General features: G+C 37.2%; 1 protein-coding gene and 1 non-coding gene across 2 annotated transcripts; both read left to right on the forward strand.

Annotated features, from left to right (window-relative positions):
- Positions 1 to 4039: 4039 nt before the first annotated feature.
- DNAAF6 (dynein axonemal assembly factor 6) lies at positions 4040 to 41521 on the forward strand. Its single transcript, XM_065901335.1, has 6 exons — positions 4040 to 4183; positions 8448 to 8511; positions 15868 to 15973; positions 18849 to 18945; positions 36560 to 36645; positions 41392 to 41521. The coding sequence occupies exons 1-6, from the start codon at positions 4049 to 4051 to the stop codon at positions 41519 to 41521; spliced, it is 618 nt and encodes a 205-aa protein (XP_065757407.1). The 5' UTR covers positions 4040 to 4048.
- On the forward strand, positions 40207 to 40279 carry TRNAK-UUU (transfer RNA lysine (anticodon UUU)). The gene has a single exon. It is a non-coding gene; the product is annotated as a tRNA-Lys (tRNA).
- Positions 41522 to 72089: the final 30568 nt, after the last annotated feature.

Raw genomic sequence — 72089 nt, forward strand, 5'->3', positions numbered from 1 at the left:
TAATTCAGAATTTTCACTAATTTAACCTAGACTTCTCTCCAATTAGTTCAGGTCGAAGAGCCATTCCTGCTGAGACCCCAGCCCTCTTAACTAGAGTCTGACTTAATCTCGGGTTATTGATATTATTGTTATGGTGCCGTGAGTCTGGAGTCATCCTGGTTGAGCTTGTTTAGTCCCTAAATGGCTCCAATGTTTTGGTAAAGAGCTGGTTCTGAAGCATCTGTCTCTTTAGCTCATTGTGGCTAGTACCGAAAGAGATACCCCAATCACCTATGAAGGCCCTAAGGATTCAAGTTGATGTGGAAAAAATTAAAAGCACTGTCTAGAAAACTCTGCCACTGGAATTGGCCTAGCAAAAGAAAGTGAGAGAAAAAAGAAAGGTCTAGAAAATTTACTTTCTAAATAACCAAATCTCAAATAAAAGATTTAGCAATATATTTTTTAAATGAAGTTCCTGCTTAAATTTGCCTTAAATTTATTCTTGGCCTATTTAAGTGGCAATGACAGATTCAAACAGGCAGTGTGGCTCCAGAATTTTTTTTTTTTAATCACTACACTATACTATCTGGGTAGTCTAAGCAAAAGGAAGAATACATTCCAAAGTACAAAGGCAGGAGAGTATAGGGTATGTTTAATTAGCAGTTCGGTTTTTAACAGAATGCAGATTACAGGTAGGAGAATAATAGGAGGGAAGGGCAGAAAATTAGGTTGGGGTTAAATCCTGAAGGACCTTGACTGTCAGGCTCAAGATGAACTTTATATCAAATTTACAAATAAAAGATAGTCCTACAAATAACACTGCATAGTTCATAAAAAGGCATCTTGCTTTAATTTTTCCGATGTTATGTATTTGTCAAATGAACTTTAATATGTTTTTAATAGTTTAACAAATTATTCTTAATTTGTTAGACTTCTAAAAAAGCTAGTAGAATCTTCATTTCCATTGAATTTAGAATATAATTTTCTAAAAATTCAGATCGTTGTTTTTCTCTTTTGATACTTTGAGTTCTTTGATTAGTTACTTACAAAGTATTGCTGATTCTTTTGTTTGTCAAAATACAATATCAACAAACTTGTCGTGATTTATTATTTTGTGTTTATAGATGATTATTATGGTTGATATGGCAAAAATTATTTTTGCTGGAGTGCCAATTTTATTATGATATTTCTACTCCAATTTAGCTAAGTATGAACCTATGCCATTGTATGCCAGCATAATTTGGAATTTAAAAAGTCTGATTCCTAATATACTTCAGATATAAAGAGCATACTTTTGAACATCCTCAAAGTATTAAATCTTCATATTTTGAAAGTAGATGTGATATCTAGATAGATCTAGAAATCACTTGGAGACAAATCTGATGTGTAATCACACTAAGTGATACCACAGTGATACCTGTTTTCTTGGTGATACATATGAAGGCAGTTCCAAAATATTTTGAGCATTGATAGCATAATTTACATCAATGTATAACCTTCCAAGGTGACTATTTTCAAATCAACATTCGTATGAATTTAGTCATGCTTCATTCAGTATTCACCAACTGCTGACTACCTGCCAGCTCCGGTTACTGAAGACGCTCAGCCTCTAGGTGTAGCTTCCCACCGCCCACACTGCCCTGCCTCTTACCAAATGAGAACCAGGCGAGAGCTACTTCCCAACTGATGGGGATTTAGAATTAATCTGCTTTTCCTAAATACAGTATCCAGTGTACTTACTGAACCACAGCCTTCCTTCGTAACCTCCACTGGGACATTAGAAAGCCTCTGATGGAGTGCCTGTTTCCTTTTCTCTTTTATAGCTGTGATGTTGAGCCCAGCCTTATTCTGAACCTTCCTCTAGCTGCCGACTCCCCCATAATACTCAAGAACCCCTGCCTCCTATACCCCCACCTATGGACCAGGATCCTACTTTACCTAAATAGGCCTCCCTGTAACCATGGCTATTCAACCTTTCTGCCGAAACACTGCTCACGTCCTGAAACTCTCGCTGCCATGTCACTGCCAAGCCCATGAGCACGCGTGAATAGCAGCTCTGATTGCTAACTCAGATGCTATATTTGGCACTTCTGAATACCCTTCTTCTGGGTTAGTTCTACTGGTTCCAGTTTCTTCCCTTCTCACCAGCCCACCATTAAGCTCTAGCAAGCCTCATCATCGTGTACCTGTGGGTGCTGTCACTATGTGCCAAATAATAATGATATGTTTATAAAGCTTTTCATATTTCAGCAAACTCTTTTACCTATGGTGCATAATACGGCCATCACAACAATATTGTAAGGTAGGTAATGCTGGAATAGTAAAACAATTTGGGCTATATTTGTTTTTTAAAAGTCTCATTGTACAATTTCAATTCAAAATACCATTTATATCATTGCATCTGATATCTGGATCCATTTTTCCCTTTCACTGTCAAAGGTAAAAAATGTTTCAATAAACTTTTTGCTTTTAATGTTAAGTAAATATTTAATGAACACATAATCATCTAGGACTTTAAAAATATAAACAGAAGCCTCTTTGTTTAATTTAATGTGTCAATTATTCATTTCCATAGCAGACTACCAGACCATACTGTGAGAGAAGACTGTTTTAATCGGCTCTTATTTCACCTTTTCCAATTTAATGAGTTTTCAATGTAATGAGTTTTATCGTTAAGTTATTCGACATCATTATTAGTTTACATGATGTAGCCCAGAGTCACAGAGCTAGGAAGTAAACAATAGATACAAATCTAAGCAACATCACTCCAGAGCCCTTACTCTTAACCACTATGATATACTTGCCTCTGTGCTAGATCTATAGGGCAATTTAACATTTGTTTCATACCCTTGACATCTCCGATAAGCATTCAGATCAGTTTTACTTTTAAAAAGGAAAGTCTAGATAATGGTGAAATATAATAGTAAAACAAAAGGTTTGTAAAACGCCATTTACATGCAGATTGATTTTGAGAGGTGATTGTACCAGCACACTTTTGAGAATTCCTTTGTAGTACTGTTCTAGGCACAACACAAAAATTTTAGTGGATCATTTAATAAAAGTACTAAAGAAAAGCTTCCTGTGAATTAATTTTCTAAAATAATATTCAAAAAATATCAGCAGAAGTGTAGAAAAGATTCCTATTATATTTATGCCCAAATCACTAACAATAGGCCTAATTCTACAGTCTTTATTCAGGTTATTCATTAAAGTGTGACACTCCCAAGATTTTTAAAGATCCTGAATTCCTACTCCAAATATAACGGTAGAGATTATTTAAAAGACGGATGTCTGGTTGGTAGGATTACAAGTAGTTGTGATTCTCTTATTTCTACTTTTAATGTATTATTTCCTAAAATTTCCACAATAGACATATATAGTATCACTATTATAATCAGAAAAAAGCAATTTATTTTGTGTGAACTTTCACTAAAGTTAATGAACCAACCCACTGGAGGTCTCAAACAGCGATATAATGCAAGGCATCATCAAGGGTTGATTAAAATTTTAAATAAAGCAGAAGATACCGGCCTGCCTGAGGCAAAAGTGTGAAATGAGTAAAGTTCCTTGAGATATTCCCCCCAACAAACATCCTTTTCAGTTCACTAAATAGGAATATACAAGCTAGACAGCATATATTAGACAGATAAAAAGGTAGTCTACAAAAGTATGTTTCCAAATAATAATGTACATTCTACATGACACTGACAAACCCTTTCTCTTGGAGTAGAGTTTAAGGATGTACATTTTTAACTAACTCCCCAAGTGACCTTTAAACACACTAAAATCTGAGAACCACTATGTAGGTGCTCAAGAAATGCTTGTTAGATTGAGCACGAAGTTTTAATAAAGCAAGCTGTATACTTGCGTTTACTTGCTGCCCCAGGTCTGTGAGCCAGCAAAATGCATATATTTGAAGGAGTTTACAAGGATTTTCAAGGAGGAATGAGAAAGAGATAATGGAGTGACCCAGGGAAAGGAGGGAGATATGACAATTTAGAAAAATCTTCATGTCTTAAATAAAATAGAAGACTAAAATACCTCTTTCTATTATCTTCTTCCTCAGAATATGGAATCTGAAAATATGGAATCCGAAAATATGGAATCCAAATATATGGAAATGGAAACCATTTCCTCAGCTTCAGCTCTTCAGGCTCTCTCTAAGCTGCTTTATCCGGAAGAGGATGACTTTGAGTCCGGACAGGTGGTTGTATACTTACAGATGAATTAGTTCTGATCACACTAAGTTGTGAAACTGTATTTGAACAACTTGTTCCAACCTTGCTGTGGGAGCAGGGCTCTGTCATCTAATACATTCACAGGAGGTTGCAGGACTGATTATGCATGAGAGTATAACCTCTAGTACATTTCTAGCAAACATAATTATATTTTTTCTAAACTACCTGAACACTGAATAGGAAAATAGTTCTGTAACTATGGTAGCAATAGCCACATTTCAAAATGTTTGTCATTTATATTTATGGCCAAAGAATGCTTGACAACCATTACAAAGAGTGATAGCTAGGATTTTTAAGCCTAGACAATATTTCTATAAAACAAATAATTTTAATTAGACAATATTAATTAGGCCCCCAAAACCCTTAATTTTAAAAAATTTGTCTACACATGAAAGCAGAACAGAAAATATTTTGAGCCAAATAAGGGGACAAACTAGCTTCAGCCTATTAAAATTGACTTCCGGTTCAGATAGAGCTGTGGAATCTAATTAGTTGAATAGCATTTGGGGTCAGGACAGGGAACCTCAGGGAGGCTTGTAGCAGCAAGATGGGCTTCATTTTGGGTAGGAGAGTTGCATGAATTGACCTTTGGCCATTCCACAGTCACTGCCAGTATGCTCAGAATACTCAAAATACTTCCATGTAACCCCCTGCTCTCCATTCTCCTCCTCCTTAGATATTAGCAAACCTTGGCTATCAGACTGCCTATGTGAAGGCAAACAAAATTTGCGGCAGAAGTTTCATACTATAGGTGCTTCCCTGGTGGCGCAGTGGTTAGGAATCTGCCTGTCAATGCAGGGGACCGGGGTTTGAGCCCTGGTCCAGGACGATCCCATATGCCGCAGAGCAACTAAGCCCGCGTGCCACAACTACTGAGCCTGCGCTCTAGAGCCTGTGCTCTGCAACAAGAGAAGCCACCGCAGTGAGAAGCCCGCTCACCGCAACAAAGAGTAGCCCCCACTCCCTGCAGCTAGAGAAAGCCCTCGCACAGCAATGAAAACCCAAGGCAGCCAAAAATAAATAAATAAAATAAATAAAATAAATAAATTTATTTTAAAAAGTCTCGTACTATAGCAGAATATATCAATTTGCTTTAAACTATTTTAATGTTCTTTGTTATCATGACCAGTTTACCATGAATAAACCATCTCCCATGAACATACATATCAATTTTCTCCTCCCCAAATTCTTTTTTGCCATAGTGTGGAAAAACAAGTAGTATAATCTAAATAGGCAGCCAATCCAGCGTCAACTAGATTGACACTGGATTGAGCTTCCACCTTCCAGGAAGAAGTTATGTGGAACAGGGCAGAATCAAGTAAGACATGCAATGGAAATAAAATTTGTAGAGGAGGGGAACTGAGTCAGCTTGGAGCCAGGATTAGGAACCAAGAAGTTTTAGTCAGGGAAAATTCTTAGTAGAGGCCAAAGAAGGAAAGAAAAAGCAGGCCATTAGTAACAGCATTGAATATATACAACAAATAGGACACAGAAGAAAAAGTTAAGTGCAATATATCAATAAGTTTGGGAAGGCAAACTCGTTTTTGCTACCTTAGCTGAAATAGAATGATAAATCCTGGGAAAGGTAAAGTTATGTCATATAGAAAAAGTATAGAAAAGGTAAAGTTATGTCATATAGATAAAAGTATGTCATATAGAGAAACAGCGATGTGGAATAAAGGGAAGTGGAACTTGTAACTAGAACAGATTCGGAGATAAGAATTTCCCCTGGTTACAAAGCCTCTTTCCTTTGGCATTTATGTATGGAGATGTTTATTTGCATCTAGAGGTGTTTCCAGGGGAAAGATGAGTGCTTATGAGAATAGAGAGACTAGAATCATTTTACCAAATTGTACAATATATAGAGGAAAATTACTATAATAATGTATGATTCTGTATACCTGGGTTATAAGCAATTTCGAGATAATTTGTCATTCAGCCACCACAGTACAGATATCATTAGAGGATATAGAATTGGGGTATCAGAACAGTGTGAGAAAAATTAATGTTTCTAATGAACTATTAAATTTTCCAGGAGAGAAACGGCTTTTCATTTTTTAACATGTATTAATCTTGGGAACTGTAGAACGATTACAAGAGCGATGTGTTTTTGAAAATACACTCACTGAAAACAGCATTTAGAACTGTTGCATACACATTGGTTTATTTACACTATCCCCACCAAGAATTGTTAAGAATATAGGAGATTGGGACGAGAGTATGTCTGTTGTCTCACGAGGGGATCTTAAGACCTTGGGAAATAAGGTTTACCACTCTGCACAGACAACGTAACAAGGATGTTCTAACTCTCTTACATATTGCAAAGTGGCATGAATTGCAATGATAAATTGCTCAGATAATTGGATGTAGATTCATGGTAGAGGTTGAAATGATATTCTTATAGAAACAATTGCCAGATGGTTTTTAATGTTTTTATTATCCTGATCCATCTTTTCACTTGAAAATTTTATTTTTAATCATTTATTTTCATTAAGTTAATAAACTGAAACTCCTCCTCTGTTCTGATATACTGATCCAATCATCACTGTCCATGGAGAGCATACCAATTTTTGTCAGGAATGTTCAAGTTTTTATTTCTATGGATTTTAATTTGCTGAGGAAGGAAGCACTCAACAAAACAAGAGGCCCTCAGGTTCCAAAAAATGCTTTATCCTGATTGACTATTAGTAGTATTAATATTCTGGTGATTAATAACTTAAGAAAAGCACTGCAAGTTTACATGACTTTAGTGATTTAAAAGAAAAAAATGTACAGAATATTGTCTTGGGATTTTCACATAAAAATGCCGGTAACACCTTACCAGCAGACATAGCACTTTTGAAGCACCTTTTGGAAAGCAATAGTTACTGTCTCAGAAATCTTTGAGATGTTACAGATTAATTTATAATTTATAGCTGTTGGAATAATTTAGCATAAAAAAGACACAGATGAGCTTTTCCACCAGCTTTCAAGGACAGACCCTATTCCTCTTGCCCAAACAGGACATTATAACTTGTGTACCTGTCTGAAGTCTTGGGAGATAAGGGCAGGGGCCTGGAAAAGGATACTTGGAGGTGCTAGTTTGCCAGGACCACGCAATAAGAAGTTTTGATTGCCAGCAATGGAGTGAATTGGAGCTGCAGAGTCTGACATCAGCAAGAACAATTAGTAAAAAAAAAAAATTGGGATTTTCTTGAAGTAACAAAGAACTCCTGACAGGGACCAATAAGGTGGTAGCCGCTATACTGATGGTGTAATGTGTGTTATGCTTAGCTGAAAAAAGAAAACTGTTCTTCTACTGGTGAGACAGGGGCAGTATGTCTGCTGTCCCTGTCCCATACAGGGGCTGGGTATGTCTGCTCGTACAGAAGATGGCAAAATAAACCTGAACTTGCATGAAGACTGAAGTGGTTCAGCATGTATTTGACACTATTAATCTGGCGTTGCTGTTTAAATCCACTAGTTCAGTGTCATGAGGTGATGGGACGAAGAAGTATTTCATATCCACAGTGGAAAGAAGTAAAAGCTATTATCAAGACTTTTTGCAGTACGTGGGCCTCTCACTGTTGTGGCCTCTCCCATTGTGGAGTACAGGCTCCGGACGTGCAGGCTCAGTGGCCATGGCTCACGGGCCTAGCTGCTATGCGGCATGTGGGATCTTACCAGACCGGGACACAAACCCGTGTCCCCTGCATCAGCAGGCGGACTCTCAACCACTGGGCCACCAGGGAAGCCCTATTATCAAGACTTTTGAATGAGTTGTTTGATGTCTAAATACTTAGACTCTATTTAGTGGTTTGTTTTTATTTCTATAAAACTTTCCCATACTTCTGTCCCCCATCTAACTATGACCAGACAACTGCCAAAACCCAAAGGGGTTGATGCTCTTATTCTAACACTTGGTTCTAACCTTCAAAGAGTTGAATGTGGCTCATTCCCCTAGCCCCAAGAATACATGATTCACTGGGCTAGAACTGGGGATTTAGTCTGATCAAAGATCAATTCTGCCTTGGGGTCTATTAAACCAAATACTTTTTGAAAGGACGAGGAAAACACATTCAAAATAATACTTGACATCTGTCTCTTGGTTATATAATAGCAATGGATAATGAAACTGGGAAGCTTAATGAAACTGTAGACAGAAAGCTTATCAAATTTAAAGTATCACTGGTCGTGCAAGTTATACAAGTAGTAATTACAGAATGTTGGACTTTTTTTCCTCTCCTCCAGTCAAATAGTTCATCTGAAATGGGTCCTGGGGATATTGGACCACCAAAAACAGAAGCGCTTAAAGGTAAGTTATTTAATAAAGCATATAGATCAATATAATCAGTATAATCTTCTCTTTGGGAGCAAAATGATAGGGAGAGTAATACTAACTAACACTAGCACTTATCAAAGCTGAACTCAAATAATTGTGGGAACGATGAACAACTATTTACATATAAAGATATTGTTTTTACTCTAGTGTTGCAGGTAAGTTGTTTTTCTAGTAATGGAAATTAATTTGCCTTGAGTTATTCACATTTTTTGGCATATTTCCTGAGATGGAAAACCAGGAAATTCACATGTGGTTAGATAACTTTTTTAGTATTTAGGGTCTAGGTACCATGACATTTAACTTCTTCACGTTCTGTGCTGCTATATTCTGGCAATTTCACAGAATTCATTAATTCATTCAATAAATATTTGTTGAGAGCTAATTATGTACCAGGTAGTATGATCATCTCTGAGACTACAATGGAGATCAAAATAGAAAGGTTCCCTGCCCCCGTTGAGCTAATAGTCCTTTGGAGAACACAATGAAACAAATAACTACACAATTTTATCTTAAGTTGAAAAGCTTATAGATTAAAGCCCATGGGGTGACTTATAAAGTCACGGGTCCAGTAAACTAGAATAAATATTTTTTGGGTGTTTTCCCAGTATTTTGGCCTATACATTTTCACAGAGTTGAATATTTTGCACATCTTTAAAAATGTAGAAATCTGTAATTCCGTTGGTCGTGATCACAGTTACCAAAGGGTGGACAGGGAGAGGAAATGAAGTACTCTCATCAATTTAGGTAATTGTAAAAGATTCTGTCTGGAAAAATGTTTAATAATGACTAAAATGAGGTCTGAGTGGACAATTTTAAAATTTCAGTTATTCTACATACTCAAGAGTCTATTTGCCTTATTCAAGAGATATTCACTTCACAGAAGACTAGTTCAAATTTGGATGTATTTCTGTGCTGCCTGTATTTCTGATAATGTAGGTCTAATAATCTCTAAATTCTAAGAACAATGAGTCATATGTAAAACATTATATATAAATCTGTAATTATGCTTTACAAAGCCCATGCTAGATGGAAGCAGATCATTTCAAATGAACTGGCAGAATTGAAAACCTGACAATCAGGTGCATTTCTGGGAATGCTTAACAGTAATCAAAATAATGTTCTGCACCTAATGTGGGTCTCCATTTACTGCCGCAACAGTTGGAACAAATGCAAGCTGGGATTAAGCATGCCTATTTACTTTCTCTTTTTTTTTTTAACATCTTTATTAGAGTATAATTGCTTTACAATGTTGTGTCAGTTTCTGCTGTATAACAAAGTGAATCAGCTATACCTATACATATATCCCCATATCTCCTCCCTCTTGCGTCTCCCTCCCTCCCACCCTCCCTATCCCACCCCTCTAGGTGGTCACAAAGCACCGAGCTGATCTCCCTGTGCTATGCGGCTGCTTCCCATTAGCTATCTATCTTACATTTGGTAGTGTATATATGTCCATGCCACTCTCTCACTTCGTCCCAGCTTACCCTTCCCTCTCCCTGTGTCCTCAAGTCCATTCTCTATGTTTGCGTCTTTATTCCTGTCCTGTCCCTAGGTTCTTCAGAACCCTTTTTTTTTTTTTAGATTCCATATATATGTGTGAGTATACGGTATTTGTTTTTCTCTTTCTGACTTACTTCACTCTGTAGGACAGACTCTAGGTCCATCCACCTCACTACAAATAACTCTAATTTCTTTCCTTTTTATGGCTGAGTAATATTCCATTGTATATATGGGCCACATCTTCTTTATCCATTCATCTGTCGATGGACTCTTAGGTTGCTTCCATGTCCTGGCTATTGTAAACAGAGCTGCAACGAACATTGTGGCACATGATTCTTTCTGAATTCTGGTTTTCCCAGGGTATATGCCCAGTAGTGGGATTGCTGGGCCATATGGCAGTTCTATTTTTAGTTTTTTAAGGAACCTCCGTACCCTTCTCCATAGTGGCTGTATCAATTTACATTCCCACAAAGAGTGCAAGAGGGTTCCCTTTTCTCCACACCCTCTCCAGCATTTATTGTTTGTAGATTTTTTGATGATTGCCATTCTGACTGGTGTGAGGTGATACCTCACTGTAGTTTAGATTTGCATTTTTCTAATGATTAGTGATGTTTAGCATCCTTTCATGTGTTCATTGGAAATCTGTACATCTTCTTTGGAGAAATGTCTATTTAGGTCTTCTGCCCATTTTTGGATTGGGCTGTTTGTTTTTTTTTTGATGTTGAGCTGCATGAGCTGCTTGCAAATTTTGGAGATTAGTCCTTTCTCAGTTGCTTCATTTGCAAATATTTTCTCCCATTCTGAGGGTTGTCTTTTCGTCTTGTTTATGGTTTCCTTTGCTGTGCAAAAGCTTTGAAGTTTCATTAGGTCCCATTTGTTTCTTTTTGTTTTTATTTCCATTTCTCTAGGAGGTGGGTCAAAAAGGATCTTGCTGTGATTTATGTCATAGAGTGTTCTGCCTATGTTTTCCTCTAAGTTTTATAGTGTCTGGCCTTACGTTTAGGTCTTTAATCCATTTTGAGTTTATTTTTGTGTATGGTGTTAGAGAGTGTTCTAATTTCATTCTTTTACATGTGGCTGTCCAGTTTTCCCAGCACCACTTATTGAAAGGCTGTCTTTTCTTCATTGTTTATTCTTGCCTCCTTTCTCAAGATAAAGTGCCCATATGTGCATGGGTTTATCTCTGGGCTTTCTATGTTGTTCCATTGATCTATATTTCTTTGTGCCAGTACCATACTGGTTTTGTGCTTTGTTTTTGTGCCAGTACCATACTGTCTTGATTACTGTAGCTTAGTAGTGTAGTCTAAAGTCAGGGAGCCTGATTCCTCCAACCCCATTTTTCTTTTTCAAGATTGCTTTGGCTATTCGCGGTCTTTTGTGTTTCCATACAAATTGTGAAATTTTTTGTTCTAGTACTGTGAAAAAGGCCTTTGGTAGTTTGACAGGGATTGCACTGAATCTGTAGATTGCTTTGGGTAGTATAGTCATTTTCACAATGTTGATTCTTCCAATCCAAGAACATGGTATATCTCTCCATCTGTTTCTATCATCTCTAATTTCTTTCATCAGTGTCTTATAGTTTTCTGCATACAGGAGTTTTGTGTCCTTAAGTAGGTTTATTCCTAGGTATTTTATTCTTTTGTTACAATGGTAAATGGGAGTGTTTCCTTAATTTCTCTTTCAGATTTTTCATCATTAGTGTATAGGAATGCAAGGGATTTCTGTGCATTAATTTTGTATCCTGCTACTTTACCAAATTCATTGATTAGCTCTAGTAGTTTTCTGGTAGCAGCTTTAGGATTCTCTATGTGTAGTATCATGTCATCTGCAAGCAGTGACAGCTTTACTTCTTCTTTTCTGATTTGGATTCCTTTTATTTCTTTTTCTTCTCTGATTGCTGTGGCTAAAACTTCCAAAACTCTGTTGAATAAGAGTGGTGAGAGTGGGCAATCTTGTCTTATTCCTGATCTTAGTGGAAATGGTTTCAGTTTTTCACCATTGAGGATGATGTTGGCTGTGGGTTTGTCATATATGGCCTTTATTATGTTGAGGTAAGTTCCTCCATGCCTACTTTCTGGAGAGGTTTTATCACGAATGGGTGTTGAATTTTGTCAAAAGCTTTTTCTGTATCTATTGAGATTATCATATGGTTTTTATCATTCAATTTGTTAATATGGTGTATCACATTGATTGATTTGCATATATTGAAGAATCCTTGCATTCCTGGGATAAACCCCACTTGATCATGGTGTATGATCCTTTTAATGTGCTGCTGGATTCTGTTTGCTAGTATTTTGTTGAGGATTTTGCATCTATGTTCATCAGTGATATTGGCCTGTAGTTTTCTTTCTTTGTGACATATTTGTCTGGTTTTGGTATCAGGGTGATGGTGACCTCGTAGAATGAGTTTGGGACTGTTCCTCCCTCTGCTATATTTTTGGAAGAGTTTGAGAAGGATAGGTGTTAGCTCTCTCTAAATGTTTGATAGAATTCACCCATGAAGCAATCTGGTCCTGGGCTTTTGTTGGTTGGAAGATTTTTAATCACAGTTTCAAGTCCAGTGCTTGTGATTGGTCTGTTTATATTTTCTATTTCTTCCTGGTTCAGTCTCGGAAGGTTGTGCATTTCTAAGAATTTATCCATTTCTTCCAGATTGTCCATTTTATTGGCATAGAGCTGCTTGCATTAATCACTTATGATCCTTTGAATTTCTGCCAGGTCAGTTGTTACTTCCCCTTTTTCATTTCTAATTCTGTTGATTTGAGTCTTCTCCCTTTTTTTTTTTTTTTTTTTTGGTACGCGGGCCTCTCACTGTTGTGGCCTCTCCCATTTCGGGGCACAGGCTCCGGACGCGCAGGCTCAGTGGCCATGGCTCACGGGCCCAGCCGCTCCGCGGCATGTGGGATCTTCCCGGACCGGGGCACGAACCTGTGTCCCCTGCATCGGCAGGCGGACTCTCAACCACTGTGCCACCAGGGAAGCCCCTCTCCCTTTTTTTCTTGATGAGTCTGGATAGTGGTTTATCAATTTTGTTTATCTTCTCAAAGAACCAGTTTCTAGTTTTATTGATCTTTGCTATTGTTTCCTTCATTTCTTTTTCATTTATTTCTCATCTGATCTTTATGATTTCTTTCCTTCTGCTAACTTTGGGGTTTTTTGTTCTTCTTTCTCTAATTGCTTTAGGTGTAAGGTTAGGTTGTTTATTTGAGATGTTTCTTATTTCTTAAGTTAGGATTGTATAGCTATAAACTTCCCTCTTAGAACTGCTTTTGCTGCATCCCATAGGTTTTGGGCCGTTGTGTTTTCATTGTTGTTTGTTTCTAGGTATTCTTTGATTTCCTTTTTGATTTCTTCAGTGATCTCTTAGTTATTTAGTAGTGTATTGTTTAGCCTTCATGTGTTTGTATTTTTTACAGATTTTTCCTGTAATGGATATCTAGTCTCATAGCGTTGTGGTCGGAAAAGATACCTGATACAATTTCAGTTTTCTTAAATATACCAAGGCTTGATTTGTGACCCATGATATGGTGTATCCTGGAGAATGTTCTATGAGCACTTGAGAAGAAAGTGTATTCTGTTGTTTTTGGATGGAATGTCCTATAAATATCAATTAAGTCTATCTGGTCTAATGTGTCTTTTAATGTTTGTGTTTCCTTATTTATTTTCATTTTGGTTGATCTGTCCATTGGTGACAGTGGGGTGTTAAAGTTCCCTACTATTATTGTGTTACTGTCGATTTCCCCTTTTATGGCTGTTAGTATTTGCCTTATGTATTGATGTGCTCCTATGTTGGGTGCATAAGTATTCACAATTGTTATATCTTCTTCTTGGATTGATCCCTTGATCATTATGTAGTGTCCTTCTTTTTATTCTGCTCTGTGGTAGTTATTTCCACTATTTGATCTTCCAGGTCACTTATCCATTCTTCTGCCTCAGTTATTCTGCTATTGATTCCTTCTAGAGAATTTTTAATTTCATTTACTCTGTTGTTCATCATTGTTTGCTCTTTAGCTCTTCTAGGTCCTTGTTAAATGTTTCTTGTATTTTCTCCATTCTATTTCCAAGATTTTGGATCATGTTTACTATCATTACTCTGAATTCTTTTCCAGGTAGACTGCCTATTTCCTCTTCATTTTTTGGTCTGGTGGGTTTTTATTTTGCTCTTTCCTCTGCTGCATATTTCTCGTCTTCTCATTTTGCTTAACTTACCGTGTTTGGGGTCTCCTTTTCACAGGCTGCAGGTTCGTAGTTCCCATTGTTTTCGGTGTCTGCCCCCAGTGTCTAAGGTTGATTCAATGGGTTGTTTAGGCTTCCTGGTGGAGGGGACTGGGGCCTGTGTTCTGGTGGATGAGGGTGGATTTTTTCTTTCTGGTGGGCAGGACCACGTCTGGTGGTGTATTTTGGGGTGTCTGTGAACTTATTATGATTTTAGGCAGCCTCTCTGCTAATGGGCAGGGTTGTGTTCCTGTCTTGCTAGTTGTTTGCATTGGGGTGTCCAGCACTGGAGCTTGCTGGTCGTTGAGTGGAGCTGTGTCTTAGCGTTGAGTTGGAGATCTCTGGGAGAGCTCTCGCCATTTGATATTACGTGGAGCCAGGCGGTCTCTGGTGGTCCAGAACTCAGCTCTCCCACCTCAGAGGCTCAGGCCTGACACCCAGCTGGAGCACCAAGACCCTTTCAGCCACACAGCCAGGTACATGGGGATTTTTTTGTCTTTGGGAAGTCTGATGTCTTCTGCCAGCATTCAGTAGGTGTTCTGTAGGAGTTGTTCCACATGTAGATATATTTCTGACATATTTGTGGGGAGGAAGTTGATCTCCACGTCTTACTCCTCCGCCATCTTGAAGGTCCTCTGAATGGTTAAACTTTACTGCTACTATTGGAGGGACTCCTGAGGAGGCAGGGGGTGGCTGTGGCTCACTGTGGGGATGAAGACACTGGCAGCAACTGCTCTGGCAAGTACTCATTGGTGTGAGCCCCCATTTACTTTCAAACATTTAAATATGACATGTAGAAACCCCAGGCATGTGCTCAGTTGACATAAAGGACAAATAAGAGAGATTTTCTTTAGAGCCCATGTCTATATGAGGAAAATAATGGATTAAGAATGATCATTGTCTCTACTGTTTTCAGTTTCTTTCACTGATAATATTTTTAAAGAACTATGTCAGGCTTGCACGGAAAAGGTATCAAGGGACTTTTAAATAGTAAAACACAAGGCAAGATAAAGTATTTCTATCCAAATCAGATTGATTGCATGTTTGATTTGTTCTTTTATGTAAAAATATTTTACGTATGATCCTATTTGTTTCTGAAAAAATGTGTAATATTTCTTTGCATATATGTTGTATATAATATATATTTTATACACAATGTTATTTTATGTACTAAATATTTATATGTTTTATATGTGTATATACATATATATGTATATATATTTCTGTAGATATAGATATAGATATAGATATACACACATATACAGAGAGAGAGAGAGAGAGAGAGAGACTGGAAAGATGTACACCAGAATGCTATCATTGATCATCTCTGGGTGGTTAGATTGTAGATTATTTTATTTTCTTCTTTTTGCTTATATGTCTTTTCCAAATTTTCTACAATTATTATTACAACTCTTCAATGTATTGGCTGTGTGTTGATTAAAAATTTAAGTCAATTGTTACGAATTTAGCTTCTCTGACCAAAAACCAAGCTAGCAATTACAAATAGAAAATATTTCACTTCAGTGATCCCAAACTTAGTGTGAAGAAGAACAGGAGAAATTTCAAGGGGTAAAACAGGCAAAAGCTTCAACTTTATCTTCCCTTTCTTCACAGTCATCCCTCAAACAAGTGATGAAAATAGTGAGCACATCTGGAATCCGGAGGAGGTTCCAGAAGGGGCAGAGCACCATGATGTGTGGGATATTAGAGAAACACCAGAGTAAGTCAAATGAAGCCAGGAACATGTTTTTTGGGGTTTAAGTTAGATGTGTCATCTGATACCAGTCTGTTTTTGACAAGATTCATAATGTAACTTCTACCACATAAAAGTAAGACTATGGTGACACACAGAAGGCACGTGTAATTGTTGAGTTTTTTCCTTCTAGAGCAGAAACAAATATTAAGACATAATACCTTTCTTTCAGTTATTATCTAACAAAAAGTGAAAAGTAGTCATTTCCATTATCAATTTATATTTAATATCATTTAGTTGTATAATGTGGAAGTAACAGTGGGTAAAACCAGCCCATTAAATTACAAGCATTCATACAAACTAAATTATTATGCCATGTTTTTGTGTCAAAGACTTGCTTTTAATTACTCAGTGTTCCACAATTTCAGTAAAAGGCTATGTTCTGCCACCAATTATCAGCTGTTACCTGGACTAATTTACTAGTTATTTTAGGATTATGTTTAGTATATTTTGCAAGCAGGATTAAAGGCTTGCTTTCTAGTCTTTTAGTAGAAATTATAAATATGAATTTTAGAATTATCATAAAAAGCCTTTCGTACTAATAAGTGAAATCACTCATACTGTTAAGGATTAAAGTGTGTTTACACACATAATTGAAATTAATGATTAAATACACTAAGCTTTAAATATGTATTTTAAAATAAAATCTTGTTTGAATATTTAGAATAGCTTGAAAAACAAAGGCAATATTTATTAAATTATAGTGTGCTTTATAATGTCTTGAAAACTTCTATGGCAAATGACCTGAGAACTTAGATGCTTCTATCTTCTATGTCAGTTCTGAAAATAGAAGCAGTGGGAGACTGCAGTTAATTAAGTAGAAAAAAAGTATCCAGCTTTCAAATAAACAATGTAAAAAAAAGTAAACCTCATAAAAAAAAGGGTATTTTAAAACGTTTCTGTCTGCATCTTAAGTATGAAGGGAGTGAATCTCAGGTTATGTTTATACAGTGCCCACACATCCCTATGAAAGGTAAGATTTAAGTCATTCATTTGTCACATAGTTTAATGAATGTCAAACACCCATATGTGGCAAGCTCCAAATCTGAGAAAATTTTAATTTTTCATCCTGATGTTTGATGTTCTGTAGAAAGAATATCCTTCAAAGCTTTAAATGAATAAGAACTCCAGTCAGGATATGAAGAAAAATGCTTTATAAGATTTTTTAATCTCTATTTTCTATGTTATGCAAATACATTTCGAACTGTCCCAATTGGTAAAGAAGAAAATGGGTAAAGAAGGTGAACAGGCAGATCACAAAAGAAGAATCACAAGTTACCAAATAAAAAATAATAAGGGCCTGAGCTAAGTCACTGGCCTTGGAGAGAAATATGAGGGTCTTTATTTGAGAGATATTTGAAGGAAGATTTGGTATTTGATTAGATATAATGAATGAGAGGAAAGCATAGCTAGAGCAAATCCATGTGGGAGTCCTGGGCATATAGATCAATATCTTTCTGTTTTGTTTTAACTTGGCTTCACCTTTGTGAATACCTGGTAGCTGTTACAGTCTATTAAGAAAAAAGTGTCCTATCTCAAATAGCTATTTACTGTTAGCCCTATTCCAACTCAGAGAAGTCCCTCTTTCATCCTTGGGCATTCCTATTTGCAAGTGGTCAGAAGTTCAATGTCTCCAGATACAATTTTCCAACCGCCTACTATATACATTTGCCTGGATGTCCCAAGGCACCTCACACTCCACACACCCTAAACCAAACTCACCATTTCCCCTCCACCTACATTCCCAATCACAGTTAGTGGCTTCACTGTTCACCCAGTCACCCAAGCGAGTAACCTCAGCATCATCTTTGATGCTTTCCTCTCATTCATTATATCTAGTCAAATACCAAATCTTCCTTCAAATATTTGTAAATGTTTACTTACTTCATTCCATCTAAAAAGATAGGGTAGGGACTTCCCTGGCGGTCCAGTGGTTAAGATTCTGTGCTTCCAGTGCAGGGGGTGTGGGTTCGATCAGGGAACTAAGATCCCACATGCTGTGCAGTGCGACCAAAATAAATAAATAAATAAAATTAAAAAATAAAAACATATAGTTCATTATGGCTGGGGGTTTCTATAAACCACTCTATCCCTGGCGTCCCAAATTTGGGGGCAAGGAAAGATTTATGAATTGTCATGTGTGAGGTGAAATACCAGGAAAACCTTTCACTGAACTAAGAATTCTGTAGGACTAGATTCTAAACACTATAGTTGTACCGGTGCTGACTACACTACCAGTGTTTCTACTGTAGAATTTTTGAGGTAGAAAACACAATAGAGATCATTTAGTTCAAACCCACCCCCTCCCATAAATTGTACAAATCCGGAAGCTGAGCACATGAGTTTGTGACTTAACCAAGATCACACAGTTAATGACAGAAAGAGTACTAAACCTGGATTTTCTAACTCTACTCTGAGGCTTAAATTTAACAGAGGAATATTTCCATCTATCCATCAAACCCTGGATTATGGGCTCACTATTCTTCTGAGCCATTGTTTTCCAGGAAAGGACCTTCCTTTTTTCTTCTGCTTTTACTCTTATTAGAATCTTATTAGAAGTTCCCTCAATCTATTTTATTTGTATAGCCCTGAAATAGTCAAGCTTTATTTTTAGAAACCAGTATACACAACATAAATCCTGACAGTGTTAGGTATTTTTGACTGAATTTCTAGACTTTTCTTCCCTTATATTCTGCTACATGCCTGAAAAACTGCAAGCACTTTATTTATTTTGTCCTTTTATTTTTTGTAATAGCATGTCCTCATAAGTTTCTAGTTTTCTGCTCTGTGACAGGAAATTGCTCTTTCATTTGAGTCTCTATATCACTGGCTTTTTTTTCAGATATGAAATTGTGTTCAAACAGCAGGTGGGAACTGAAGATATGTTCCTGGGATTGACCAGAAAGGACCCTTCAACTGCGTGTTGTAAGGATCTATTGGTAAGCCTCTCCCCTCTTCCCCATTTTCCATTTGACCATTATAGTTAAATTGACTGTTGTATACATAATACCATAGGCAAGGCTGTAAACCCTTTAAAAATAGTGGTTGCTATGTTTGAGGTACTAAGGGAATAATAGGATAGACAGTTTAAAATTGGCAAACATGTACAAAATAAACTAAGTTTACACATGTGGGTAAGATTTACAAATAAACAGAATCATATGACATAACGCACTACTTCTAGTCCTAATAAAACTGCCCAATCTGGACTGAATTTTCTTTCATCCTAGTTCTGTCCCATACATGTCATCTGATTGGTTATTAATTTCTGATGAGTGACAGTCAATCAAAAAGTAATATTTCCTTCCCTGAATCGGTCTTATCTCTTATATCTGTATTTCTTTTAATGACTCAACTTACATTGGGGGACATAAAAGGGGATTTTTTCTTAAATTTTGGATCTGAACTACTGACTTAACACTCTCAGAAGACATCCAAAATGTTGCTTGGCTCCCTTATCTGAATGACACTACAGCATGTTGAAGAGCATCCTTTGCCAAGCCACTGTTTCTGTATAATAACAGTAGCGATACAAACAATATCAATAAGACTTCCTTACTGGGCCTAACCAAGAGTGTGGAATGCAACTCACTTTGGCAATATACACTAGTAATTCTGGTGTTTGGTGCTGGGAATTTATTTTTTGAGATCAGGGGCTGTGCATCTGTATTTTCCCCTCCCTCTTTTATAATACTCTACAACACAGAGTACTGAAGCACCCATAGGAGATGCTTAATATTTTTCCTGAAGCAAAAGGTAAATGCATTCTCTCTTTTGCATAAACTTCAGGCTTTCTCTTATTAGCAAAATCTAAGACATTCAATTGGATCACATAACATAATAGGAATAGCGTCTTTAAGGACCTCAGGAGATTTTTCAAACTTAATGAGTTAAGGTTTCAAGTGATCTTGAAGTAATTAGCTCCCAGGGTTTTACCAGTAATATTCAAATTTCTCTCTCTTAAATGACTGTAAGATTATGTTTTTGATGTTTAGTATTGCGGATTACTCTAAACTCTAAAGAAATTCTAGGCCCTTAATAAATAAAACTGTTGTGAGCCTTTCCATTTCCCTCATGCAGCTTGCTCCCAGCATTTAATAATAAAGGTATGCTGAATGAAGAATCTTGGAAACTAAATCACACCTCAGAGTAGGAGTACACAATTTATCTAAAACTCAACATGTATGTACAGAAAAAGACTTGATCCCTCCCTCTAATGAGCTTATAATTGACTGGGGAGACTAAACTAACATAAATGAACCCATTTTATTATTAACAATTAAACTCAGTGTTGACAATTTTAAGTTTGCCAGGAGTTCAGATGGTTTGGATAAGACATGGACACCTTTGAATGCCAGAAACAGATGAAACATTTGTTGGTGCCATGGCACTTCACCACATGTATAGCATTCTTTTTCTCTTTCTTTTTCTTCATACATTCAATCTTTAAATACTACTACATACCAGACACTGTCCTAAGTACTAGGGATACAAAGACAAATAAGAAACAGTCAATTACCCTCAGGGAATTTACAGGTAATGAGATGAACACCTAAAAAGTCATTGCAGTTCACTATGGCAAGTACATATTTAGAGGCATATACCAGGTACGTGGTGACGTGAAGCAGAAAGGGCAGAAAGGGATTAAACACCAGGTGGATAGGATTTCTCCAGTGGACAGCATTCCAAGAAGGGCATTCCAAACAGAGGTAAGAGCACATGGAAAGGTATCCAGGCATGAAATAGCATGACCTATTTGGGTAAGCATTGAGTGTAACAAGAGTAAAGAATAATTGTGGACAGTGGTGTACTGGTAAGCTGTCTCTCAAAAAAGAAAAAAGAAAACAGATTTGCAGCTTGAATTTTATCCTATAGGCATATTAATGATGACACCCACTGTCATTGCTTAACCCTGCTGGGAAGACTCCGACAGCAGAGGTTAATGACCTCATCTCAGACATTTCTTGCACAATTTTTAAGCTTATTATTCCTGTTAATAATATGGCATTTTTTCAACTCTAAGACATCATCAAATTGTAGATGTGCCATTTGTTTAGTAACATAGGAAAAATAGGTATACTACTATATTAAATATGCATTGTGTGATTCATCCCAATAACAGAAACATAAAAATGTGAGGAAAACTGCACCTTAGAATTAGCTAAATATGTTATTTGGGTCCTGGACCTGATCTCTATGTAACAATCTGACCCAGAGACTTTAAGAAGAAGCCCTCTGCTTAAGCTGAGGAAGGTAATAGGAACACAAACAATCTGTTTAAATACAAGAACTGATTTGGGGTTTAAAAATTTACAAGAACCACCTTTCCTTTACCCTCCCCAGACTCCAAATAAGAAAGCAAGATTTATGAGTCCTAAATCAAAGTGTTGATCCTAAACAAAATTCTGAGTTAAGAATATGTATGTCTTCAGCAAACCTTCCATCTTTTCCTTCTAACCCCAACCCAGAGAGTTCCATTATCCAAATTATGCCTGCTGCTCTACTCCTGAGTTTGTAGTTACCAAACTTCCCGTGCCTTAATCTGTATTTGGGCATTTTATTTTCTAAATAAAAACTGTATATATTTAAAGTATACAATATATTGATTTGGTATACATATACATAGTGAAATGATTACTACAGTCAAGCTGATTAACATATCACCTCTTCACATACCATTTGTGTGTGTGGGTGTGTGTGGTGATAGCACCTGAAATCTACGCTTAGCAATTTCCCAATATTCAATACAGTATTATTAACTATTGTCATCATGCTGTACATTAATTTTAGAGCTAGAACTAGGCCAGTGGTTTGCAGGTTTGTTTTGTTTTGTTTTTAGCTGCCAACTCTTTTCTTCAAACAAGATTCTGTGAGAAAGCCTAACATATAAAACACGTACTACTGCCTTGGTTAAAAGGGTGCTATCATCTATGAGACAGCTCCTAGGAGAAAAACTGAGGCTCTTTGTAACACAGTTTGAAAATGTTGATTTAGACTTTCCTCCTTATATTACAGTTGGGAAAATAAGGTCATGCTTACAATGCCTCTTACACTGATATAAGAGAGTCTAGAGGGCGTTTCCTCCTAGGTGACATGCATGTTTTTCCTTAAACTTCATGAGTAGAATGCCTCTGTCTTATTTTGTTTTACCTTAAATTATATTTTCTCTTTTATCTTCTATACTCTCCATCCCTCCCCACAAGACTTCTACTATAATGGATTTGATACATATCCTTGAATACATATTTATCATTGTTTTCTGTAATTTTTAAAATTCAACAAATACTTATTGAGCATTTACTACAGGCCAGACCCTTGACATACAGTGTTGAACAAAATAGATATAAGGTTCTCCTTCTCTGCAGGTGCTTAACTGTTAAGAGGTCAAATAGTCCATAAGCAGCAGCACATATTTTCATACATCCATCCAATAAGGAAACAAGTCCGAAAGGATATAGTTGATTACTTATACAGATGGCATAAGCAAGATCAGCATGGTATCAGCTCCCCATGTCCCTTTGCCCCACAGGACAACATTGAACTACAGGAGCCAGATGACAGGTGACACAAGTAGTGAGGCACTCTTGCTGAAGAGCCAACTATAGACTGCAGCTAAGCTGTTTAACAGCCTGCCTCTATACCCAGGGGAAGGGAGGTGGAAAATCCTATGCCTCATTGAAACATCATGGCATCCTCCTGCAAGATAGGGAGCCTCCAAGGTCGAAAGACAGATAAGAAACAGCCTTGAGGCAACTCCTCACAAGACTGCCTATCTTCTCATGCTCTAAGAGAATCACAGGATGTTCTGCCAAGACCTAGGGCAGACTGAAGTTGAGCCTTGCTTATGTGGCCTATGTGAATAGTACACAGTTGCCAGAATGCCATAGTGGAGCCATTTCCCTACATTTACAGCCCATAAATAAAAGTTTCTATCCTGATTGTCTTCACTTAACATGATATAGTAACAGAAAACAATTTATATAATGCTTACTATGTGCCAGGCATTTCTCTAAGACCTTTGCACATAGTAACTCATTATTCCCCATGCCAAAACTCTATGAAATAAGTGCTGTTATCCCCATTTTACAAATGAGGTTACTGAAGCACAAGGAAGTTAAATAACTTGCTTAAGGTCACACATTTAAACTCTGGCAGAACTACGATTTGAGTCCAGGCAGTTTGAATTTGATAGAAGTGATATGGGTACAAAAAAGAGGAAATCCAAGCAGACTTCACAAAACAGGTGGGATGTGATGACATTTGAGGAACATAATAGTTTGCCAGGGTGGAACAGCTGTCTAAGCAGAGTAAACAGAATGAGCAAAGGCATAGTGCTGTGAAAGTATATGATGTGTTTTGAGAACTATATGTGATGTTCTTGGAGCCCCAGAATGCACTGGTGTGGAGTAATAAAAGATAAAACAGAATACCCAGCTTAGAGGTAGTTGTAAAAGTCTTTGAATATCATACCATATGCTGTGGACTGAATCGTGCCCCCCCCCCAATTCATATGTTGAAACCCTAACTCCCAGTGTGATGGTATTCAGAGATGGAGCCTTTGGGAGGTAATTAGGTTTAGATGAGGTCACATGTGTGGGGCCCTCATGATGATATTACTGCCCTTATACAAAGAGATACCAGAGCGCTTGCCCTGCTTGCTTTCTATCCCTGCCATGTGAGCACGGTGAAAAGGCAGCCAGAAAGAGAGCTCTCACCAGAAGCCAACCATGCTGGCATGTCTGGCATTCTCAGACTTTCCAGTCTATAGTATTTTGTTATGGCAGCCCAAGCAGACTAAGATACCATGAAATTTGGACTTATTTTTATGGGCATTAGAGCTCCTAGACGTTTTAAAGTAAGTGAGTTAAACAAGTAGATGTGTATTTCAGAGCAACTCTAGTTGTTGGTGGAGATTATGGTAAGAGATGAGTGTGAGTTTGGGAGACTGGTGATAGGAAAACCAGTTGATAGACAGTTGCACTAATTCAGGTAAGAGAAGTAAGAGCCTGGACTATGGCAGTGGAGATAGAGAGGAAAGAATGGTTTCAGTAAACATTTTAGAGGTACAGTTGACCCTTAAACAATGCAGGGGTTGGGACGCCTACCCTCCACACAGTCAGAAATCTGCTTCTAACTTTATGGTTGGCCCTCCACATCTGTGTTTCTGCATCCATGGATTCAACCAACTGTAGATGTGTAGTATGTATTTATTGAAAAAAAAAACACATATAAGTGGACCCACACAGTTCAAACCCAGTGTTGTTCAAGGATCCACGGTAGTATCGACAGGATTTAGAAAGTGGTTGAATGTGATATGTAAGGGAGAAACAGGAGTCAGATTTCTAGCTTGAGTGACTAGGTGAATGGTGACGGCATTAATCGAGATATGGGGAGGTAAAGTGGTTTATATCTGGATGGTAGTCTTAGAGATTTTTTAATTCATATTTGCTCATCTGAATTTTCTATATTTTTTACAACTACTATTACTTTTGGAATGAGAGTAAACAAAGGTGGTTTCGTTTGTGTTGTAGGGATCAGGTATGGAATGCAAAAGAGAAAGAAGACAAAGTTCTATAAGAAAAATATTAAGTTCGGGTAATATTGAGTTTGAAGTGCCTGTAGAAAATCTTGTTGGATGTGTCCAGCAGGCTGTTAGAAATACAAGTCTCTATGGAATTCAAAGACAGAGAGTAGAGATGTTGATTTTCAGAGTTGGTGTTTGCTCTCTGCAGGGGTTAGAATATAATACCACAGAGTGCTGGCTTTCATCAGGCTTGGAATGAAGTAGAACTGTTTTTAAGTAACATGTGTATGTTTGGAGAGGGGGAGGAGTTGAGGGGGATACTAGGAAACTTGCAGAAATGGGACTAACCAGGGACAGAATAAATGGCCCTTGGGACGGGGTCAACAATCAGAGACATAGTTCTAACAGAGACATTGTAAATTCTAACTCAAGTTCCAGGCTAGGTATTGAAAACTAAGAGACATTGGCTCAATGAAATGAGGTTGGAATTGTGACATGGCTTTAGAAATGCAAACAATGATGACGGGGAAGCCAAAAAGCTGTCCTAGAAACAAGGTGGGAAGAATGAGAACCTGCCTACCCCTGAGAAACAGGGATTACTGAGGTACCTGACCTCTTGGGTGCCAGTTGGGGAGAGTGGAAAGGGAATTTTAGGTATCAAAGATATGTAAGCAGATAGCCTGGCTTCCCCATAGGACTATTTGTGGCAGAAATGGGGATGGGTGCAGTGGGGAAGTAGGTCAGTGGATTTCCATTTTCACCCATGGGTGTTTAACAGCACACTATCTCTAAAATCCAAAAATGAATGGGGCTAGGTTTGTTGATATTCTGCCAAATGGCCCATCATTTGTCCTAGGAGCAGGGACAAATCTGCAGATGGCTTGATACTCTTTTTGAGCTGCCATGGATACATAATATTTTGGTGCTCCTACTATAATGGATCTATATTGATAAGGGGACATGTTAATGTGACTAAAAACAAGCCATTAAGCCTCTTTTTATTTTTCATTGTCACCTCCTCACTGGGATATGAGCCTTACTCCATCTTTAAACCTCACTGGGAACGGGGTGAGAGTCAGGGATGGCATAGGAGTCAGTCACCATCTGGCAGACACAACCAAGAGTCACATGTTTTATCACACATATTCATCTCAGAAAGAGCTATCAATCATTCTGAGCAAAGTGTCTGCATGTCGTCTAAGAACTCACTTCTTTCTTTAATGGCATGCTTCTCAAATCCCGATTTCTCTGTTAAGGTTAAAACAGTCATTTTCATTTACTTCTTATGAATAAATAGATTTGGCTGCTTGAAAATGGAGTGGATTCTCTTTCCCATTTAAAATTCTGGAGGATGGACACCTTTTTATGGTAGGCTTTCTGATTATGCTAACCTTACCTGACTGGTTATTTATCAGACTGTGTGTCAGGGAGAAGGATATTTCAGCTGTAATACAATTCCTTATTATCAGCTCCAGGCAGCACAGTAAACCTTCAATTGAATTTCTTATAGTTCTTTCAGTAATATAGATACATTTATAGTTAATATCATAATATTTTTCCATAACGATGGTAGGGGGGATGAATACCTCCCTTAAAAGCTAATCTAATTGTAAGACTTAATATATTTCTGATGATGGAATTTATATATATTTAAAATTTTAAATAATACCAAAATTAGTAGAGTTGAAAATAAAAGTCCCCGAAAATGAGAGAGATAGAGATAGATAGATGCACAGATAGAGATTGAGAAAGACAGAGAGGTAAGAGAGAGGGACAGGGTGTTTGAGATGGGCTTAAGGTCAGGTATTAAATAAGGGTGAAAGATATCTTATACATATTACTTGGTAATAAAATCAGTAATTTTACATTCTGATTATGTCATTTTGAGGAGGTTTAATCAAATATTTTAATTATATGGTCCAGAATCCTTGAACCAGAACTGGCAGAAACTTCTGAACTTATGCAAGCAGATTCACAGGTTGACCATAGAAAACACAAATATTTGAGGGATGGATAAAGGAAGAGGAACTCAGAAGGATATGCAGAGATGGAGAAAACTATAAAACTATCTCCCACTGTAGAAAAGTACAGCAGGATTAGGATGCAGAAGAAATTTTTAGATTCATCAGAAGACTTTGGTGATTTTTGGAAGAGAGCAGCTTCAGAGGCATGGTAGGGGCCAACACTGGGTTGCAGAAAGCTGAGAAGTGGAACGGAATTGAGGAAGAGAAGGCAGCAAATATAGATTGTTCTTTGAGAAAGTTTAGCAGTGAAAGGGAGGAGAGAGAGGAGATGGTTTGTTGAAGAGGAGGCCCGGTTTAGAGATTGTTTTTTTTAAGATAGGAGAGACTTAAGAATGCTTTTCAGTTGATGACAAGAATCCGTTCATTACTGTGGCTAAAACTTCCAAAACTATGTTGAATAAGAGTGGTGAGAGTGGGCAACCTTGTCTTGTTCCTGATCTTAGTGGAAATGCTTTCAGTTTTTCACCATTGAGGACGATGTTGGCTGTGGGTTTGTCATATATGACCTTTATTATGTTGAGGAAAGTTCCCTCTATGCCTACTTTCTGCAGGGTTTTTATCATAAATGGGTGTTGAATTTTGTCGAAAGCTTTCTCTGCATCTATTGAGATGATCATATGGTTTTTCTCCTTCAATTTGTTAATACGGTGTATCACGTTGATTGATTTGCATATATTGAAGAATCCTTGCATTCCTGGAATAAACCCCACTTGATCATGGTGTATGATCCTTTTAATGTGCTGTTGGATTCTCTTTGCTAGGATTTTGCTGAGGGTTTTTGCATCTATGTTCATCAGTGATATTGGCCTGTAGTTTTCTTTCTTTGTGACATCCTTGTCTGGTTTTGTTATCAGGGTGATGGTGGCCTCGTAGAATGAGTTTGGGACTGTTCCTCCCTCTGCTATATTTTGGAAGAGTTTGAGAAGGATAGGTGTTAGCTCTTCTCTAAACGTATGATAGAATTCACCTGTGAAGCCATCAGAGAAGAAAAGGAAATAAAAGGAATCCAAATCGGAAAAGAAGTAAAGTTTTCACTGTTTGCAGATGACATGATACTATACATAAAGAATCCTAAAGATGCTACCAGAAAACTACTAGAGCTAATGAATGAATTTGGTAAAATAGCAGGATACAAAATTAATGCACAGAACTCTCTTGCATTCCTATACACTAATGATGAAAAATCTGAAAGTGAAATCAAGAAAACACTCCCATTTACCATTGCAACAAAAAGAATAAAATATCTAGGGATAAACCTACCTAAGGAGACAAAAGACCTGTATGCAGAAAATTATAAGACACTGATGAAAGAAATTAAAGATGATACAAATAGACAGAGAGATATACCATGTTCTTGGATTGGAAGAATCAACATTGTGAAAATGACTCTCCTACCCAAAGCAATCTACAAATTCAATACAATCCCTATCAAACTACCACTGGCATTTTTCACAGAACTAGAACAAAACATTTCACAATTTGTATGGAAATACAAAAGACCCTGAATAGCCAAAGCAATCTTGAGAACGAAAAATGGAGCTGGAGGAATCAGGCTCCCAGACTTCAGACTATACTACAAAGCTACAGTCATCAAGACAGTATGGTACTGACACAAAAACAGAAAGATAGATCAATGGAACAGGATAGAAAGCCCAGAGGTAAACACACGCACATATTGTCACCTTATTTTTGATAAAGGAGGCAGGAAAGTACAGTGGAGAAAGGACAGCCTCTTCAGTAAGTGGTGCTGGGAAAACTAGACCGGTACATGTAAAAGTATGAGATTAGATCACTCCCTAACACCATACACAAAAATAGCTCAAAATGGATTAAAGACCTAAATGTAAGGCCAGAAACTATCAAACTCTTAGAGGAAAACATAGGCAGAACACTCTATGACATAAATCACAGCAAGATCCTTTTTGACCCACCTCCTAGAGAAATGGAAATAAAAACAAAAATAAACAAATGGGACCTAATGAAAGTTCAAAGCTTTTGCACAGCAAAGGAAACCATAAACAAGATGAAAAGACAACCCTCAGAATGGGAGAAAATATTTGCAAATGAAGCAACTGACAAAGGATTAATCTCCAAAATCTATAAGCAGCTCATGCAGCTCAATAACAAAAAAACAAACAACCTAATCCAAAAATGGGCAGAAGACCTAAATAGACATTTCTCCAAAGAAAATGTACAGATTTCCAACAAACACGTGAAAGGATGCTCAACATCACTAATCATTAGAGAAATGCAAATCTAAACTACAATGAGATATCATCTCACACCAGTCAGAATGACCATCATCAAAAAATCTACAAACAATAAATGCTGGAGAGGGTGTGGAGAAAAGGGAACACTCTTGCACTGCTGGTGGGAATGTGAATTGGTACAGCCACTATGGAGAACAGTATGGAGGTTCCTTAAAAAACTAAAAATAGAACTACCATATGACCCAACAATCCCACTACTGGGCATATACCCTGAGCAAACCATAATTCAAAAAGAATCATGTACCAAAATGTTCATTGCAGCTCTATTTACAATAGCCCAGAGATGGAAACAACCTAAGTGTCCATCATTGGAAGAATGGATAAAGAAGATGTGGCACATATATACAATGGAATATTACTCAGCCATAAAAATAAATGAAACTGAGCTATTTGTAATGAGGTGGATGGACCTAGAGTCTGTCATACAGAGTGAAGTAAGTCCAAAAGAGAAAGACAAATACCATATGTTAACACATATATATGGAATTTAAGAAAAAAATATGCCATGAAGAACCTAGGGGTAAGACAGGAATAAGGACACAGACCTACTAGAGGATGGACTTGGCGATACGGGGAGGGGGAAGGGTAAGCTGTGACAAAGCGAGAGAGTGGCATGTACATATATACACTACCAAACGTAAAATAGATAGCTAGTGAGAAGCAGCTGCATAGCACAGGGAGATCAGCTTGGTGCTTTGTGACCACCTAGAGGGATGGGATAGGGAGGGTGGGAGGGAGGGAGACGCAAGAGGGAAGAGATATGGGGACATATGTATATGTATAACTGATTCAGTTTGTTATAAAGCAGAAACTAAGACACCATTGTAAAGCAATTATACTCCAATAAAGATGTAAAAAAAAATCCATTCATTTACTCATGTAATGTTTATTGACTGCCTACTACATGTCACTAGACTTAATGAACAAACTGTAAAGAAGTAGTCATGGTATGGGCCCTTAGGGGACTTACAGAAATGGGTGGAGGCATTTTTGGCTACAGAGCGTTATTGACATTTAGTACTCAGGGGCCAGGGATGCTCTAACTACTGCAATAAGAGGGACAGTCCTGAAAAATGAAGAGTTGTTCTGGACAAAATTAGAAAAAGAGAGATTGAAGACATGAGAGTGACCACTCAGCAGTATTCCACCCTGTTGATTACTCCTTCCTTCTTGAAACACTTTTTTCTCTTTAATGACCTCACTCTCTCCTGGTTTTCCTCCCAAATCACTGGACAGTCCTCATCTTCTTTGGTCCCAGATCACTGGCTCTTCTTCTCCTGCCTGAAGTTCTCTAGGTCTGTGAAAAACACCTATGTCTTTTTCTTTCTCTATTCTCTTTCCATCTAGTCCCATGGCTTTAAATACTATTTATCTCTCTAGCCTTGACCTCTCCCGTGAGCTTCAGATTCATATAACCCACCACTTACTTGACATTGCCCACTTGTTTAATAGGCAACTCAAACCTAACATGTCCAAAATAGAACTCTTGTCTTCCCCAAATCTCTTTCTTACTGATCTTCCTCATTTCAGGAGATGGCAACAACATTCACCCAATTGCACAAGCTAAAAACTTAAATCATTCCTTATTTCTCTTTCCTTTATACCTCATATGCAATTCATCAGCAAGTCTTATTGGCTCTACTTTTAAAATATATTCTAAATCCACCTAATTGTCATTATCACCACAACTACCATCATCTTTCAAACCACCATCATCTCTCACCTGGACCATTATGATTCTCTCTTGATTCATCTCCCTCCTTCCACTCTTGATCCCTTGAAAACTTTACACAGTGTCCAGAGAAATCCTTTTTAAAAAGTGATATATCAGGTCACATCACTTCTTTGCCCAGAACCCCCAATGGCTTCCTATTGTACTTTGAACAAAATCCAAAATCTTTATCTTAATCTATGAGGCTCTATGTGATCTGACCTCTACCTACTTTTTCACTTTCATCTAATACCACATTTTCTTCCTTTTTCATTACGTTCTAGCCACCCTGGCCTTCAGTATGTCAAGTTATTTCCTGATTCTTGCGTTCATTCCAGTTGGAATGCTCTTCCCTCAGATAATGATAATTTTACCTCCTATCTCTTGCCTTTTTTAAAAATTAATTTATTTTTGGCTGCGTTGGGTCTTCGTTGCTGCATGTGGGCTTTCTCTAGATGCAGCGAGCGGGGGCTACTCTTTGTTGCAGTGCATGGGCTTCTCATTGCGGTGGCTTCTGTTGTGGAGCACGGGCTCTAGGCGTGTGGGCTTCAGTAGTTGTGGCACACGGGCTCAGTAGTTCTGGTGCACGGGCTTAGTTGCTCCGTGGCATGTGGGATCTTCCCAGACCAGGGCTCGAACCCATGTCCCCTGCATTAGCAGGCGGATTCTCAACCACTGCACCAACAGGGAAGCCCTCTTTCCTGTTTAATTGCATGAGTTAGTGCATCCAGAACTACATTAAATAATGGTGGTAAATAATGGTATTATTTCTTATTTCTCCCTTCAGTTAGAATGTTTCTAATGTTTCCTCGTCCAGCCCAATATTGAATTTTGGCTTGTGTGTTAGGGAACTATTCATCTATTCTGATTTTATTAAGAGTTCTAAGCAGGAATGGATGATGAATTTGATTAAATGTCTTTTTAAGATTTGTGGAAATCATATGATGTTTTTACTTTTGATCTATTGGTAAATTCAATTTCTTAATATTGAAACATCTTTGCATAAATTCACTTATTCATTTACTCAACAAATATTTATTGAGTACCTATGATGTGCCAGGTACGGTTCTAATATCACTGTACTCACAGAGCATACTTACTAGTGGGAGAGAGAAATGAACAAAATAAATGCATAAATTTTATTGTACATTGGAAGGTGATTAATGCTGTGAAGGGGAAAAAAGCAAGGGGCAGTGATATGGAATACTAGTGTAGGTAGTGGCTGCAACTTTAAATAGCATGATCAGGGAAGACCTCACTGAGAAGGCAATATTTGTTCAAAGACCTGAAGGCATCTCACCTCATCAGGAAGTGAGGCTAGGATGGTGGAAATGTTATGTAAGTGGATATTTAAGTCACCAATGCTTAAGACAGCAGTTAATGGTAGAAATATCAGTAGAGAACAAAGAACTATTCTTAGAGAAATTGGGATGGGAGGTCTGACCCAGGAATTGGTAGATGGTTGCAACAAGGAGGGTAATTGGTGGTATAGTGTGAAAGACATGAGGTTTATTTTAAAAAGCTGGAAGGAAGGGGGCAGGCCCGGTGATATAAGGGGATTGAGAGGAAAAAAATATAGGCACAAATTGAGAAGACTATAAGGGAATCTGTCATCAAGGGAGATCCAGATTTCAGTTAAACTAAGAAAAATTGCGGAGAATATTAAAAGAGGCTTATGAAATAGGGGATGTTGTACTGTGTGTTCCAGAAGACCATATGGGAGGGTTACATGAGTTGGTAAGGGGTAGGAAATGGAAACAAAATAGAAGTCCAGATGGTAATTATTAGGTGATAAGGAAGGACTTGGAAATCTGAGGCTCCTGTATTTTGACACATAGAGATAAAAGTATAATGAATTTAGTTCTGGTAGTCTCAAGGCAGATAACGGTGGTGAGGCTGCGTTTGGGGTTGAGTGTGGGAAACAATAGAAGTATGAAGGTCCTGTAGATGAGTGTTCTTACTCCAGAATGAGCTGAGCTTACTCTTGACTCCTGTGAGAGGAGAGGAGTCATGCTCCATGATCTTATGAAACAGACATGGCTATATAGTACTGGAATGTTTCACCATGGTAACTTCACAGAAAATGTATCCATTAATATTAAAAGATATCTGTTGGTTTTGTGTCCTAGTTTTGGAGAACACATACCTCTATATTTTTATTCTCCAGAGGTAAATACTTAAACAATTTCAAAGTAGGGGGTCCATCACCTTTAAATTTTTTCACTTTCCTATAGATTATCATTGTTCCTGAGAGTTTTTATAAAATATTTATTATGGCTGCAATAGAAAAAATATCTCACATGCGTTTCCATAGTAAAACAATGGGAAATTAAATCACTGAAGCAATTCAGAATGGGTCCTACCCAAACTTTTTCTGTTAATCAAAGTTTCCTAATGTTATGTTTCAAATGGAAACTCATATAGTCTTAATTTCTTTGCTAAAAATCAAGTATATTGGAGGTAGTTGCTGTATTTCTGTCAAATGAAAATATTTTTACAATATCTAGAACCTGTAAAGTAAGACTATCTTCCAAAGTGACAGGCCAAATTTTTCTGTATATCTTAAGCTTCACTAAAATTTCAGTAGGTAGCATAGACTGGTCAAGTTATATATATAAGGTATGTATCACTTATTCTTTTGTTCTGGCATTCAGGAAATGACAGTTCAGGAGGAAGCCTAAAATGGTTGATCTCAAATGAACACTTGCTGTTTGGCCTTCTCATTTCAATTTTCAAACAACTTAAAATATGATCAAAGACACTCATCAGAGGATCTGAGGAGCCTGTATTAGTCACTTATAGATTTTAAGAACCACCTTGTCATATAAATTTTGCATAAGAACAAGACAATAAAGAGGAAATTTAAAACTCAAAATGACAATCTCACATTAATGACCCCACCCCAAAGGTTTTGGCATATTAAGCCAGCTCTTTTACAACATATAGAGGAGAATAAATGAATGACAATGAAAAATAATTTGTAAGTAATTTGACCTACATTTACCCATTTCTAGGAAAGCCCCAAGGTGAATTCCTATAGAGACTAAAGGAGTAGTTTCAACTACTTGCCCGAAGACAGGCTGAACATGGAAAAAAGGGATCTCACAAACTTTAAATTAGTGGACTCTTTTCCTGTTACTTTTTATTCATAAGGCCGGAAGGCAGAAGTGTAAATTGAAGTTAGCGTTGGGTATGGTGGTAGCCAGGCTTTGAGATGGTCCGCAATGATTCTCACCTCCTGATATTCATCCCTTTGTGTAGTCCCGTCTCACATCGAATGGGGCTGACCTGTATAACCAATAGGATATTACAGAAATGAAAGTGTATAATTTCTGAGGCTACATTTTTTAAAAAGGCATGGTTTCTGTCTCACACTTTTGGATCATTCACTCTGGGGAGAAGACAGCTGTTGTGTCGTAAGGACACTCAGGGCCCTAAGTCCTATGGAGAAGTCCATGTGGTGAAGGACAGATGTTGCAGGAAGGGGGACCCCTTCCAGGGCCCGAGAGTGGGCTCTTGTCTAACACTCAGAAATGAATTGTCCAAGGAGACACACGTGCTGACAAAGCAAGAGACTTTATTGGGGAGGGGCACCTGGGTGGTGAGCAGCAGGGCAAGGGAACCCAGGAGAACTGCTCTGCCACATGGCTCTCAGCCTCAGGTTTTATGGTAATGGGGTTAGTTTCCAGCTTGTCTCTCGCCAGTCACTCTGACTCAGGGTCCTTCTTGCTGGTGTGCGCATGGCTCAGCCAAGATGGATTCCAGCAAGGAGGATTCTGAGAGGTTGGTAGGACATATGGACTGACGTCTCCTTTTAACCTTTCCCGAATTCTTCGGTTGGTAGTAGCTTGTTAGTTCTGCATTCCTTACCAGGACCTCCTGTTGTAAGATAACTCATGCAAGTGGTTACTGTCGGGCCTGGCCAGGGCGGGTGGTTTTGGTCAGTGGTTCCCCTAACACTGAGCCCTCTTGCCAACAGCCATGTGAGTGAGCCACCTTGGATGCAAATTCTCTAGCCCCAGTAAAGCCTTCAGATGTCTGCAGCTCAGCCAGTATTTTAACCACAACCTCATGATAGACCCTAACTAAGCCAGAACTACCTAGCTAAGCCACTCCTGAATTCCTAACCTATGAAAAATGTGTAAGATAATAAAAGTTTATTGTTGTTTTGAGCCATTAAATTAAGGGGGGAGGAAGTATAATTGGTTTTCGTTATACAACAATAGATAACTAATAAGCAATAATATGTGACAGAACCAGAATTCAAGCCCAAGTTTGACTCCAAAGGTTGAGCTCCCAAAAGGTTGAAAGTTTCCCAATAACATTTTTAGCAATTTTCATTAGTTTACCTATTAAAATAATTTTTCTTTGAAATGAATTCAGTTTGCCTCCTACGTAAAGAGAGGAACATCAATCCCTTTGTTTGGTCAGTGACATACTGTATTTACTAATACTGGACAAGTTAGGTCTTGGGTACAGTCAGTTTGAAGTCAATAATAACAATGTCTATTTTCCAGGTATTCAATAAAAGTATTTCTGAAGAAGTCTGATTCATGTTTCAGGAGGAGTTTCTCTGTTGACTCTTCATTGAATCTTCTACCTTATGAGATATTAATGTGTATCATTAGGGAACTTAATTTGTTCCTTCTCCTGTCCCTCCTCTGAAACCATTTTAGTACACAATTTTAATTTCCTCAAGAGGAAAAATTAATGAGTTGTTTCTGAATTACCCTTAACTAGAGTTGCAAACAATTTTAAGAACCACTTTGAAGTTCTACCCAAAAGTTGTATCTAAATTTCACTTGTCATAATTTTTTTTTCCTTACTCAAATGTCATTTCAACCCTGGGGAAATAATTTTTTACCTTGAAAGAGATAAACATTTCAAACTAAAGAAGCAAATATTTGTACTTCTTAGTCCAGGTGAAATGAGTCATCCTGCAACTAAAGAACATCTCAACCTGACTATCAGATCTGAATGTTATTGAAGTAAGAATAGGTCTTTCTTGTCCAGTAGACTGCTCATTTAATTTGAGGTAGAGCCCCTATAACTACCTCTTTGAGAAATGTTCTATTTCTCTCATTCAAAGCATCTCTAATTAAGAAGATATGATTTTCAAAATATAAATTAGGAGGTAATTCTTTGTTTAATGAAAATATTAACTAAAGGATATATTTAGATAGTAGGACCTGTAGAGCTCTATTTACAAATGTTTGTTTATATACAGTTCAATAAAGTAAAATATAACTCACAGACATGTATTTATTCACATACTTTATATCACAAAAACACCATTGCCTATTTTAAGCTTCTTATAAGGAATTCTAATTTTTGCCACTACTTATTTGATATGTATTTCCTTTATAACCTGTTGCTTTTATGCTTGCTATTCCAACTCTGAACTCACCAGATATCCAAGATTTCAAGTCTTCTAGCTCATAATTGAGATGAGACAGTTTTAAGTGAAATCTTACTAAATCAATAAATAGTCCCATTTTTGTGTAGGGGTCATATTGTTATTTCTCTTTTGTTCTGTTAACAACTTTTCTGGACCCCTACATTTCTCCAGGAAATGTGTATGGGAGTTTATACCAGGAGACTATGACATGGCATCACCAACCCACACCCAACATGAGAACTAACCACTTTTTATACAAAGTACCCAGTGATATAAAAGTAGTTGAAGGTCCCCAACTCTAGCAGGTGCACTAGTATGCACCTTCAAGCAGTGAATGTACAGGCATGTAACCAAACTGTTTCTATAATAGTTTTGGAGGCAGATAGACCTTAGTCAAATTACAGACAGTTGCCTTGGGTCACTCACTAAACTTTTCTGTATCTTGGTTTCTCCATCTGTAAAATGGGGGTAATAATCACTGCTTCTCAAGATTGTTACGAGGAAAGAGCATAGTCTGGCACATAGTCGGCATTAAATAAGTATTACTTCTCATTCCCCTGTATTTTACTGCACTCTTCAAATTAACTGTTCCTCAAGACAACAGTATTTTTCATTTTCTCTTTCAGATTAAAATTAAACTGCCAAATACGAACACTTCTGAAATTGAACTCAACATTCAGGAAATGACCCTTGACCTCCGTACTCCTAATAAGTGAGTAAAACTTAGAACTAGAATAATGAATATTATAATATTAATGAACCTTTAGTCAATATCCTTTATAAAGGTGTACATAATTATTTTGTATCACTCCTAAAGTCTGAAGAAAAGTGAAAAAGTCAGTCATTCAGATGTTTGATCTAGGTAATATAAACATATATTTGTAAATACCTAGATTTTTTCCTACTTTACATGCATACATTTGGATTAGGTTGATACCACCAAGAAATAGTCCTTGACATTCAGATACAGTTTGCTTATCTGTCAGGAAAAATAGCTAGAGGTGAAAATCTCTTAAGTTGTAAGTCTTGCATGTAGCTTTCTGGTACAGTGATGGCATGAAAGAAGCAATCTTTAAGCATATTGGATACTGTGGGGCTCTAAGGTTAAATTTGATTATATTCATCTAAAAATCAACAAAAAGTCTTATCAATTGCTTAAAACAAACGTTCTAACAGCTAATTTATCACTAGATCCTCAAGTTGCATGAATACATTTAAAAATAATGCAGATGATAATGGAATAATTCAACTAAACATTTGATGAAATTTCAAAATAGTCTTGTTATTATACAAGTTCAAATCATGTTCCCCGAACACAATGTATACGGTAAAATTCTGATAAAAATGTTTATCTTGAAACCTGGATAAATCAGCCCTGTCTCTCAAAACTAACTCTATAAGGAGGGAATCTATAGAACCTGGCAGGTGCTAGATAAAATGTCTAAATATCTCACTGCTTTGTTCACTTTTCCTCTGGATATATAGCAGTGAGCACACTTTGGTTGAGTGCAGTGATTCTTTGTAACTCACAGACATTTCAAACTGGGTGCGGGGAGCAGTCAGCTCCTAGCATTATCAGTACCTACAATTCCTTCCATTATCAGTACCTACAATTGTCCTTTGTCGATTGTAGGGCTTCAAGAAAATAACAAAATTAAATCTCTGGTACAAAAGACTTCTGTGTGTAAACAACCCAACATAACATGCATAGCTTAACCTTGATTTCTACAGTAGATGCATTTAACCCCAAATGATCTACAGATGAATACATATCAAATATTTTCTCATTACTTAATATAATTTCAAAAATGTATTCACTCAAAAAAATGTCTCATATTATAAAAATTACATTCCCTATTCCTACCATTCACTTCAAGGAGTATTGTAATTTTTTTTCCATTACATGTTATACGCGCATTTACTCTTCCACACAAACTTTGCAAGGAAAGTTGGTTAAATGAACAGTCAAATTTTTCATGATATTTGTGCACTTGTTAAAAGCACACACATATCTACACACTATGGAGTTAATTTCCGTTCCCCTAGCAGTTCTCACTGTCTCCATCCATCTTTAGGCAGCTGCTCTGGCTATGCTGTCATTCCAGATATTTATCAGAGCTCACTAAATGAAAGACTCACACAGAGATATTTTTCCACATAGAATGTAGCCTGCACTAGGTCATTTGGATCTTACAGTACTTATACATTAAATGCTCAGTGCATGAAGGTACTGTCTCTTAAGAAAAAGATTCATTAATTAAGATAGAAGACAGAAGATAGAATTAAAGTTTTTATCACTTTTCCTAAACACTTGAACATGCTTTGGAGCCATGCTATTACCTGAAATTGTATTATTGGAAATGTGTCTTGTTTTTTTAGTTTATTGATATTCACATCTACTTTCTTTAGTTTCTAACTTTGACACCTGTAACACTATGCTTACCGGCTCCAAGAAAGATAAGAGCGGACATTCTGCTAATGTATCTATAAGGCAAAACAAGTGAATTTATTTTAACTGAATTGACTAGTAATATCAGTCTATTGATAGTCAACTGCATTAAAATTATAAATAAAACAGAATTTTAGCATTGTAGATCGAAAAGAAATAAAACAGTTTGCTGAATTCTTCATTTTTTACAACGTTGTTTTGGTATGTAGATTCCCAACATGGAGTAGATAGAAAGGAAGAAAGATAGGGGAAATGGTATAATGTCTCAGAATCTCCTGACTTTATCTTCATATGGGGTTTCATTAGTTTTTAAGATGAATTCTAAGAATATCATAAATGAATTCCTTGAATGTGATAATAAAAACACACTCTGAAGACAAATATGAGTTAATTTTTGTTTGTGTGTTGCTTTAGATTATCTCACCTTTGCGGTGCTCCTTTGATTTATTGCATTGGCCAAAAAGTTATTTCGGGTTTTTCCATATGTCTTCCAAGAAAACTCGAACGAAATTTTTGGCCAACCCAATAGATTGAGAGTTGGCTGATATTCAAAGACGTAAACACCTAAAAAAATGTTTTCTAAATGGAATAGTGAACTGCAGCTCAGTAGCTATTTCTGCACTTTCTTTGAAAATAGTTATGTCTCCAATAGGAAACATTAAAAAAGCCATGTCCTTTTTTTATCCCAGATATGTAAATCAAATAATTTATTAACTACATAAAATAAAAAGTGCATTATGTGAATATGTACAGAACAAGGTTGTCCTTTATTTAAATCTCTTGCAAGAAACATCAACTTGGGGCTTCCCTGGTGGCGCAGTGGTTGAGAGTCCGCCTGCCGATGCAGGGGACACGGGTTTGTGCCCCGGTCCGGGAAGATCCCACATGCAGTGGAGCGGCTGGGCCCGTGAGCCATGGCTGCTGAGCCTGCGCGTCCAGAGCCTGTGCTCCGCGGCGGGAGAGGCCACAACAGTGAGAGGCCCACGTACCGCAAAAAAAAAAAAAAAAAAAGAAACATCAACTTGAATTCTCTAATATAAATGTAAACATGTGAGTCTATAGAGTTCACTGTATAGATAATTTGGGGGTTTTACTTTCATATATTATTGTTTGCATTTAAATAATTTCTAATGAAAATTAACACTGGATAAACATTTGATCAGTGACTAAACTGTAGCTTCTTAAAAGGCAAATATATTTTCAAAGTAGAGGCAGAGGGATTGGGTTTAAATGTTCATTCATATTTTATTATAGTACTAATTTATACCAGTTATTCAAATATCATTTTGTGGTGACCTGTTTGCTTTTCATTCGTTTATTCATTCAGTCAACAAACATTTATGAAGTCTGCTAGACACTGGGGGGACACCGAAATAAAATACAGTCCTGTTCTTCAATGAATTGTATATGATTAAGTATTAGTAGAATTTTTTATTGTTTAAAATATAACTCTCACTTCAGATATCACACAGTATTTTCCTTCTTCTAAGAGCCTAAATAAGTTGCACAGTTTCTATTCAAAATTTTAGTATGGGAAGCTGTACTACTAAGGACTAGACAAAAATGCAGGGATAAATGTACCATTCCAATGGCCACTGTCTCTTTTGAATTTATTTCTCTCTGGAGAGAGAAGTGCACATTATCATTGGAACTCCTTCTTCAACTGATTTTAGGTGTCTTTTAGTGCAATGAAGCTACCACCACTGAGCTTTGCTTTCTTTTAAAAGTGAATATACTATCATTTGTAGAATAAGGGATAAAGCAAATCTAACTCTAGTACAACCTATACTGTAAACAACTTTAAAAAGATGGACTCTCGGGAATTCCCTGGTGGTCCAGTGGTTAGGACTTGGTGCTTTTACTGCCGTGGGCCCAGGTTCGATCCTTGGTCAGGGAACTAAGATCCTGCAAGCTGTGCAGCATGGCCAAAAAAAAAAAAAAAAGACTCAATGGTTTTTGCACCCATTTTTTTTGAGATGCCAAATATTACAGGGTATATTAAGAAACATCGCGATTTCATTACTTCAAGTGGAGAGAGTTGTTTCTCCTACCCCAAATATCTGGAATGGAGCAAGAGTAACAGAAAATTCCTCCTATAGGTTCCAGAGATGTGTGATAAATACTTTTAATGAGCCCAGTTTCCTGAACTTAGGTCTTTGCAAATGAGCAAAGAAGCAATTGATTTTCAAGGGCTTTGTTTTCAAATACTAGTTCTTTGTACAAGTATTCAATAAGTACCCCTAAAAATTACCACATTTCCTATACTGATTTGGACCTTATACCTTCTAACAGAGCTTTTCTGCCCACTTTTTATAGAGATACTCAAGACTTCTCTACTGAGAATGTGAGGTAACAAGTGTTTCATGTATTTAATTTTCTTCAGATACCAGCATGTGCCGACCCTATGCATAATTCAGATTCATACCACTATGACAGAATTATGGATGTCTCATCCCAACCATGCATCTAAAGCATACAATTATCCGGCAGCTGAGCCATAAACTGCAAACTACACTCAGCAATCTCTCACAGGAAATTTTTGCCAATGTATAGTAGAAAGAACAGAAACAGGCAGAGAGAAGCACTTTCATTGATCTGGTATTGAAATCATTCCAGGCCTGAATTTCAATAACTACACCTAATGTAGTAGTAGAGACTCAGTTGTGTTAGCAGAATTATTTAGAACCATTCCAATTTTCAGGTTTCTATCAGGCAGCCACATTCCATCTACACATAAGTATGACCGGCAATAGATCTATCCAGCCAACTTAAAGTTGCAATGGTTCTATTTCTATGCCAATAAACATAGCCTGAGACTATGTGTATATAATGCAAAATGAGGTCAATTTAGAAAAAAAGAGGGGTGGTCAAAACCACTGGTTGGATTTTTAAGGCCAAAAAAATGGTATACTAAATAGTTTTTTGGTTCCTAACATTGTGGTGATATATATTGCTTCCCATTGTCTTGATATCACTGATTCTAGGTTTTTATTTTGTTTTGTTTTTTAGGAAGCTGTTGTTAACTCTTCCCTATCCTGTGGAATGCAACAATGCCAAAGCTTTCTATATTGCTGAAACTGAGACTCTCGAGGTCACCATGACTATGAAACGAGAGTTGGATTTTATTAATTTCTTCTGAAACAACATGAATAAGGAGGAAAAGTGGTAAAATACCACTGATAAAAAATTAAAAAAACTTTGAAAAAATTGGTTAATGTTTTCTATCTTCTCTTTATTATTCTGACATATTTCAGGCAGGGCCTAAATTCAATTCTAATGCTATTCTCATCATTTACAGTCATTTCTATTAATCTAGTAGGAAATGCTGATTTCTCATACTAATAACCTATTCCATTTTTATAGTGATAGCTGGATAGAATTTACAGGCTAACCAATTAGATTACTACATGGTCAGCTAAATAACTGAAATATGACCATGAAATCGTTGGTCCACTTATTTCAGTAGTTTGAAGAACTTAAGCCAATTGATTATACCATGATACAATCAGGTGCATAGCAATTGGTCATTACCGTCACCAGAAAAGTTTATTTAGTTTCCTTTTTGTTGATTTAATCAAATGATTTCGAGTGTTCTCTGTTTAAGCTCTCACTATTGTTCTGGAATATACAAATAACAGAGGATTATAAATAGTTTGATGTGCCATACTAACAACATGTTTACTTGAATAAGAATACTCTTGAGCACACAGTGTTATTTGGCTTCCTCAGTCCTGTTCTCAGTGTTTGGATCTATTTAAGTTAAAAATATTTTCCTTTTGTGCACTAATAGTTATTAACAATGCCTTTATGAGTACTGTGTTTATATTAATTGAATTTCTTGACATTTAAAAGGAATATAAAGAAAAGTGTGGCGCATTTACAAATCCTGTTCTCTCTCATTTCGTATATCGTAATTGGACATACTTACGTTATGAATTTGTACACTGCCTCTTCTGTACTGTATTGCATAAGTTTACTTTAGAATTATTTATGAATAACTTGACTTGGTCTCACACATCATTGTAGAACTCTGGAGTTACCTGGGAGTAAAGTTTGAAAAGAGATAAACAGCGGAAATATGTGAACAATTAAGGGACTAAATACTCAAGCAGATATTGTCTAGGTTTAATTATGCAGATAACTACGAAGCATCTAGTTTATGACTAGATCAAATAGAAGGAAAAGACTGAGATTTTGGAAAAAGTGGTTATGTTAAAACATCAAGCTCTTGTAGAGAATTTGACTTTGAAATTACCACCATGACTTTCTTCTGAGGGTGGGATTAACTGAAAAGAAGTTAGTGTCTGTGAATTTAAGTCCATGGTGTCACAGAATTAAGAGTGTCCTACTTTGCTTTCTTAACATCTTTTTAAAAGGCTGTATTTTAAGAATTTAAGACTATACCCTAAACTTTAAACTCTGGAGTAAGCCTAAGCAGTAGCCAATATTTTTCTTCTCTAGAGAGCAACAGTGAGTCAGTGGAAAATGTATCTCTTCTTTCTATGTAGTGGCCCTAATTACAAAGACCATTATTACTCAAGCTGACTGCATGTGTACAAGTTGTCCCTGGAAGAGAAGATAGAGCATATCCAGGGCAACTTGAATTGGGCTTTGGTTATGTTGTACTGTATCAATTATATGATGAAACAGAGCTTCAGGACAATGAAATGTGATCCAGTAATTTATACCCATCTTCAAATCATCCTACTTCACTGTCCTTGGCCTCAGAAGTAACAACTTTGTTATCGTTGCTGTTTTGTTTTTTTAAGCTAATTCACAGGACTTTTCTCTCTTTAAAGGGGAATAGTCCATTAAAGCAAATGTAGAAAAAGAGAATACAAAAGGAAGTTAAAACCACGATTGTGGCATATTATTAGCCTTCTCCTTCATGAACTTTTTCACCTCCCTTTTTGGTTTTATAATCTCTAGTTGCGTTTCTGAAGATTCAGTCATTCATTCATGCACTCATTAATGCATTCTTTCAACAAATATCCACTGAGCATTTACCACATGCCTGGCACTATGTTATATGCTGGGCATATGGCAATGAGCAAACCGGATGTCGTCCCTGTGCTCATGGAGCAAGTAGTTTAGCAAGGGAGACCAACAGTAACCAAGTAAACACATAAACACATATTTTCAAGTTTATTATTAGTATGAAGGAGAACAATGCGTGCTTTGAGAATATCAGAGAAACCAAACCTAGTCTGGGGAAGGAGGTCAGAAAAGGCTCCCCTAAGGATTTCATACTCAGCTGAAACATGGAGAATAACTAGGATTTAGCCAGGCAAAGAGAGTGTTGAGGGAAGGAGGGTGGTAGGGCTTCTAAGTGCAAGGAGTAGCAAATGTGAAGACCCAGGATGGAAAGAACCTGGAGCGTAGAGTTCAAGGAAATTAAAGCCTGTGTGGTTGAAGTAGAATGAATCTGGCAAGTGTGACTGGAGGTAAGGTTGGAAATGTAGGCTGCAGCAATGTCATGTAGAACCTTACAGGCTAAGGTTAGGAACTTGAATTTTATTCTAAGTTCTTTGGAGAAGAGGATGTATTTGGAGGCAAGAATGAAAATGAGGAGACCACTTAGGAGGCTATTGCAATAGCCTAGGCAAGTTATTATTCTACACTTCATCCTAAGTAAAATTTATTTGATTTTTTTCTAATTAGAACAAAAGTACATGCTTACATGATCCAAGTAGGAAACTTTAACAATACAGAAAAGCTCTTTAAAAATAAAGCACCCACCTCCTAGAGAAATGGAAATAAAAACAAAAAGAAACAAATGGAACCTAATGAAACTTAAAACTTTTGCACAGCAAAGGAAACCATAAACAAGACGAAAAGACAACCCTCAGAATGGGAGAAAATATTTGCAAATGAAGCAACTGACAAAGGACTAATCTCCAAAATTTACAAGCAGCTCATGCAGCTCAACATCAAAAAAAAAACAACCCAATCCAAAAATGGGCAGAAGACTTAAATAGACATTTCTCCAAAGAAGATATACAGATTGCCAACAAACACATGAAAGAATGCTCAACATCATTAATCATTAGAGAAATGCAAATCAAAACTACAATGAGATATCATCTCACACCGGTCAGAATGGCCATCATCAAAAAATTTAGAAACATTAAATGCTGGAGAGGGTGTGGAGAAAAGGGAACCCTCTTGCACTGTTGGTGGGAATGTAAATTGATACAGCCACTATGGAGAACAGTATGGAGGTTCCTTAAAAAACTAAAAATAGAACTACCATACAACCTAGCAATCCCACTACTGGGCATATACCCTGAGCAAACCATAATTCAAAAAGAGTCATGTACCAAAATGTTCATTGCAGCTCTATTTACAATAGCCAGGAAATGGAAGCAACCTAAGTGTCCATCAACAGATGAATGGATAAAGAAGATATGGCACATATATACAATGGAATATTACTCAGCCATAAAAAGAAATGAAATTGAGTTATTTGTAGTGAGGTGGATGGACCTGGAGTCTGTCATATAGAGTGAAGTAAGTCAGAAAGAGAAAAACAAATACTGTATGCAAACACATATATATGGAATCTAAGAAAAAAAATGGTCATGAAGAACCTAGGGGCAAGACAGGAATAAAGACACAGACACACTAGAGAATGGACTTGAGGATATGGGGAGGGGGAAGGGTAAGCTGGGACAAAGTGAGAGAGTGGCATGGACATATATACACTACCAAATGTAAAATAGCTAGCTAGTGGGAAGCAGCTGCATAGCACAGGGAGATCAGCTCGGTGCTTTGTGACCACCTAGAGGGGTGGGATAGGGAGGGTGGGAGGGAGGGAGACGCAAGAGGGAAGAGATATGGTGATTGTGTCCACTGACTCTCACTCATGGTAGATCATTTAATCTTGTGGGGTTTTTTCACTTTTTTTTTGAATTTTAGAATTTTATTTATTTTTTTATACAGCAGATTCTCACTAGTTATCCATTTTATACATATTAGTGCATACATGTCAATACCAATCTCCCAATTCATCACACCACCACCACCATCCCACTTTCCCCCCTTGGTGTCCATACGTTTGTTCTCTAAATCTTGTAGGTTTTTTAAAATTGAAATATCTTCTTTAATTGGGCTTTAAAAATATTCTGCGAAAAACTCTTACAGTCTGTGTTGTGGGAGCAGCCCTTCAAAGCAGTTTTACCTTTGCTTCTTCCAAGAGCCTCAGTGTACAGGTTCCTTGGTCATGCAGGTAGGATAAATTAAAACCCAAAGCTCACATGAGTTCCAGACCTGTGCTTTAAATTCTCAGAGGAAATTTTTTCTTCCATCTTTGATTTAGTCAGTCAGATAAACGTCCTTGTTTCCCTATGCCAAAGATGCAGATTTTTTTCTACTCCAAAATTTATACAGAGTACAGCCCTTCCAGGGGACATGTATGATGAGACCCTTGGGCCCCAGACCTCATCTCCTGTCCCTGTGGTTCTTAAAAGTTGAAACTCCCTTCCCTGCTTGATTTTAAAGACTTAATGTGCAAAAAAAAATTTTAATCTCATTAATAATGTTTTATATAGACTACATTTAAAAATGACATTTTGACATATTGGGTTGAATAAAATTTATTATTAAAACTAAAAAAAACCCAAAAAACTAACAAAACAAAACAAAACCTCCCTTCCCAGGGTAACCACAACTCCCACTCACAAGATTACAACTCTGATTTTCCATTTCCTCTTCATTTCTGGCGTCTGAGAGTTTTCCTTGATTTCTTGTGAACTCAGTTATGCAATTTAAAAAATGTTTGTATATTTTTATCTTGCACTCACAGAGGTCTGTATCAAAAGGGTTTTTCAGTTAGTTTAATTGGCCATGGCCAGTCAGCTTTCTTAATTTAGCGAAATATTTTTAATATCTTCCCATGTTAATATTCTTTAACACAACTGTTGTAGATTGAATTTCCCAGAAATCAGACTCCAACTCGGCAAAAGCATATTAGAGAGTGCTCTTGAGATCAACACCTGTTGAAGGAAGGAAAGGAAACAATATTGGACAAAGAGAGATGTTGGGTTGCAAAGCAGTCACAGGGCCTTAGCAGACCACATAGGGAGCTCTGAATCTGGAATAATCTCCCAGAATTGTCCTCAGTTGGAACAAGGAGGCTGAACCTTTATATTCCAGCATTGACTGGTCATTGAATGCAAACTGCACCTTGGAAGAGAGTGTTAACCTTGGGATTGGTCACTCTCTTGGGCTGAGTTCCCAGAAAAGGCTGACAGCTGAGGACAATCTGCCAGCAGCTCTGCTAGCTGCTGGAGGAATAAGGCCTTCTGTCTTGAAGCAGGATCTGTATGCACATAATAGTGTCCACTACAATGATTTTTAATGGTTTCAAAATATCCCATCACATGTATATAATACAATTTATTGATTCTAAATATCAAATAATAATGGATTGGCTATTTCTAATTTTTCCTATATCAATAATACTGATATGAGCATTATTATACATTCTCTTTGTTTACATCTCATACTTTTTTCCTTAGGTTAAATTCCTAGAAGTGAAATTGTTAAGATATACACATTTTAAAATATTTTTATAAGTTTAGCTAACTTGCCTATCAAAATGCTTATACTAGTGTATACTTCCCCCAACAATATATGAGTACCCATTTCTCTACACTCGAAGAAGTCCTGAAAGTCATCATGCCTTTTCATCATTTCCAATTTAATAAGGAAAAATAGCATCATGTCATTTTGACAAATACCCTTCTTCGACATTGTTTTGTGTTGGTTTCCACCTATTGATAGTGATGCTATCAGCTAGGAATGCCTGCGGCTCTTACCTGGGCCTATGCTACCTGTGAGGTGCCCCCATAGACAGTTCCCCAACTGGCCCTTGCGGTTCTTATTACGATTGCAAGACCCACTTCTGCAACAACCATCAGGAACTTTGAGAAAACGAGATATGTTACTTACACATTCTGGACAGTACACAACATGTCTGAGGGCCACATGGAGAGGTCACAGGTAAAAAGATATTGTGTGGACCTGGGGTTCTGCCTTTATTGGGTTCAAGTGTGAAGTGTCCAAGGTTTCCCTTGATTCACCCTTTATTGGTGAATTTAAAACGTAAGAGCAGGAATTAAATCACAGGAAGGGAAATGTAATGGGTCAGTTATCTAGGTCACCCAGGGCTTTCTAAAAGGGGAACTTCACAGGCAGGGTGGCCTGGCTCTGTATCTACTTGTGCAACTGGCAATGTGTTTATTGAAGACAGATGTCTTTGAAATGGATGCCTCAAAAATCAAAAGCTTAATGTCAGGCGCTTATATTAAAATCAAAAAAGCTAATTGTTGGGCATTTACACTATGGACATACTAGTGAAGTTAAACAATTTTTCATACATTTATTAGCCTCTTATGTTCTTGTTTTGAGGACTGTTTTTTCTTTTGATCATTTTTCTATAAGAATATTTAACTTTTCCTTATTGATTTGTCAAATTTGGTTATTTATAATATATTTTACAAATATTTCCCCAAGAATGTTCTTTACCTTTTAATTTTGTTTATAATATTTTTAATAGGAATTTTTTATTGTTATGTAGTATATTTGTAGAAAGATTATCCACTTTTTTAAAAATTTATTTTTGGCTGCGTTGGGTCTTCATTGCTGCTCGCAGGCTTTTTCTAGTTGCGTCAGCGGGGGCTACTCTTCCTTGTGGTGCGCGGGCTTCTCATTGTGGTGGCTTCTCGTGTTGTGGAGCATGGTCTCTAGGCACGCGGGCTTCAGTAGTTGTGGCATGCAGGCTCAGTAGTTGTAGCTTGCAGGCTCTAGAGCGTAGGCTCAGTAGTTGTGGTGCATGGGCTTAGTTGCTTTGTGGCATGTGGGATCTTCCCGGACCAGGGCTTGAACCCGTGTCCACTGCATTGACAGGCAGATTCTTAACCACTGCACCACCAGGGAAGTCCCTTCACTTATTTTTATTTTGGTGGTTTTAAGGCTTCATCTTCTACTTTTAAACTGTATCCATCTGGAATTTATTTTAGAACAATTAATTTTTAGTCTCCTAATACTAGATTTGAGCATTATAAAATACATTTAAAACATTCACTGTCACACTCTGGCTTCTCCCATTTAATTTTATCATGAAATCATCCATAAATTATGTTGTGAGAAGAGCAGTTGATGATTTGTAATATATTACAAAGTAACAGAATTTGAGTACAATGCACTTTTAGTCAACTCTTCTGACAAGATAATTTTGCAATGTTTCTATTTGACTTTAAAATACATTCACATATGTATGAATAGGTCTTACACTGAATTTATGCTAGTACAAATTTAAGAAGCTTCATTATGAACACCCAACTAGAGAGGTGCTGAAAAGCAACCTTTTTTCCTCATCCTGCCTATCTGTTTATTGTTTTGTTTGTTTCATACTCCATGCAGTAAAGAACAGTATCACCCTTCTTCCTAAGCAGTGTTTTTATCTAAATGTATTGTCTAAATATTCCCACATTCAGGAGTGGTATGGAGGAGGGGGGAGTTGAACAGATAGGTAGTAAGGGCAAAGGTAATTTTTTTGTTTACAACATTTAACTTATAGATTACTCTGAGTACAGGGAAAGGCAAGGCCAATGTTAACATGGAATCTTTATGCAAATAAGAAAAAGCTCCCCTGCCTCACGCATTGACAAAAAGGCCCCCCCAAAAGCACCCTCCACGAAGAGACCAGTAACAAAAAGGCACACTCCCCAGAAGCCAATTAGGAGGAGGCACAAACAAAATGAGGTTGGAGATTGTAATGGTTAATTCTATGTCTCAACATGACTGGACCGCAAAGTGTCCAGATATTTGGCTAATCATTATTTCTGGGTATGTCTGTGAGGGTATTTCTGGATGATATTAGCATTTTGAACCTGTGGACTCAGTAAAGCAGTTTGCCTTCCCCAGCGTGAGTGGCATTATCCAATACATTAAGGGCCTAAATAAACAAAAAAGTGAAGCAAGGAAGAATTCGGCTCTTCCTGCCTGATTGCTTGAGCTGGAACATCAATCTTTTCTTGTCCCCTGTGTACCTGTGGTTCTCAGGCCTTCAGACCCAGACTGGAATTTACACCATTGGTTCTCAAGCCTTAGGACTCAGACTGAAATATACCACTGGCTTTCCTGGATCTCCAGATTGCAGATGGCAGATCATGGGATTTCTCAGCCTCCATAACCGTGTGAGCCAATTACTTATAATAAATCTACATCTCTATCTATATACACATATATATATCTTATTGTTTCTGTTTCTCTAGAGCACCCTAACTAATGCAGAGCTCCTTCAAAGTTCCATGCCCAGTATTACTCTGATACCTAAATAAGACAAATACATTACAAGAAAAGAAAACTACAGACCAATATTCTTTATGAATATAGATGTAAAAGTTCTCAACAAAATAGTAGCAAACTAAATCTAGCAACATATCAAAAGGATCATACGCCATGACTGAGTGGGATTTATCTGAGGACTGGAAGGCTGGTTCAACATATGAAAATCAATTGGTGGAAAGAGTCATGTACCACAATGTTCATTGCAGCAGTATTTACAATAGCCAGGACATGGAAGCAACCTAAGTGTCCATCAACAGATGAATGGATAAAGAAGATGTGGCACATATATACAATGGACTATTACTCACCCATAAAAAGAAATGAAATTGAGTTATTTGTAGTGGGGTGGATGGACTTAGAGTCTGTCATACAGAGTGAAGTAAGTCAGAAAGAGAAAGACAAATACCGTATGCTAACACATATATATGGAATCTAAAATAAAGAGGTTCTGAGGCTTCCCTGGTGGCCCAGTGGTTGAGAGGCTGCCTGCCGATGCAGGGGACACGGGTTTGTGCCCCGGTCCGGGAAGATTTCACATGCCGCGGAGCGGCTGGGCCCGTGAGCCATGGCCGCTGAGCCTGCGTGTCCGGTGCCTGTGCTCTGCAACGGGAGAGGCCACAACAGTGAGAGGTCCGCGTACCACAAAAAAAAAAAAAAAAAAAAGTTTCTGAAGAACCTAGGGGCAGGACAGGAATAAAGATGTAGGCATAGAGAATGGACTTGAGGACATGGGGAGGGGGAAGTGTAAGCTGGGATGAAGTGAGAGAGTGGCATGGACATATATACATTACCAAATGTAAAATAGATAGCTAGTGGGAAGCAGCTGCATAGCACAGGGCGATCAGCTCGGTGCTTTGTGACCACCTAGAGGGGTGGGATGGGGAGGGTGGGAGGGAGGTCAAGAGGGAGGGGATATGGGGACATATGTATACATATAGCTGGTTCACTTTGTTATACAGCAGAAACTAATACAACATTGTAAAGCAATTTTAGTCCAATAAAGATGTTAGAAAAAAAAGAAAATCAATGTAACACAGCATATTAATAAAATAGAGGACAAAAACCACATGATCATTGCAACAGACACAGGAAAAGCATTTGACAAAATTAAATACCTTTCATGACAAAAACATTCAAAAAATTATAAATAGAAGGAAATTTCCTCACCCTAATAAAGGGCATCGATGATAAACCCACAGCCAACATACTTAATGTTGAAAGGCAGAAAGTTTTCCTCTTAAGATCTGGAACAAGACGAGGAGGTCCACTCTTACCACTTCTATTCAACAGTTGACTGGAGGTTCTAACCAGGGCAATTAGACAAGTAAAAGAGATAAGAGTCATCCAGATTGGAAAAGAAGAAATAAAACTATTGCAGATAACATGATCTTGTATACAGAACAAAATCTACAGAATTTTGTATATAGAAAAACCCAAATAACTCTCAAAAAACCTCTTAAAGCTAATAAATGAGTTTACCAAAGCTGTAGGAAATAAAATCAACATACAAAAATTTGTTGTATTTCTATACACTAGCAATAAACAATCTGAAAATGAATTAAATAAACAATTACATTTACACTGGCATCGAAAATAATAAAATACTGGGGCTTCCCTGGCGGTCCAGTGGTTAAGACTCCATGCTTCCAATGTAGGGAATGTGGGTTTGATTCCTGGTTGGGGAATTAAAATCCCACATGCCATGTGGCATGGCTAGAAAATAAAATAAAATAAAATAAAATACTTAGGAATAATTTTTTAAAAGAACTATAGGACTTTTACATGGAAAACTACAAAATACTGTTGAAAGGAATTAAAGAAGACCTACATAAGTGGAAAAACATTCCATGGTCATGGATTAGAAGACTTAATATTGTTAAGATGGTAATATTCTTTCAAATTAATCTACAGATTCAACACAAACCCTATCAAAATCCCAGGTAGCTTATTTGCAGAAATTGGCAGACTGATTCTAAAATGTATGTGGAAATGCAAGGGACCAAGAATAGCCCAAAAAGCCTTGAAGCAGAAAAACAAGTTGGAGAACCCACATGTCCCAATTTCAAAACTTACCACAAAAGTACCATAATCAAGAATGTTCAGGGACTTTCCTGCTGGCAGTGGTTAAGACTCCGAGCTCCCAATGCAGGGGGTCCTTGTTCAATACCTGGTCAGGAAACTAGATCCCACATGTATGCCACAACTAAGAGTTTGCATGCCACAACTAAGGAGCCCACCAGTCGCAACTAAAAAGCACATGTGCTGCAACTAAGGAGCAGGTGAGCGACAACTAAGGAGCCTGCCTTCTGCAACTAAGACCTGGTGAAACTAAATAAATAAATAAACTATATATATATATAGATATAGATATAGATATATATATATATATATAAAATGTTCAGAATAGACAAATCTACAGTTAGAAAGTAGATTTATGGTTGCCTACATCTGACAAAAGGAGGAATGGGCTAATGGGCATGGGGATTCTTTTGGAGTGATAAAAATATTCTAGAAAGTGGAGATGGTTTGTAGATCAATATTATGTACTTCCTTGACATCTAAAGTGAGGAGGAAGGTGTGGATCTAATAGCCTAACTGTAAGCCATCCTCCCCAGTCTACTCCTGTGGATAAGGTCCCCTGGCTAAATAACCCTCCTTATCACAGGGACCAGGCAAAATTCTTGCTTATCTTTAAGTAAAAGGTTTCAGTTCCCTGCCATTCTGTGAAATTATTCAAACAAACCAATCACATTCTCATGTGGGAACCAAGGATCACTCCACATTCCTGATACTACAAAGTCTGCCTCCCACAGCCCCTGCATATTCATTCTGTTCCCAAGTACAACTCCTCTGTGACCCTGTGTGACATGTGCCTTCCCCTGGGGATTGAGTATACGTGATTAGTAAACTGCTGTCAATCTCATCTGTCCAGTGTCAGGTGTCATGTGCTTGGCCATCCCCATAATCTTAGGGTCAGACTCCCTCTCTCACCAATGGGGTGAAGAGTAGGCAATAAAAATATAGTTGTATATCTTTGTGAATTATACTAAAAACCACTGAATTGTACATTCTAAAAGGGTGAATTTCATGGTATGTAAATTATACCTCAATTTTTAAATCATTGAAAAATAAACCAGATGGAAAAATTATGTGCTACGATGATAAATTCTATACGTTTTCAGAGGACTACATCAGGAAAGCTTTGTACATGAGATGGGTCTTGATCTGGCTTCTGGAGGATGGTTGAGATTTGGGCACTCCTGGTAAGTGAAGACCCAGAATGAGAAATGAATATGACAGATTTGAATCACAGTATGCATACTGTGATCTGACTAAATAGGATGATTGCTTTAGGAATTAGCAGAGAATAAATCTGGCTAGGCAGGTGGAAGAAAAATTGGAGAGGAGCTTGAAAGTCAGAAGAAGAGTTTAGCCTTGATCCAGTAAATCCAGATTTTTATCAGATAATTGACATGACAGAGAGAAGAGGAAATATATAACCTAGTAATTAAAGAAAATAGTCTCCAGAGTCAGACAAACCTAGGACTAAACTGTGTCTCAGACTATTTCCATCACAAATACTGTACCTTTACTATTTCACAGCTTTGAAGTTGGTTAATACCTTTGAATCTTGATATGGCAAGGCATCATTGTCACTTTCATTTACCGTGCTAGCATTCTCCCACTTACTGCTAGTTCTAAATATTCTTTTTTTAAAGCCTAAAATGATTTAGCAACCAGACTCTGGGAAAGCTTGCTAACTTGATCCTCAGTTACATTTAAAGTGCTTAGAAAATTGTATTGTTTTGAAATAGTTTGACTTGAACTGAGCTAAAATTTACTTTTCATTGGTTTTCTAGGAAATAATGTAAACAAAATGATATGTTGCTTTGGAGTATTGAGAAATTAACTTTGTGAAGACTTCAGCAAGTGTTTTAATGTGATAGATGCCTAAGGTAATGGATAACAGTTGCAGCAAACCATAGATTACCTGAAAAGCTTAAAAGGAAAAACTGAAAAATGAGTTGTCCGTAGGGACTTTGAAAAGCTAGTACATATTTCTTCTTATAATCTAGAAGACGAGGCACATGCATAGGGCTGTGCATACACATAGGAAAGACCTGAGAAAGCCATAAACTTTCACCCACCCCTGGCTGATTTGTGGTTCTGTGCAAGCAGGAAGCATAAGCTAATGCAGATTTGTAAAGTGTTTGGCTGAGAGTTGAAAGTGTGTCCAACATGCTTGCAGAGTCCCTTGGCAAAGACTGTGAGATTTTTAGCTCTAGGCATTTAAGAAAATCTCTACCTAGTCATTAGTTGTCCTCTAAGCTACTTGAGCATAGACGTCACTGGCCACATATGACAAAGAATATAGAGCTTACTGAATTAGTTCAGAAAATTCACTGAACAAGCAAACAACTACAAAAAACAACTACAAAAACCAGCAATAACCACAAACCCTAGGGGGAGGGAGCAACATAACTTCTAGGATTGTCAAATTATATTATTTAAAATATCCAGTATTGGGACTTCCCTGGTGGTCCAGTGGTTAAGACTCCACGCTTCCACTGAGGGGGCATGGGTTTGATCCCTGGTCAAGGAACTAAGATCCCACATGCCACGTGGTGTAGCCAAAAACATACATATATATATATATATATATATATATACCCAGTATTTAATGAAAAATTATGAGACATGAAAAAAAACCTATGGCCATAACACAGGAAAAACACCAAGCAATAGAAACTGTCCATGAGTAGGCCCAGACATTGGCAATACTAGATATAAACTTTTAATCAGCTATTTTAAATATGTTCAAAGAAGGAAAAGAAACAATTTCTAAAGAAACTAAAGAAAATTAGGAGAATAGTGTCTCTTTATATAGACAGTATAAAGAGATAGCAATTATAAAACTGAATCAAATAGAAATATTGGAGTTGAAAAGTACAACAAGTGAAATAAAAATTTCACTAGAGGGGCTCAACAGCATATTAGAACAGAAGAGTCAATGAATATGATGACAGATCAATTGAAATTACCAAGTCTGAGGAGCAGCAAGAAAAAAGAATGAAGAAAACTGAACAGAAACTCAGAGACCTGTGGGATATGATGAAGTATACCAACATACATATACTGTGAGTCCCAGAAGGAAAGGAAAAAAATAAAAGGAGGCAGAAAGAATATTTGAAGAAATATGACTGAAAAACTCCCAAATTTGATGAAACACATTACATATAAAAGAGACTCAATGAAATCAAAGTAGGACACACTAAGATATCCACACTGAGACACATAATAATCAAACTGTCAAAAGACAAAGAATTTTGAAAGCAGGAAGAGAGAAATGAGTATGCATACACAAGAGCCCCTCAATAAGATTAGCAGCTGATTTCTCAGCAGAAACCATGGAAGCAAGAAGGCAGTGGGATGACATACTAAAAGTGCTGGAAGAAAAAACTTTAAAGGTCAACCAAGTATTCTATATCTGGCAAAACTACCTTCAAAATAAAGGAAAAATTAAGAGAGACAAAAACTGAGAGAGTTCATCTCTAGCAGAACTGTTCTCCAAGAATACTAAATGGAGTTTTTCAGGCTGAAATAAAAGGACACAAGATATTAACTTGAATCAACATGAAGAAATAAAGAATGCTCACAAATAAGTACATAGGAAAATATAAAAGACAGTACAAATGTACTCTTTACATGTAACTAATTTTTTAATATCTGATTTAAAAGACAACTTCATAAAGCAAAGATTATAAATCTATGTTGATGAACACAATATATAAAGATGTAGCTTGTGACAATAATATGGATAGAAGAGGGGTGGATGAAGCAATGTAGGAGCAGATTTTTACATTATTGAAGTTCCATTGGTTATAATGTAAACTATTTTGATATAGATTAGGAGGTTAATTATACTCCCTAGAGTCACCACAAATATACTAAAAATATATATATATAGTGGGGAAAAAAGATAAGGAATTAAAATAATACACTAGAAAATATCTATTTAACACAAAAGAATGCAGTAATTGAGAAATAACAAAGCAAAAAAGACATGAGACACATAGAAAAAATAGCTACATGGTAGGCATAAATCCTATCTTAACAGTTATTATATTAAATATAAATGAATTAAACTCTCCAATGAAAAGGTAGAGATTAGGGCTTCCCTGGTGGTGCAGTGGTTGAGAGTCTGCCTGCCGATGCAGGGGACACAAGTTCATGACCCGGTCCAGGAAGATCCCATGTGCTGCAGAGCAGCTGAGCCCATGAGCCATGGCTGCTGAGCCTGTGCGTCCGGAGCCTGTGCTCTGCAACAGGAGATGCCACAGCAGTGAGAGGCCCGCGTACTGCAAAAAAAAAAGCAAAAGAAAAAGGTAGAGATTAGCAGAATGGATAAAAATCAAAATGCAACTGGTGGGCTTCCCTGGTGGCACAGTGGTTAAGAATCTGCCTGCAAACGCAGGGGACACCAGTTTGAGCCCTTGTCCAGGAAGATCCCATATGCCATGGAGCAACTAAGCCCATGTGCAACAGCTACTGAGCCTGCACTCTAGAGCCTGTGAGCCACAACTACTGAGCCCATGAGCCACAATTACTGAAGCCCACATGCCTAGAGCCCGTGCTCCACAACAAGAGAAATCTCTGCAATGAGAAGCCTGTGCGCCACAATGAAGAGTAGCCCCCCACTTGGTGCAACTAGAGAAAGCCCGTGTGCAGCAGCAAAGACCCAATGCAGCTAAAAATAAATAAACAAAAATAAAATGTATATTTAAAAACATCCAACTGGATTCTGTCTTTAAGAGACTCATTTTATTTTATTTTATTTTATTTTATTTATTGGACACACTTTGCGGCATGCAGGGCCTTCCCCAACCATGGATTGAACCCTTGCCCCCTGCACTGGGAGCACAGAGTCTTAACCACTGGACTGCCAGGAAAGTCCAAGAGACTCATTTGAGAATCAAAGATAAACAGATGTTGAACGTAAAAGTAGAGGGAAAGATATATCACACAAACAGTAACCAAAAGATTGCTGGAGTGGCTAATAACAGACACAATAGACATGAAGACAAACATTATTTAGAGAGACAAAGTAAGACATTTCATAAGGACAAAATGATTAATCCAAAAGGAAGATATAACAATTACCAATATATGTGTACCTAACAACAGAAATCCAAAGAACTTGAAACATATACAGACAGATTGAAGGGGAAGATAGACAATTCAACAATAGTAGTTGGAGATTTTAACACACCATTATCAATTATGGGTAGAATAACTAGACAGAAGATCAGCAAGGATATAGAAAACTTGTAAAACACTATTAACCAAGCAGACATGACAAACATCGGAACAACGTTCCCCCTAATAACAAGAGAAGATGCATTCTTCTCAAGTGTACATGGAACATACTTCAGGATAGAAGATACGTTAAGCTATAAAACAAGTGTCAATCAGCCTCTTCAATAAGTGGTGCTGGGAAAACTGGACAGCTACATGTAAAAGAATGAAATTAGAACACTCCTTAACACCATACACAAAAATAAACTCAAAATGGTTTAAAGACCTAAATGTAAGGCCAGACACTATAAAACGCTTAGAGGAAAGCATAGGCAGAACACTCTATGACATAAATCACAGCAAGATCCTTTTTGATCCACCTCCTAGAGAAATGGAAATAAAAACAAAAATAAACAAATGGGACCTAATGAAATTTAAGAGCTTTTGCACAGCAAAGGTAACCATAAACAAGATGAAAAGACAACCCTCAGGTTGGGAGAAAATATTTGCAAATGAAGCAACTGAGAAAGGATTAATCTCCAAAATTTACAAGCAGCTCATGCAGCTCAATATCAAAAAACAAACAACCCAATCCAAAAATGGGCAGAAGACCTAAATAGACATTTCTTCAAAGAAAATGTACAGATTGCCAACAAACACATGAAAGGATGCTCAACATCACTAATCATTAGAGAAATGCAAGTCTAAACTACAATGAGGTATCACCTCACACCAGTCAGAATGGCCATCATCAAAAAATCTAGAAACAATAAATGCTGGAGAGGGTGTGAAGAAAAGGGAACCCTCTTGCACTGTTGGTGGGAATGTAACTTGATAGACCCACTATGGAGAGCAGTATGGAGGTTCCTTAAAAAGCTGAAAATGGAACTACCACATGACCCAGCAATCCCACTACTGGGCATATACCCTGAGCAAACCATAATTCAAAAAGAGTCATGTACCAAAATGTTCATTGCAGCTCTATTTACAATAGCCTGGAGATGGAAACAACCTAAGTGTCCATCATTGGATGAATGGATAAAGAAGATGTGGCCCATATATACAACGGAATATTACTCAGCCATAAGAAGAAATGAAATTGAGCTATTTGTAATGAGGTGGATAGACCTAGAGTCTGTCATACAGAGTGAAGTAAGTCAGAAAGAGAAAGACAAATACCGTATGCTAACACATATATATGGAATTTAAGGAAAAAAATGTCATGAAGAACCTAGGGGTAAGACAGGAATAAAGACACAGACCTTCTAGAGAATGGACTTGAGGATATGGGTAGGGGGAAGGGTAAACTGTGACAAAGCAAGAGATAGGCACGGACATATATACACTACCAAACGTAAGGTACATGGCTAGTGGGAAGCAGCCACATAGCACAGGGAGATCAGCTCGGTGTTTTGTGACCGCCTGGAGGAGTGGGATAGGGAGGGTGGGAGGGAGGGAGACGCAAAAGGGAAGAGATATGGGAACATATGTATATGTATAACTGATTCACTTTGTTATAAAGCAGAAACTAACACACCATTGTAAATCAATTATACTCCAATAAAGATGTAAAAAAATCTACAAACAATAAATGCTAGAGAGGGTGTGGCGAAAAGGGAACCCTCTTGCACTGTTGGTGGGAATGTAATTTGATACAGCCACTATGGAGAGCAGTATGGAGGTTCCTTAAAAAGCTAAAAATGGAACTACCATATGACCCAGCAATCCCACTACCGGGCATATACCCTGAGCAAACCATAATTCAAAAAGAGTCACATTACCACAGTGTTCATTGTAACTCTATTTACAACAGCCAGGACATGGAAGCAACCTACGCGTCCATCGACAGATGAATGGATAAAGAAGATGTGGCCCACATATACAATGGAATATTACTCAGCCATAAAAAGAAACGAAATTGAGTTATTTGTAGTGAGGTGGATGGACCTAGAGTCTGTCCTAGAGAGTGAAGTAAGTCAGAAAGAGAAAAACAAATAGCATATCCTAACACATATATATGGAATCTAAAAAAAAAAAAAAGGTTCTGAAGAACCTAGGGACAGGACAGGAATAAAGACACATACGTAGAGAATGGACTTGAGGTCATGGGGAGGGGGAAGTGTAAGCTGGGACAAAGTGAGAGAGTGGCATGGACATATATACACTACCAGATGTAAAATAGATAGCTAGTGGGAAGCAGCCACATAGCACAGGGAGATCAGCTCGGTGCTTTTTGACCATCTAGAGGGGTGGGATAGGGAAGGTGGGAGGGAGATGTAAGAGGGAGGAGATATGGGGATATATGTATATGTACAGCTGATTCACTTTGCTGTAAAGCAGAAACTAACACACCATTGTAAAGCAATTATACTCCAATAAAGATGTTAGAAAAAAAGAATCAACAAAAAGAGTAATTCAAGTCTTGCTATTCTGTGACTAAGATGTATAGAAATGTGGCAAAATCCTTTAATTTTCATGATATAGAAGTACAGACTAAAACTAGAATTGCATGTGATAACATGATTTAAGTAGCTCATTACAGATCTATTGTACAGTTGGTTCTTGTCTGAAGTTTTTCTGAATATGTGCTAATTTCTGGGGAATATTATCAATTCCAACTGAATTTTGAATTGAAATTTAAGGACAAAAAGGTATTTCAGGTGGGAAGAAAGTTCTAGATGTTGCCACCAAAACTGTATTATAGCTTAGAATAGAATATAATTTAAAAAACTTAAATAAGATTTTGAACATAATCTTTGCCCATATTGGAAACTTACTATTTTATATTATACAATAAGTAGGACATTATAAATGACAAAACACACTTTAAAAAAAGTGTCAATATATTTAAGAATATTTATTTATTTATTTATTTATTTACTATTGGGGTTTAGTTGTTTTAGAATGTTGTGTTAGTTTTTTCAGTACAGTGAAGTGGAGTTCCCTGTGCTATACAGCAGGTTTTTATTAGCTATCTCTTTTATACATATTAGTGTATATATGTCAATCCCAATCTCCCAGTTCATCCAACGCCCCACCTCCCACCCCTTGCTTTCCCCCCTTGGTACCCATACATTTGTTCTCTACATCTGTGTCTCTATTTCTGCATTGCAAACTAGTTCACCTGTACCATTTTTCTAGATTCCATATATATGTGCTAATGTACGCTATTTGTTTTTCTCTTTCTGACTTACTTCACTCTGCATGACAGTCTCTAGGTCCATCCACGTCTCTACAAATGACCGAATTTCATTCCTTTTTATGGTTAATATTCCATTGTGTATATGTACCACATCTTCTTTATCCATTCTTCTGTTGATGGAAATTTAGGTTGCTTCCATGACCTAGCTGTTGTAAATAGGGCTGCAATGTACATTGGGGTGCATGTGTCTTTTTGAATTATGGTTTTCTCTGGGCATATGTCCAGTAGTGGGATTGCTGGGTCATATAGTAATTCTATTTTCAATTTTTTAAGGGATCACCATACAGTGCTCCATAGTGGCTGTATCAATTTACATTCCCACCAATAGTGACAGGGTTCCCTTTTCTCCACACCCTCTCCAGCATTTATTGTTTGTAGATTTTCTGATGATGTTCATTCTAACTGGTGTGAGGTGATACCTCATTGTAGTTTTGATTTGCATTTCTCTAATGATTAGTGACGTTGAGCAACTTTTCATGTGCCTCTTGGCCATCTGTATGTCTTCTTTGGTGAAATGTCTATTTAGGTTTTCTGCCCATTCTTTGATTGAGTTGTTTGTTTTTTGACATTGAGCTGCATGAGCTGTTTATATATTTTGGAGATTAGTCCTTTGTCAGTTGCTTCATTTGCAAATATTTTCTCCCATTCTGAGGGTTGCCTTTTTGTCCTGTTTACGGTTTCCTTTGCTGTGCAAAAGCTTTTAAGTTTCATTAGGTCCCAATTGTTTATTTTCGTTTTTATTTCCATCACTCTAGGAGGTGGGTCAAAAAAGATATTGCTGTGATTTATGTCAAAGTGTGCTCTTCCTATGTTTTCCTCTGAGAATTTTATAGTGTTCAGTCTTACATTTAGGTCTTTAATCCATTTTGAGTTTATTTTTGTGTATGGTGTTAGGGAGTGTTCTAATTTCATTCTTTTACTTGTAGCTGTCCAGTTTTCCCAGCACAACTTATTGAAGAGACTGTCTTTTCTCCATTGTATATCCTTGCCTCTTTTGTCATAGATTAGTTGACCATAGATGTGTGGGTTTATCTCTGGGCTTTCTATCCTGTTCCATTGATCTATATTTCTGTTTTTGTGCCAGTGCCATATTTTCTTGATCACTGTAGCTTTGTAGTATAGTCTGAAGTCAGGCAGTGTGATTCCTCTAGCTCCGTTTTTTTCCCTCAAGACTGCTTTGACTATCCAGGGTCTTTTGTGTCTCCATACAAATTTTAAGATTTCTTGTTTTAGTTCTATAAAAACTGCCACTGGTAATTTGATAGGGATTGCATTGAATCTGTAGATTCCTTTGGGTAGTATAGTCATTTTCACAATATTGATACTTCCAATCCAAGAACATGGTATATCTCTCTATCTGTTTGTGTCATCTTTGATTTCTTTCATCAGTGTCTTATAGTTTTCTGCATAAAGTTCTTTTGTCTCCCTAGGTAGTATTATTACTAGGTATTTTATTCTTTTTGTTGCAATGGTGAATGGGATTGTTTCCTTAATTTCTCTTTCTCATATTTCATTGTTAGTGTATAGGGATGCAAGCGATTTCTGTGCATTAATTTTGTATCCTGCAACTTTACCAAATTCACTTATTAACTCTAATAGTTTTCTGGTGGCATCTTTAGGATTCTCTATGTATAATATCATGTCATCTGCAAACAGTGACAGTTTTACGTCTCTTTTCCAATTTGTATTCTTTTTATTTCTTTTTGTTCTCTGATTTCTGTGGCTAAGACTTCCAAAACTATGTTGAATAATAGTGGTGAGAGTGGACACCCTTGTCTTGTTTCTGATTTTAGAGGAAACGCTCTCAATTTTTCACCATTGGGAAGGATGTTTGTTGTGGGTTTCTCATATATGACCTTTATTATGTTGAGGTAGGTTCCCTCTATGCCCACTCTCTGGAGAGTTTTTATCATAAATTGGTGTTGAATTCTGTCAAAAGGTTTTTCTGCATCTATTGAGATGATCATATCGTTTCTACTCTTCAATTTGTTAATATGGTGTATCACATTGATTGATTTGCGTATATTGAAGAATCCTTGCATCCCTGGGATAAATCCCACTTGATCATGATGTATGATCCTTTTAATGTGTTGTTGGATTCTATTTGCTAGTATTTTGTTGAGGATTTTTACATCTATGTTCATCAGTGATATTGGTCTGTAATTTTCTTTGCTTGTAGTATCTTTGTCTGGTTTTGGTATCAGGGTGATGGTAGCCCCGTAGAATGAGTTTGGGAGTGTTCCTTCATTTGCAATTTTTTGGAAGAGTTTGAGAAGGATGGGAGTTAACTCTTCTCTAGATGTTTGATAGAATTCACCTGTGAAGCCATCTGGTCCTGGACTTTTGTTTGTTGGAAGATTTTTAATCACAGTTTCAATTTCATTACTTGTGATCTGTCTGTTCATGTTTTCTGTCTCTTCCTGGTTCAGTCTTGGAAGGTTACACCTTTCTAAGAATTTGTCCATTTCTTCCAGGTTGTCCATTTTATTGGCATAGAGTTGCTTGTAGTAGTCTCTTAGGATGCTTTGTATTTCTACGGTGTCTGTTGTAACTTCTCCTTTTTCATTTCTAATTTTATTGATTTGAGTCCTCTCCCTCTTTTTCTTGATGAATCTGGCTAAAGGTTTATCAATTTTGTTTATCTTCTCAAAGAACCAGATTTTAGTTTTATTGATCTTTTCTGTTGTTTTTCTTGTTTCTATTTCATTTATTTCTGCTCCGATCTTTATGATTTCTTTCCTTCTACTAACACTGGGTTTTGTTTGTTCTTCTCTCTCTAGTTCCTTTAGGTGTAAGGTTTGATTGTTCATTTGAGATGTTTCTTGTTTCTTGAGGTAAGCTTTTATTGCTATAAACTTCCCTCTTAGAACTGCTTTTGCTGCATCCCATGTTTTGGATCATTGTCATTTTTCTCTAGGTATTTTTTGATTCCCTCTTTGATTTCTTCAGTGATCTCTTGGTTATTTAGTAACGTATTGTTTAGCCTCCATGTGTTTGTGTTTTTTACGTTTTGTTTTGCTAAAATTTATTTCTAATTTCATAGCATTGTGGCCAGTAAAGATGCTTGATATGATTTCAATTTTCTTAAATTTACTGAGGCTTGATTTGTGACCCAAGATGTGATCTATTCTGGAGAATGTTCTGTGTGCACTTGAGAAGAAGTTTAATCTGCTGTTTTAGGATGGAATGTCCTACAAATATCAATTTAATCTATCTGGCCTATTGTGTCATTTAAAGTTTGTGTTTCCTTATTAATTTTCTGTCTGGATGACCTGTCCATTGGTGTAACTGAGGTGTTAAAGTCCCCCACTATTATTGCGATACTGTCAATTTCCTCTTTTATAGCTATCAGCATTTGCCTTATATTGAGGTGCTCCTATGTTGGGTGAATATATATTTAAAATTGTTATATCTTCTTCTTGGATTGATCCCTTGATCATTATGTATTGTCCTTCTTTGTCTCCTGTAATAGCCTTTATTTATTTATTTATTCTGCAGTACACGGGCCTCTCAATGCTGTGGCCTCTCCCGTTGTGGAGCACATGCTCCGGACACACAGGCCCAGTGGCCATGGCTCACGGGTCCAGCCGCTCCGCGGCATGTGGGATCTTCCTGGACTGGGGCACGAACCCGCATCCCCTGCATTAGCAGGCAGACTCCCAACCACTGTGCCACCAGGGAAGCCCAATAGTCTTTATTTTAAAGTCTACTTTGTCTGATATGAGAAATCCTACTCTAGCTTTCTTTTGATTTCCATTTGCATGGCATAACTTTTTCCATCCCCTCACTTTCAGTCTGTATGTGTCCCTAGGTCTGAAGTGGGTCTCTTGTAGACAGCATATATATGGGTCTTATTTGTGTATCCATTCAGCCAGTCTATGTTTTTTGGTTGGAGCATTTAATCCATTCATGTTTAACGTCGTTATCGATATGTATGTTCCTATGACCATTTCTTAATTGTTTTGGGTTTGCTTTTGTAGGTCCTTTTCTTCTCTTGTGTTTCCCACTTAGAGAACTTCCTTTAGCATTTGTTGTAGAGCTGTTTTTGTGGTGTTGAATTCTCTTAGCTTTTGCTTGTCTGTAAAGCTTTTGATTTCTCCTTCGAATCTGAATGAGATCCTTGCTGGGTAGAGTATTCTTGGTTGTAGGTTCTTCCCTTTCTTCACTTTAGATATATCATACTACTCCCTTGTTGCTTGCAAAATTTCTGCAGAGAAATCAGCTGTTAACCTTATGGGAATTCCCGTATATGTTATTTGTTGTATTTCCCTTGCTGCTTTTAATAATTTTTCTTTGTCTTTAATTTTTGTCAACTTGATTACTATGTGTCTTTGTGTGTTTCTCCTGGGCTTTGTCCTGCCTGGGACTCTCTGTGCTTCCTGGCCTTGGGTGGCTATTTCCTTTCCCATGTTAGGAAAGTTTTCGACTATAATCATTTCAAATATTTTCTCGGGTCCTTTCTGTCTCTCCTCTTCTTCTGGGACCCCTATAATGTGAATGTTGGTGCGTTTAATGTTGTCCTAGAGGTCTCTTAGGCTGTCTTCATTTCTTTTCATTCTTTTTTCTTTATTCTGTTCCAGGCAGTGATTTCCACCATTCTGTCTTCCAGGTCACTTATCCATTCTTCTGCCTCAGTTATTCTGCTATTGTTTCCTTCTAGTGTATTTTTCATTTAAGTTATTGTATTTTTCATCTCTGCTTGTTCTTTAATTCTTCTAGGTCTTTGTTAAACATTTCTTGTATCTTCTCAATCCTTGCCTCCATTCTTTTGCCGAAGTCCTGGATTATCTTCACTATCATTATTCTGAATTCTTTTTCTAGAAGGTTGCCTATCTCCACTTCATTTAGTTTTTTTTCTGGGGTTTTATCTTGTTCCTTCATCTGGGATATAGTCCTCTGCCTTTTCATTTTGTCTATCTTTCTGTGATTGTGGCTTTTTTCCCATGGGCTGCAGGATTGTAGCTCTTTTTTCTTCTGCTGTCTGCCCTCTCAAGAGTATATAAATCATACAAAATATGTTTTCAGACCACAGTGGAATGAAATTAGAAATCAATAACAGAAGGAAATTTGGAAAATTTGGAAATTCACAAATGTGTTGAAATTAAACAACATACTTTTTAACAACCAAGGGATTAAAAAAATCACAAAGCACATAAGAAAATTCTTTCAGATGAATGAAAATAAATACACAACATTTCAAAACTTAGGAGATGAAATTCACCCAGTACTCAGAGGGAAATTTATAGTTGTAAATGCCTACATTAAAAAAGAAGATGTCAAACCAAAAATCTTACCTTCTACCTTGAGAAACACACACACACACACAAAAGAACAAATTAAACCAAAAGCAAATAGAAGGAAGGAAATAACAAAGATTAAAGGAGAAATAAATAACATAGAGAATAGAAATACAATAGAGTAAATCAGTGAAACCAAAATTTTGTCTTTGAAAAGATAAACAAAACTGACAAACCTTTAGCTAGACTGACCAATAAAAAAAGAGAGAGAAGTCTTACAAAACTAAAATTGGAATGAAAGAGGAGGTGTTACCAGCAACCTATATAGAAATAATTATTACAAGGGAATACTATGAATAATTGTATGTCGCCAAATAAGATAAGCTAGATGAAATGGGAAAGTTCTTAAAAACATGAAAGCTACTGAAATTGATTTAAGAACAAGTAGCAAATCTGTTTAGACCTGTAACAAGTAAAGAGATTGAACGAGTTATAAAAAAATTTTCTCACAAAGAAAAACTCAAGGTCAGATGGTCCAATGGTGAATTCTGCCAAATGTCTAAAGAAAAATAAACACCTGTCCTTCTCAAACTTTCCAGAAAAATTAAAAAGAAGGGAAACTTCCTAACACGTTTTATGAAGTATTACTCTGACAGAGAACACAAAGGCATCACACAGAAAAATAAAACTAAAGACCAGTATCCCTTATAAATATAGAAGCAAAACATTCAGTAAAATCCTAGCAATATGAACCCAACAACATAAGAAAAGAATTATATACCATGGCCAAGCAAGATTTATCCCATGAATGTAAGGTTGGTTTAAACACTCAACAATCCAGAAATAGAACGGAAATCCCTCAACCTGAAAAAGAGTGTTTATGAAAGACTCACAGCTTACATTATACCCAGTGGTGAAAGATCTTACATACAGAAAATTAAAAAAAGATCTTACATACAGAAAATTAAAAAAAAAAATTCTAGAGCTAGTAAATGAATTCAGCAAAGTTTCAGGATACAGGACCAACATACAAAATCTTTTGTATTTCTGTACACTAGCAATGAACAATCTGAAAAAGAAATTAAGAAAACAGTTATACTTACAATAAGATCAAAAAGAATAAAATACTTGGGAATAAATATAACCAAGGAAGTGTAAGACTTATACACTGAAAACTACAAAACATTGTTGAAAGAAATTAAGAAGACTTAAACAAATGGAAAAACATACTATGTTCATGGATTAGAAGACTAAATATTGTTAAGATGACAATATCACCTAAAGCTATCTGCAGATTCAATGCAATCCTTATCAAAATGCAATTGCCTTTTTTTGCAGAAATGAACAAGATTATCCTAAAACTTACATGGAATTTCAAGAGACCCTAAATATCCAAAATAATCTTGAAAAAGGACAAAATTGTGGGAGTCACACTTCTCAATTTCAGAACTTACTACAAGCTACAGTAATCAAAATAGTGTGGCACTGGCATAAGGATGGACATGTAAGGTCAATGAAATAGAATTGAGAGTCAGATAGAAACCTATACACTCTATAGGTGTATAGGCTTAACCAACACCTTTAACCAACACAAAATTGATTTTTGAAGAGGTGGCAAGATTGTGCAATGGGGAAAGAATAGTCTCTTCAACAAATGGTGCTGGAGCAATTGAATATCCACATACAAAAGAATGAAGGTGGACCCATACCTCACATCATATAAAAAAATTAACTCAAAACAGATCAAAGACCTAAATCAAGAGCTAAAATTATATGGCTTAATAATTCATTATATGGCTCTTAAAAGAAAACATAAAGGTAAAATCTGTATGACTTTGAATTTGGTAATGAATTATAATTAAATATGACAGAAACACAAATGATAAAAGAAAAAATACAAAAATTCAACTTTAACAAAATTGAAACTTTGGATCATCAAAGAACACTATCAAGGAACTGAAAAGACGACCCATAAATGAGAGAAAATATTTACAAATCATATATCTAATAAAGGTTTAGCATAAATATTATATATAAAGAACTCATACAACTTAACAACAAAAAAGACAACTCAATTTTTAAATGGGCAAAGGAGTTGAATAGATATTTATCCAAACAAAATATACCAGTGGCCAATAAGCACATGAAAAGATGCTCAACATCATTAGTCATTAGGGAAATGCAAATCAAAACCATACTGAGATACCATCTCATACCTGGTAGGATGGCTATAACTAAAAAAAAAAAAGAAAAAGAAAACAACAAGTGTTGGCAAGGATGTGGAGAAATTGGAACCCTCACACATTGCTGGTAGGAATGTAAAGTAGGGCACCCATTGTGGAAAACATTTTGGCAGTTCTTCAAAAAGTTAAACATAGCGTTACCATCTGACCCAGCAATTTCACTCCTAGAGAAATGAAAATATATGTCCACAAAAAAACTTGTACATTAATAGCAGCATTATTCATAAGAGTGAAAAAGCAGAAATGATTAAATTGCCCATCAACTGATGGATAGGGTATATCCATGCAATGGAATATTATTCAGTCATAAGAAGGAATAAAGTATTGACACGTTGCAACATGGATGAACCTTGAAAACACAAAAGGCTATATAGTGTATGATTCCATTTATATGAAATGTCCAGAATAGGCAAATCCATAGACACAGAAAGCAGATTAGTGGTTGCCAGGAGCTGGGAGTGAGGGAAGCAGAATGAACGGTGACTGTTTAATGGGTACAGGGTTTCTTTTTGATATGTTGAAAATGTTCTGGAATTAGATATTGGTGATGTTTGCACAATATTGTGAATGTACTAAAAGCCATTGAATTGTACACTTAAAATGGTTACAATGGTGATTTATATGTGATGTGAACTTTACCTCAATTTAAAAAGATGTGTGGTACTGGCATAAGGATAGAAATATAGATAATTGAGATATATTGTACATTGAAAAAGAACTGAGAGTCCAGTAATAAACCTGTACATCTGTGGTCAATTGATTTTCTACAAGGGTGTGCCAAGACCAATCAATGGGGAAAAGAGTCTTTTCTAAAATGAGATGTCTATCACACTGCTAAAGATGAATGAAGATGGGTTAAGGACTGAGGTCATGGCACTGGGAAACAGAAAAGTTTCTCAGAACGTGGTCCTTGGACAACTGAGTTCAGAATCAGTTGGGGAGTCTATTAAAATGCCAATTCCTGGGCTCTAATATAGTGAATCAAAATCTCAGGTATGGTGCCCAGGAATCTGCATTTTAACTAGCTCCCTAGGTAATTCAAATGCATACTGAAGTCTGAGAACAACTGATATAAAGAATGACTTCATGGGTTTTAGAGCCAAAAGAACCTGGGTTCAAATCTTAGCTCTGCCAATGAGTAGTTTTACCTTCTCTTTTTAGGTATCACTGCCTACTCCTTGTCTTCATACCTGTGCTCCTATCTCACTGGCTTAGCTCTTACCCTCAGAGGCCAGGGTTGGTTGCTTTGTTATGTACAGTAACCACAACGTAAATGAACAAACGCAGGTGCAAAATCTTAATGCAAAACCTGAGTCTCCTTCCAGCACTCTCCCATCTCTCTTATCCCAACGCCTCCAACAATGCCCTGCACTCCGTGTCTGGTGCCCCCATATCTCCTTTTCATTGCATTATGAGCGGGCTCATCTTCCTGTTGGGGATGGGAGACATGAAAACAGAGAAAGCTTCATAAAAGGAGCTTCAGCCTGAACTGGGTCTTGAAGAACAAGGCAGGATTTCCACAGGCAGAGATGGGAAAAGAAAGAATGTTCCAGAAGGAGACAAGGCCATACATTAATGTAAAGACAAAGAGAAGGGTTGTTATGTGGATTGAATGTGTCACTGGGACCAATCAGGGGGCTAGGGCTGGGGTACTTTGTTATCGGTTGACTGGTTTCCCTCCAATTGTAGCTTACGTTCATTTTTCTGACCAATCACTAGGGGGGAGGGGGTTGCCCTTACTTACTTTGTTGTTGGTTGACCCTCAACTCCCTTCCCTTGTAGCAACCCTAACTTCTGTGTACAAACTCCTAGTGCAAACCTGTGACCATTCCTGACACTTCTTGCCTAGCTGCCCCAGTGTTAATATTCCCTGGAACCATGGCACTAATGCCTCTCCATAACTCCTCATGGTCACAGGAGAGGTCACATATTTAGGGTAGGGGACATGAAATCAAGAGAGCCTTCACAGAGGAGGCTGTGTTTATACCAAGTTTTGAGGGATGGGGGGGCAGGATTTCCTCAGAGACGGAGGAAAAAGGCATCTCAAAAAGAGGCAATAATATGAAATTATTTATTCAAAAAGATTTATTGAGCACTCCTCCCATCAATCAATAATGCAACACAATTTTTAGGGCTTCCCTGGTGGCGCAGTGGTTGAGAGTCTGCCTGCCGATGCAGGGGACACGGGTTCGTGCCCCAGTCCGGGAAGATCCCACATGCCGCGGAGCGGCTGGGACCCTGAGCCGTGGTCGCTGAGCCTGTGTGTCTGGACCCTGTGCTCTGCAACGGGAGAGGCCACAACAGTGAGAGGCCCGCGTACAGCAAAAAAAAAATAAAATAAAATAATGCAACACAATTTTTAGAGCACCTACTAGGTGCTACGCTAGGCTCCTAGATGCTTGTTCACTCACTCAAATTTCCAGTTAACAGGACTTTGCTGATCACTTACCCATCATTGTACTCTGTAGCTTATGGAAGTGTGCTCCAAGGACTACCTGCACCACTCACCTGAGTGGCACCTCATATACTACCTTCTGTATCTTTGTTGCAGTGTTCTGGGCCCTACATAATCCTATCTTCAAAGCTACAGGCTTACCAGGCAACTCCCTTCAGGGCATCAGGCTTCTCATCCTCTCCTCCAGCTTACCACCACCCCCAACTACTTAGTGCCTACTCACTACCAGGGTTTGTTTTTGTTAATTGAGGTTAAAATATATATAGCATAAAATGTTAACCATGTGTAAGTGTACAATTCAGTGCCATTAACTACATTCATATTGTTGTACAATGATTACTACAATCTAGTTCTAAAATATTTTCATCACCCCAAACAGAAGCTCTGTACCCATTGAAAAATAACTCCTCATTTCTCCCTTCCTCTAGCCCCTGGTAACCTCTAGCCTACTTTCTGTCTCTATGAATTTGCCTATTCTAGATATTTCATGTAAGTGGAATCATACCGTATTTGTCCTTTTGTGCCTGGCCTATTTCACTCAACCTGATGTCTTTAAGGTTCATTCATGTTGTAGCATGTGTCTGAACTCCACTCTGGATGAAGGGATTTCATTCCTTTTTATGGCTGAATTATATTCCATTGTATGTATATATACCACAGTTTGTTTAACCATTCATCCATCTATGGACATTTGGGTTGTTTCCACCTTTTGGCCATTGTGAATAATGCTGCTGTGAACATCTGCATACAAGTATTTGTTTGAGTCTGTTTTCAATTCTTTGAGGCATATACCTAGGAATAGAATTTCTGGGTCATATGGTAATTCTATGTTGAACTGTTTGAGGAACTGCCAAACTTTTCTACAGCAGCTGCACCATTTTACATTCCCACCAGCAACGTATGAGGGCTCCAATTTCTCCACATCCCCGCTGACACATACCACAAACCGTAAATAGCCCCTGTATTGCAAATACACCTCTACTTAGGTAGTTGTCTGTCTTCAGACTGGCTTATTTGAAACTAAAGGTTGTATCCTTAATTGTACACACTTCAACTATGAAATGTAAGGTGAAGAAACTGAAATGCATTTCAAATCGTAATGACAACTGAGCAGAAAATCTTTGAAAGAATTGGAGATGATTGAGGAGAGAGATCGGTGTCCTCTGACACACTTTCATTGACTGAATTCAAATTTATTCCTGTGACAGCATCTGCAGCCATGATAGAAAGGTTAACATTTCATAGATCACTTAACAGCTCTGCCCATAGCCATTGAAGTGGTCAGCAGACTGGGAAGAAATGACACTACGCCACTCACCTTCTGAGTGGTTCCTTTTAGTTGATTATTTTAGACTTTCTTGGGTGATACAATTTGGCCATTTCTCCTTATTTTTAAAGTACTCAGGCAATTCAGGCATTTAAATGTTCTTCCATCTGTAAGAGGTTTAATCACTTAGCCCTGTATTTTCAGTCTTCTTGAATCAGTTGAAGCCTTACAAAGTGTTCCTTTTAGCTAAGGTTGGAAAGAGAACAGCAGCAGCTGAGCCAACCCTATTATTTGGTATCAGAATGGAGATCAGAGTTAGTGAGGCAAGTTGGGCTTCCACCAAACCTTTTATTCATGTTGCAGTGTCTCAAAGTGTGGCCTGGGGGCAACCTGCATCAGAAACACCTGGGGGTGTTGTTTTTACAATAACTGACTCAGAACCAGAGTGACCAATCATCTGGGTTTTCCCAAGACTGAGGGGTTTCCCCAGACGTTGGACTTTCAGTACTAAAACTGGGAAAGTCTTGGACAAACCTGCGTGGATGGTCGCCCCTACCCCAGATCTACTGAATCAGAATCACTGCTTCTTATCAGTACTGAAGTTTGACAACCACTGTAGTGGCCAAAGCACTCCATCTCCTCCACTCCCCCC

Source organism: Phocoena phocoena, chromosome X (genome assembly GCF_963924675.1).
Source record: "Phocoena phocoena chromosome X, mPhoPho1.1, whole genome shotgun sequence".
NCBI classification, from domain to species: domain Eukaryota; kingdom Metazoa; phylum Chordata; class Mammalia; order Artiodactyla; family Phocoenidae; genus Phocoena; species Phocoena phocoena.

Bases quoted from the DNA above. Each gene is read 5' to 3' on its own strand.
- DNAAF6 (XM_065901335.1), top strand. From the start codon at position 4,049: ATGGAATCTGAAAATATGGAATCCGAAAATATGGAATCCAAATATATG. The intron at 18,946-36,559 runs GTAAGCCTCTCC...TTTCTCTTTCAG, and splicing joins CGTGTTGTAAGGATCTATTG to ATTAAAATTAAACTGCCAAA. The intron at 36,646-41,391 runs GTGAGTAAAACT...TTTGTTTTTTAG, and splicing joins GACCTCCGTACTCCTAATAA to GAAGCTGTTGTTAACTCTTC.